The sequence below is a fragment of the Aulostomus chinensis genome, chromosome 1 (assembly GCF_037954235.1).
Source record: "Aulostomus chinensis isolate RoL2024-O1b breed Wild chromosome 1, RoL_Achi_v1.0, whole genome shotgun sequence".
Classification (NCBI taxonomy): Eukaryota; Metazoa; Chordata; class Actinopteri; order Syngnathiformes; family Aulostomidae; genus Aulostomus; species Aulostomus chinensis.
The window spans coordinates 473,097-544,420 of record NC_141320.1 but is presented as its reverse complement, the minus strand read 5'-3'; the positions used below and the strand labels follow the sequence as shown (position 1 = coordinate 544,420).

Genomic DNA, 71,324 nt, shown 5'->3' with positions numbered 1-71,324 from the left:
ACCTCAAAATGATGCTGACAGTGATGTAATGAGAGTTGCTACTAACCTAAGAAATGATGCCACAGTGATGTAGTGAGAGTTGCTAAAAACCTAAAAATGAGGCTCCAGTAATGTCGTGAGAGTTTCTACGAACCTCAAAATGATGCTGCAGTGATGTAATGAGAGTTGCCACAAACCTAAGAAATGATGCTCCACTAATGTAGTGAGAGTTGCTACTAACCTTAAAATGATGCTGACAGTGATGTTGTGAGAGTTGCTACGAACCTAAAAATGATGCTACAGTGATGTAGTGAGAGTTGCTACTAACCTAAGAAATGATGCCACAGTGATGTAGTGAGAGTTGCTACTAATCTCAAAATGATGCTTAAACGATGTCGTGTGAGTTGCGAAAATCCTCAAAATGATGCTAACATTGATGTCGTGAGAGTTGTTACCGACCTCAAAATGATGCTAAAGTGATGTGGTGAGAGTTGCTACTAACCTAAAAATGATGCTTACAGTGATGTAGTTAGTTGCTACAAACCTAAGAAATGATGCCATAGTGATGTAATGAGAGTTGCTACGAACCGAAGAAATGATGCTACAGTGATGTCATGAGAGTTGCTACTAACCTAAGAAATGATGCTACAGTGATGTGGTGAAAGTTGCTACTAATCTAGAATAATGCTAAAGTGATGGAATGAGAGTTGCTACAAACCTCAAAATGATGCTGCAGTCATGTAGTGAGAGTTGCTAAAAACCTCAAAAGGATGCTGACAGTGATGTAGTGAGAGTTGCTAAGAACCTCAAAATGATGCTAAAGTGATGTAATGAGAGTTGCTATGAACCTAAGAAATGATGCTACAGTGATGTGGTGAAAGTTGCTACTAATCTCAAAATGATGCGAAAGTAATGTAATGACAGTTGCTACTTATTTCAAAATGAGGCTCCAGTTATGTCATGAGAGTTGCCACAAACCTAAGAAATGATGCCACAGTGATGTGGTGATAGTTGCTACAAAACTAAGAAATGATGCTACAGTGATGTCGTGAGAGTTGTTATGAACCTCAAAATGATGCGAAAGTGATGTAATGAGAGATGCTACGAACCTAAGAAATGATGCAACAGTGATGTGGTGAGGGTTGCTACTAATCTAGAATAATGCTAAAGTGATGCATTGAGAGTTGCTACAAACCTAAGAAATGATGCTACAGTGATGTAATTAGGGTTGCTACTAACCTAAGAAATGATACCACAGTGATGTGGTGAAAGTTGCTACTAATCTCAAAATGATGCGACAGTGATGTGGTGAGAGTTGCCACTAACCTAAGAAATGATGCCACAGTGATGGGGTGAGAGTTGCTACTAATCTCAAAATGATGCTAAAGTGATGTAATGAGAGTTGCCACTAACCTAAGAAATGATCCTGCAGTGATGTAGTGAGACTTGCTGCTAACCTTAAAATGATGCTGACAGTGATGTAATGAGAGTTGCTACAAACCTAAGAAATGATGCCACAGTGATGTAGTGATAGTTCCTAAAAACCTAAAAATGAGGCTCCAGTAATGTCGTGAGAGTTGCTACTATCCTCAAAATGATGCTAAAGTAATATGGTGAGAGTTGCTACTAATCTCAAAATGATGCTAAAAGTGATGTCGTGAGAGTTTCTACGAACCTCAAAATGACGCTACAGTGATGTAATTAGAGATGCTATGAACCAAAGAAATGGTGCTACAGTGATGTGGTTAGAGTTACTACTAATCTAGAATAATGCTAAAGTGATGCAATGAGAGTTCCTACAAACCTAAGAAATGATGCTAACGTGATGTAGTGGGAGTTGCTAAAAACCTGAAAATGATGCTACAGTGATGTTGTGAGAGTTGCTACTTCCCTAAGAAATGATGCAGAAGTGATGTGGTGAGAGTTGCTAAAAACCTGAAAATGATGCTGACAGTGATGTCATGAGAGTTGCCACAAACCTAAGAAATGATGCCAGAGTGATGTAATGATAGTTGCTAAAAACCTAAAAATGAGGCTCCAGTAATGTCTTGAGACTTGCTACTATTCTCAAAATGATGCTGAAAGTGATGGAGTGAGAGTTGCTACGATCCTCAAAATGATGCTAAAGTGATCTTGTGAGAGTTGCTATGTACCTAAGAAATGATGCTACGGTGATGTGGTGAGAGTTGTTACCGACCTCAAAATGATGCTAGAGTGATGTCGTGAGAGTTGCTACTAACCTCAAAATGATGCCACAGTAATGTAATGAGAGTTGCAACTAACCTAAGAAATGATGCTCCAGTGATGTGGTGAGAGTTGCTACTATCCTCAAAATGATGCTAAAGTAATATAGTGAGAGTTGCTACTAATCTCAAAATGATGCAACAGTGATGTAATTACAGTTGCTATGAACCTAAGAAATGATGCTAAAGTGATGCAATGAGAGTTGGTACAAAACTAAGAAATGATGCTTCAATGACATAGTTAGTGGCTACTAACCTAAGAAATGATGCTACAGTGATGTCGTGAGAGATGCTACGAATCTCAAAATGATGCTTACAGTGATGTCAGGAGAGTTGCTACGAACCTCAAAATGATGCTACAGTGAAGTAATGAGAGTTGCTTCTATCCTCAAAATGATGCTAAAAGTGATGAAGTGAGAGTTGCTACTAATCTAGAATAATGCTAAAGTGATGGAATGAGAGTTGCTACGAACCTCAAAATGATGCTACAGTCATGCAGTGAGAGTTGCTAAAAACCTCAAAAGGATGCTGACAGTAATGTAGTGAGAGTTGCTAAAAACCTGAAAAAGATGCTTACAGTGATGTAGTGAGAGTTGCTACTAACCTCAAAATGATGGTGACAGTCATTTAGTGAGACTTCCTACGAACCTTAAAATGATGCTGACAGTGATGTCGTGAGAGATTCTATGAACCTCAAAATGATGCTACAGTGATGTGGTGAGAGTTGCTACTAATCTAGAATAATGCTAAAGTGATGCAATGTGAGTTTCTACTAATCTCAAAATGATGCGAAAGTAATGTAATGAGAGTTGCTACTTATTTCAAAATGAGGCTCCAGTGATGTCATGAGAGTTGCCACAAACCTAAGAAATGATGCCACAGTGATGTAATGATAGTTGCTAAAAACCTCAAAAGGATGCTGACAGTAACGTAGTGAGAGTTGCTAAGAACCTCAAAATGATGCTAAAGTGATGTTATGAGAGTTGCTATGAACCTAAGAAATGATGCTACAGTGATGTCGTGAGAGATTCTACGAACCTCAAAATGATGCTACAGTGATGTGGTGAGAGTTGCTACTAATCTCAAAATGATGCTACAGTGATGTGGTGAGAGTTGCTACTAATCTTGAATAATGCTAAAGTGATGCAATGAGAGTTGCTACGAACCTCAAAATGATGCTACAGTGATGTTATGAGAGTTGCGAAAAACCTAAGAAATGATGCTACAGTCATGTAGTGAGACTTGCTACTAACCTCAAAATGATGCCACAGTGATGTAATGAGAGTTGCAACTAACCTAAGAAATGATGCTCCAGTAATGTAGTGAGAGTTGTTATGAACCTCAAAATGATGCGAAAGTGATGTAATGAGAGATGCTACGAACCTAAGAAATGATGCAACAGTGATGTAGTGAGAGTTGCTACTAATCTAGAATAATGCTAAAGTGATGCATTGAGAGTTGCTACAAACCTAAGAAATGATGCTACAGTGATGTAATTAGGGTTGCTACTAACCTAAGAAATGATACCACAGTGATGTGGTGAAAGTTGCTACTAATCTCAAAATGATGCGACAGTGATGTGGTGAGAGTTGCCACTAACCTAAGAAATGATGCCACAGTGATGGGGTGAGAGTTGCTACTAATCTCAAAATGATGCTAAAGTGATGTAATGAGAGTTGCCACTAACCTAAGAAATGATCCTGCAGTGATGTAGTGAGACTTGCTGCTAACCTTAAAATGATGCTGACAGTGATGTAATGAGAGTTGCTACAAACCTAAGAAATGATGCCACAGTGATGTAGTGATAGTTCCTAAAAACCTAAAAATGAGGCTCCAGTAATGTCGTGAGAGTTGCTACTATCCTCAAAATGATGCTAAAGTGATGTGGTGAGAGTTGCTACTAATCTAGAATAATGCTAAAGTGATGCAATGAGAGTTGCTACAAACCTAAGAAATGATGCTAACGTGATGTAATGAGAGTTGCTACAAACCTAAGAAATGATGCCACAGTGATGTAGTGATAGTTCCTAAAAACCTAAAAATGAGGCTCCAGTAATGTCGTGAGAGTTGCTACTATCCTCAAAATGATGCTAAAGTAATATGGTGAGAGTTGCTACTAATCTCAAAATGATGCTGAAAGTGATGTCGTGAGAGTTTCTACGAACCTCAAAATGACGCTACAGTGATGTAATTAGAGATGCTATGAACCAAAGAAATGGTGCTACAGTGATGTGGTTAGAGTTACTACTAATCTAGAATAATGCTAAAGTGATGCAATGAGAGTTCCTACAAACCTAAGAAATGATGCTAACGTGATGTAGTGGGAGTTGCTAAAAACCTGAAAATGATGCTACAGTGATGTTGTGAGAGTTGCTACTTCCCTAAGAAATGATGCAGAAGTGATGTGGTGAGAGTTGCTAAAAACCTGAAAATGATGCTGACAGTGATGTCATGAGAGTTGCCACAAACCTAAGAAATGATGCCAGAGTGATGTAATGATAGTTGCTAAAAACCTAAAAATGAGGCTCCAGTAATGTCTTGAGACTTGCTACTATTCTCAAAATGATGCTGAAAGTGATGGAGTGAGAGTTGCTACGATCCTCAAAATGATGCTAAAGTGATCTTGTGAGAGTTGCTATGTACCTAAGAAATGATGCTACAGTGATGTGGTGAGAGTTGTTACCGACCTCAAAATGATGCTAGAGTGATGTCGTGAGAGTTGCTACTAACCTCAAAATGATGCCACAGTAATGTAATGAGAGTTGCAACTAACCTAAGAAATGATGCTCCAGTGATGTGGTGAGAGTTGCTACTATCCTCAAAATGATGCTAAAGTAATATAGTGAGAGTTGCTACTAATCTCAAAATGATGCAACAGTGATGTAATTACAGTTGCTATGAACCTAAGAAATGATGCTAAAGTGATGCAATGAGAGTTGGTACAAAACTAAGAAATGATGCTTCAATGACATAGTTAGTGGCTACTAACCTAAGAAATGATGCTACAGTGATGTCGTGAGAGATGCTACGAATCTCAAAATGATGCTTACAGTGATGTCAGGAGAGTTGCTACGAACCTCAAAATGATGCTACAGTGAAGTAATGAGAGTTGCTTCTATCCTCAAAATGATGCTAAAAGTGATGAAGTGAGAGTTGCTACTAATCTAGAATAATGCTAAAGTGATGGAATGAGAGTTGCTACGAACCTCAAAATGATGCTACAGTCATGCAGTGAGAGTTGCTAAAAACCTCAAAAGGATGCTGACAGTAATGTAGTGAGAGTTGCTAAAAACCTGAAAAAGATGCTTACAGTGATGTAGTGAGAGTTGCTACTAACCTCAAAATGATGGTGACAGTCATTTAGTGAGACTTCCTACGAACCTTAAAATGATGCTGACAGTGATGTCGTGAGAGATTCTATGAACCTCAAAATGATGCTACAGTGATGTGGTGAGAGTTGCTACTAATCTAGAATAATGCTAAAGTGATGCAATGTGAGTTTCTACTAATCTCAAAATGATGCGAAAGTAATGTAATGAGAGTTGCTACTTATTTCAAAATGAGGCTCCAGTGATGTCATGAGAGTTGCCACAAACCTAAGAAATGATGCCACAGTGATGTAATGATAGTTGCTAAAAACCTCAAAAGGATGCTGACAGTAACGTAGTGAGAGTTGCTAAGAACCTCAAAATGATGCTAAAGTGATGTTATGAGAGTTGCTATGAACCTAAGAAATGATGCTACAGTGATGTCGTGAGAGATTCTACGAACCTCAAAATGATGCTACAGTGATGTGGTGAGAGTTGCTACTAATCTCAAAATGATGCTACAGTGATGTGGTGAGAGTTGCTACTAATCTTGAATAATGCTAAAGTGATGCAATGAGAGTTGCTACGAACCTCAAAATGATGCTACAGTGATGTTATGAGAGTTGCGAAAAACCTAAGAAATGATGCTACAGTCATGTAGTGAGACTTGCTACTAACCTCAAAATGATGCCACAGTGATGTAATGAGAGTTGCAACTAACCTAAGAAATGATGCTCCAGTAATGTAGTGAGAGTTGCTACAAACCTGAGAAATGATGCCACAGTGATGTAGTGATAGTTGCTAAAAACCTAAAAATGAGGCTCCAGTAATGTCGTGAGAGTTGCTACTATCCTCAAAATGATGCTAAAGTAATATTGTGAGAGTTGCTACTAATCTCAAAATGATGCTACAGTGATGTAATTACAGTTGCTATGAACCTAAGAAGTGATGCTACAGTGATGTGGTGAGAGTTGCAACTAATCTAGAATAATGCTAAAGTGATGCAATGAGAGTTGCTACAAAACTAAGAAATGATGCTTCAATGACGTAGTTAGTTGCTACTAACCTAAGAAATGATGCTACAGTGATGTCGTGAGAGTTTCTACGAACCTCAAAATGATGCTACAGTGATGTAATGAGAGTTGCTACTAATCTCAAAATGATGCTACAGTGATGTAATGAGAGTTGTTACTTACCTCAAAATGATGCTACAGTAATGTCGTGAGAGTTGCTACTATCCTCAAAATGATGCGACAGTGATGTAGTAAGAGTTGCTACTTACCTCAAAAAAATGCTGACAGTGATGTGGTGAGAGTTGCTACTATCCTTAAAATGATGCCACAGTGATGTGGTGAGAGTTGCTACGAACCTCAAAATGATGCTTCAGTGAGGTAATGGGAGTTGCTATTAACCTAAGAAATGATGCGACAGTGATGTCGTGAGAGTTGCTACGAAGCTAAAAATGATCCTGACACTAATGTGATAATTGCTATGAAGCTCATAATGAAGCTACAGTGACGTATTGAGAGTTGCTTAAAACCTACAAATGATGCTACAGTGATGTCGTGAGAGTTGCTCCCAATCTCAAAATGATGCCACAGTGATGTGGTGAGAGTTGTTACTATCCTTAAAATGATGCTACAGTGATGTGGTGAGAGTTGCTACTATCCTTAAAATGATGCTACAGTGATGTGGTGAGAGTTGCTACGAACCTCAAAATGATGCTACAGTTAGGTAATGGGAGTTGCTATTAACCTAAGAAATGATGTGACAGTGATGTAGTGAGAGTTGCTACGAAGCTAAAAATGATCCTAACACTAATGTGATAATTGCTATGAAGCTCATAATGAAGCTACAGTGACGTATTGAGAGTTGCTTAAAACCTAAAAATGATGCTACAGTGATGTCGTGAGAGTTGCTACGGACCTCAAAATGATGCTGAAAGTGATGTAGTGAGAGTTGCTACTATCCTCAAAATGATGCGACAGTGATGTAATGAGAGTTGCTCCGAATCTCAAAATGATGCTGCAGAGATGTAATGAGAGTTGCTCCGAATCTAAAAATGATGCTGACAGTGATATGGTGAGAGTTGCTACGAACCTCAAAATGATGCTACAGTGATGTAATGGGAGTTGCTACTTAACTCAGAAATGATGCTACAGTGATGTAATGAGAGTTGCTACTAACCTAAGAAATGATGCGACAGTGATGGAGTGAGAGTTGCTACTCATCTCAAAATGATGCTACAGTGATGTAGTGAGAATTGCTACTAATCTAAGAAATGATGCTACAGTGATGTAATGAGAGTTGCTACAAACCTAAGAAATGATGCCACAGTGATGTGGTGAGAGTTGATAGTAATTTCAAAATCATGCTAAAGTGATGTAATGAGAGTTGCTACTTATCTAAGAAATGATGCTCCAGTGATGTCTTGAGAGTTGCTACTATCCTCAAAATGATGCTAAAGTGATGGAATGAGAGTTGCTACAAACCTCAAAATGATGCTACAGTGATGTAGTAAGAGTTGCTACAAACCTCAAAATGATGCTACAGTGATGTGGTGAGAGTTGCTAAAAACCTCAAAAGGATGCTTACAGTGATGTCGTGAGAGTTGCTAGGGACCTCAAAATGATGCTGAAAGTGATGTAGTGAGAGTTGCTACTATCCTCAAAATGATGCGACAGTGATGTAATGAGAGTTGCTCCGAATCTCAAAATGATGCTACAGTGATGTAATGAGAGTTGCTACTTCCCTAAGAAATGATGCAGAAGTGATGTAATGAGAGTTGCTACTAACCTAAGAAATGATGCGACAGTGATGGAGTGAGAGTTGCTACTCATCTCAAAATGATGCTACAGTGATGTAATGAGAGTTGCTACGAACCTCAAAATGATGCTACAGTGATGTAGTGAGAGTTGCTACAAACCTAAGAAATGATGCCACAGTGATGTGGTGAGAGTTGATAGTAATTTCAAAATCATGCTAAAGTGATGTAATGAGAGTTGCTACTTATCTAAGAAATGATGCTACAGTGATGTGGTGAGAGTTGCTACTAACCTAGGAAATGATGCTCCAGTGATGTCTTGAGAGTTGCTACTATCCTCAAAATGATGCTAAAGTGATGGAATGAGAGTTGCTCCAAACCTCAAAATGATGCTACAGTCATGTAGTGAGACTTCCTACGAACCTTAAAATGATGCTGACAGTAACGGAGTGAGAGTTGCTAAGAACCTCAAAATGATGCTAAAGTGATGTTATGAGAGTTGCTATGAACTTAAGAAATGATACTACAGTGATGTAGTGAGACTTGCTACAAACCTTAAAATGATGCTGACAGTGATGTCGTGAGAGATTCTACGAACCTAAAAATGATGCTACAGTGATGTGGTGAGACTTGCTACTAATCTTGAATAATGCTCAAGTGATGCAATGAGAGTTGCTACGAACCTAAAAATGATGCTACAGTGATGTTATGAGAGTTGCTAAAAACCTAAGAAATGATGCTACAGTCATGTAGTGAGACTTGCTACTAACCTCAAAATGATGCCACAGTGATGTAATGAGAGTTGCAACTAACCTAAGAAATGATGCTCCAGTAATGTAGTGAGAGTTGCTACAAACCTGAGAAATGATGCCACAGTGATGTAGTGATAGTTGCTAAAAACCTAAAAATGAGGCTCCAGTAATGTCGTGAGAGTTGCTACTATCCTCAAAATGATGCTAAAGTAATATTGTGAGAGTTGCTACTAATCTCAAAATGATGCTACAGTGATGTAATTACAGTTGCTATGAACCTAAGAAGTGATGCTACAGTGATGTGGTGAGAGTTGCAACTAATCTAGAATAATGCTAAAATGATGCAATGAGAGTTGCTACTAACCTAAGAAATGATGCTACAGTGATGTCGTGAGAGTTTCTACGAACCTCAAAATGATGCTACAGTGATGTAATGAGAGTTGTTACTTACCTCAAAATGATGCTGACAGTGATGTGGTGAGAGTTGCTACGATCCTTAAAATGATGCTCCAGTGATGTCGGGAGAGTTGCTACTATCCTCAAAATGATGCGACAGTGATGTCGTAAGAGTTGCTACTTACCTCAAAAAAATGCTGACAGTGATGTGGTGAGAGTTGCTACTATCCTTAAAATGATGCTACAGTGATGTGGTGAGAGTTGCTACGAACCTCAAAATGATGCTTCAGTGAGGTAATGGGAGTTGCTATTAACCTAAGAAATGATGCGACAGTGATGCAGTGAGAGTTGCTACGAAGCTAAAAATGATGCTACAGTGAGGTAATGGGAGTTGCTATTAACCTAAGAAATGATGCGACAGTGATGTAGTGAGAGTTGCTACGAAGCTAAAAATGATCCTGACACTAATGTGATAATTGCTATGAAGCTCATAATGAAGCTACAGAGATGTATTGAGAGTTGCTTAAAACCTAAAAATGATGCTACAGTGATGTCGTGAGAGTTGCTAATGACCTCAAAATGATGCTGAAAGTGATGTAGTGAGAGTTGCTATGAACCTAAGAAATGATGCGACAGTGATGTGGTGAGAGTTGCTAAAAACCTAAGAAATGATGCTACAGTGATGTAGTGATAGTTGCTAAAAACCTAAAAATGAGGCTCCAGTAATGTCGTGAGAGTTGCTACGATCCTCAAAATGATGCTAAAGTAATATTGTGAGAGTTGCTACTAATCTAAGAAATGATGCCACAGTGATCTAATGAGAGTTGCTCCAAACGTAAGAAATGATGCTAAAGTGATGTGGTGAGAGTTGATACTAATTTCAAAATCATAGTAAAGTGATGTAATGAGAGTTGCTACTTATCTAAGAAATGATGCTGAAGTGATGTGGTGAGATTTGCTACTATCCTCAATATGATGCTACAGTGATGTAATGAGAGTTGCTACGAACCTCAAAATGATGCTACAGTGATGTAGTGAGAGTTGCTACTAACCTAAGAAATGATGCTACAGTGATGTAATGAGAGTTGCTACAAACCTAAGAAATGATGCCACAGTGATGTGGTGAGAGTTGATAGTAATTTCAAAATCATGCTAAAGTGATGTAATGAGAGTTGCTACTTATCTAAGAAATGATGCTACAGTGATGTGGTGAGAGTTGCTACTAACCTAGGAAATGATGCTACAGTGATGTGGTGAGAGTTGCTATTATCCTCAAAATGATGCGACAGTGATGTCGTGAGAGTTTCTACGAACCTCAAAATGATGCTACAGTGATGTAGTGAGAGTTGCTACTAATCTTGAATAATGCTAAAGTGATGCAATGAGAGTTGCTACGAACCTCAAAATGATGCTACAGTGATGTAGTGAGAGTTGCTACGATGCTCAAAATGATGCTACAGTAGATGTAGTGAGAATTGCTACTAATCTAAGAAATGATGCTACAGTGATGTAATGAGAGTTGCTACTAATCTTGAATAATGCTAAAGTGATGCAATGAGAGTTGCTACAAACGTAAGAAATGATGCTACAGTGATGTGGTGAGAGTTGATCGTAATTTCAAAATCATAGTAAAGTGATGTAATGAGAGTTGCTACTTATCTAAGAAATGATGCTGAAGTGATGTGGTGAGATTTGCTACTATCCTCAGTATGATGCTACAGTGATGTAATGAGAGTTGCTACGAACCTCAAAATGATGCTACAGTGATGTAGTGAGAGTTGCTACAAACCTAAGAAATGATGCCACAGTGATGTGGTGAGAGTTGATAGTAATTTCAAAATCATGCTAAAGTGATGTAATGACTTTTGCTACTTATCTAAGAAATGATGCTACAGTGATGTGGTGAGAGTTGCTACTAACCTAGGAAATGATGTTACAGTGATGTGGTGAGAGTTGCTAAAAACCTAAGAATTGATGCGACAGTCATGTAGTGAGAGTTGCTACGAACCTCAAAATGATGCTACAGCGATGTTATGAGAGTTGCTAAAAACATAAGAAATGATGCTACAGTCATGTAGTGAGACTTGCTACTAACCTCAAAATGATGCTACAGTGATGTAATGAGAGTTGCAACTAACCTAAGAAATGATGCTCCAGTAATGTAGTGAGAGTTGCTACAAACCTGAGAAATGATGCCACAGTGATGTAGTGATAGTTGCTAAAAACCTAAAAATGAGGCTCCAGTAATGTCGTGAGAGTTGCGACTATCCTCAAAATGATGCTAAAGTAATATTGTGAGAGTTGCTACTAATCTCAAAATGATGCTACAGTGATGTAATGGGAGTTGCTACTAAACTCAGAAATGATGCTACAGTGATGTAATGGGAGTTGCTACTAAACTCAGAAATGATGCTACAGTGATGTAATGAGAGTTGATTCTTCCCTAAGAAATGATGCTACAGTGATGTGGTGAGAGTTGCTACGAACCTCAAAATGATGCTATAGTGAGGTAATGGGAGTTGCTATTAACCTAAGAAATGATGCGACAGTGATTTAGTGAGAGTTGCTACGAAGCTAAAAATGATCCTGACACTAATGTGATAATTGCTATGAAGCTCATAATGAAGCTACAGTGACGTATTGAGAGTTGCTTAAAACCTAAAAATGATGCTACAGTGATGTCGTGAGAGTTGCTACGGACCTCAAAATGATGCTGAAAGTGATGGAGTGAGAGTTGCTACTATCCTCAAAATGATGCGACCGTGATGTGGTGAGAGTTGCTACAAACCTAAGAAATGATGCGACAGTCATGTAATGAGAGTTGCTACTAACCTAAGAAATGATGCTACAGTGATGTAGTGAGAGTTGCTACGAACCTCAAAATGATGCTACACTGATGTAGTGAGAGTTGCTCTGAATCTAAAAATGATGCTGACAGTGATGTGGTGAGAGTTGCTACGAACCTCAAAATGATGCTACAGTGATGTCATGGGAGTTGCTACTAAACTCTGAAATGATGCTACAGTGATGTAATGAGAGTTGCTACTTCCCTAAGAAATGATGCAGAAGTGATGTAATGAGAGTTGCTACTAACCTAAGAAATGATGCGACAGTGATGGAGTGATAGTTGCTACTAATCTCAAAATGATGCTACAGTGATGTATTGAGAGTTGCTACAAACGTAAGAAATGATGCTACAGTGATGTGGTGAGAGTTGACAGTAATTTCAAAATCATAGTAAAGTGATGTAATGAGAGTTGCTACTTATCTAAGAAATGATGCTGAAGTGATGTGGTGAGATTTGCTACGAACCTAAGAAATGATGCTACAGTGATGTAGGTGAGAGTTGCTACAAACCTAAGAAATGATGCTACAGTGATGCGGTGAGAGTTGCTAAAAACCTCAAAAGGATGCTGACAGTAATGTAGTGAGAGTTGCTAAAAACCTGAAAATGATGCTACAGTGATGTAATGAGAGTTGCTATGAACCTAAGAAATGATGCGACAGTGATGTGGTGAGAGTTGCTAAAAACCTAAGAAATGATGCTACAGTGATGTAGTGATAGTTGCTAAAAACCTAAAAATGAGGCTCCAGTAATGTCGTGAGAGTTGCTACGATCCTCAAAATGATGCTAAAGTAATATTGTGAGAGTTGCTACTAATCTCAAAATGATGCTACAGTGATGTAATGAGAGTTGCTACTCACCTAAGAAATGATGCTACAGTGACATATTCAGAGTTGCTGAAAGCCTCAAAATTATGCTACAGTGAGGTTATGAGAGTTGCTACTAACCAAAGAAATGATGGTGACTGTAGTAAGATTTGCTAAAAATTTCAAAATGATGCTTAGTGAGTTGCTACAATCCTCAAAATGATGCTGACAGTGATGTAGTAAGAATTGCGAATGACCTTAGAGTGATGAGGTCAGTAATGTAGCAAGAGTTGCTCATAACCTCAAAATCATGAAGTCAGTCATGTAGTAAGAGTTGCAAATAACCTAAAATAATGCTTACAGTCATGTAGGTGTTGAAAATCACCGCAAAATTATGCTACAGTGATGCAGTTAAAATTGCAAATGAACTCAAAATGATGCTACAGTGATGTAGTAAGAGTTGCTACGAACCTCAACTTGATCCTGACAGTATTCTGAGCTTCATAAAGACCCAGGCCACTATTGGGGGTCATGCATCATTGTGGCTGACCAATGGTCCAACTTCATCAGTCAGTCAGTCAGAGACATTCGCATTTGTCAGCCTGGCCTGCTGCCAAAGACTAACTCTGCTTTGGTTGATTTACCTGTGCAGCCATGTCACGCTCCTCTCGGCCACCTCCACGGTCAGACGCCAGGTTAAACCAGCCAATGGCGTAAGAATCACTCTCAGAATCTGAAGCGCTCGTAGCTGCAGGGTTTTTCCACACAGCTTCTGTTGAGAGACAAAGTCCATCGCTTGATTTACTCTCACCAACAGAAATGTGCAGTTTTCCACTCAGGACAGCTGCTGCATGCTGCTGTTTGTAAAAAGAAGGTCCAGTGGATCCGTTCAGTTCTACATTATTCAGCAGAGAGATGTCACCATTGAATAATGACCATATTTCCTACAATTATAGCTCAACCACAGAGGGACCAGGCTACTAGAATGACCTCTGTTTACTAGAAGTGCTTCTCCTATGGTGGTGAACTCCTCAGCTGTCAGTGGAGTCAAATCTGTCTTAGAGAGGCCAGAGGTTCCCACACTGGTTCCCTCTCATCATGCAGCCCTGACAGCTGTGTGTGCTGTTCCAGCGTGTTGGCACCTCACTGATGAGTTTCAGGGTTGGCCCTCCCATCTGTTGCTGCACCTGAGCCAGCTTCTCCTTGGCTGTAGTGCTGATCTGAAGGATGTGACAGTGTTCCTGGCTTTGTGTCTGATGATGGAAGTGGGGATCTGATCACAGGATTTTCTGACTCCTAGATTCAGACGATGTGCAGTGCAGACTGAGTGGTGAATTTGGAGCTGTCTAGTGGATGCTGTCATGTTTGGTGCTGCGTTGCTCACAAGACACTTGACTTTGTTGGTGATGGCCCAGTCCTCCATCATGCCTCTTTGGACTGGGGCCAAACTGTCAGCAGGGTGACTTTGTGGAAAGTCTTGCACTCCCAACACATTCATTCTCACGAATGCAGTGACAGGTCAGAGCCAAGGGAGCCTCCATGTCCACAGATGTCCACACGGCAGCTGGACTTCCTTTTTCACTCCTTCCCGTTCCTCCTGGTACTTTTTGGCCACCGTTTGTTTGATGGTCTGAAAATGACACCCAGAGTAAATCAATACATTGAAATTAGAGATGAAATAAACTGGAGATATCAACTACTGCTTTAGATCATTTCCACACAAACCTTTCTGGTTGGCAAACATATGAGGCTCAAGGACCTGAACCAGTTCCCTGAACCCTTCCCTCTCAACAGTGCTGAGGGGCTGGCAGTCCTTCAGGATCAAATTCAGCAGAGCCTCATCCAGCATCTGCTTCCTGGAAGCTGGATGGTTAAAGATGAAGGAGAGAAGAAATGAATAGGAATTAATGATCAATGAAGCAACTGTGAGTCAGTTGGAGAGTGGCTGTATACCTGAGTTCATCCTGGTGGATCTGGGACTTCATTCTCATGCCTAGCCCCATCATGCCTCAGCACTGAAGAGGTGCTTTTGTTGAGATGAGACGCTTCTGTCCAACAAATGCGACATTCAACCTGCAGAAAAGAACAGGAGTGCTCAGCTAAAAGTTCCTTTCTTCATGGTGACTGGTGTTTCTTAGTCTTAGACCACCAGGTTTCCAATGAGGTGTATCGGATACGTTGTTGTGTGCCGCTGAAATCCGTCCAATTCCGGCGTTGTTTCCTCATGAAATATGTTTGCCTTAAAGCTCATTAAAGTGTTGAACCACAATATCGTTCACCATAACTGAGTCAACTTCAAGATAACCTACTTCTACATTCCAGTCCCGGCTGCTCCTGTTCTGCTGCAGTCCAGAAAACAACAACCCGATACAATTGGCGCTCCTTCCCACAGCTCCGGCCCGGATCCGCATGGTTCCGCTGACTGACTGTGAGACGCGCTCCCTCCAGAGTGGCACAGCCCGATGGGGGTCCTTATCTGGCACGGGGGCGTAAAACAGGTGCGACTGGGAAGCCTGGTTTATTCTGCGTCGAGGGAACGCGTTGCTCTGCAATTCACCGCCAAGCCGCTAGGGGGTGTGGCTTTGTCTTTGTATTGTTTACGGGGCTCTTGTCGGATTCCTTGGTTTTCTTCTGGTCACAGACAACAATTGTTGGCCATTTGTCAGTCTTTGTAGTGCCGCCAATAATCCTTTCTTCGTCTTGGTCAATTTTTTCTTGGAGCTTTCACCACAGAAACTTTGAAAATGGCGGTGTTGTTGTGCTGCGACTGAACCGGAAATGACGTTTTGAGCGGACAAATCACAGTCCTCGACGTTGACGTCACCACGCGTCGACGCGACGCAGAAGCATAAATCAGGCTTTAGTGGTTTAGAATCTCACGCCAAGCCGGAGAACCAGGTCCTGAATCCGTCACGTGGCCACTTCCGGTCGGCGAGGCTTTGGACGTCACTAAATACGTCATCAATACGCGCTTTTCAAACCGAAATCCTGGATCACTCCACTCATCACTACCGCTGCTACCAGGTTAGCGAGTCTGGAGTGGCACAGAGAACAGAGCTTGGACTCTGCTCGTTTTGAAGAAGAAGAAGAAGAAAAGAAGCGGAAGGCCTCGGTCTTTGTCTCCGGAAGGCTGAGTGGCGCCGGTAGAACCTCAACATGTGCGCCGCGCAGCTGCTGCGGGTGTCGGTCCAGGAGCGGATCCTCGCCGCCGCTGAAGACTTCCTGCTGCAGCTGGGAGAAGGAGACTCAGCGGCTGGAGTCCCGGTGCTGAGAGCGCTGCTCACCGAGCGGCTGGCGGCGGCCGCGGAGCAGATCGTGGCTCTGCTGGAGGAAACCGTGGCGGAGTACGAGCGGGAGAACCGCCGGCAGAGGTTGCTGCTCGATGCCGTGCTGAAGCCCCGAGTCAGGCTGGACAGAGCAGGTGAGTCCCCGCACACTGACCAGGAGAAGGTGTTGTGTCGCTCCCAGCAGCATCGACCGATAGCGATGTCTGTCTGTTTATGCCACTGTGACGCTCATCAAATGTCGGTCACATTTTATGTTATTTTGATTATTTTTTAATGTTATTTCTGTCCCATGTAAAATGGGAGAGTTTTGTCATTCCGCCAGCAGGGGGCAGTGTCGCGGGCTGCTTCTCCCGGTGAACGCCGGTTTGCTTCCCAGTCTTCACGGAGAAGCTGAACAGAGCAGACGCGTCTCACCGATTGTCTTAATTATCCTGTTTTACAGGAAACATCATCTGCATACAGAGTCTCAATCTGAGACCACCACCTGTAACAAACCACCACCTGTAACACCACTGTAATCTGTAACACCACCGCCTCAAAAAATCACATCTTTGTGTTTGGTCCTTTTTGGCTCCTCATAACCACTGCAGGCAGGTTTCTCCTCCTCTTCATCAAACTAAGGATCGTTCCAGGCTCACTAATGAGCCCCTCCTCTCCATTCAGGCCCAGGTTTAAAATCCTGTCAGCTCAATTCTCTCAGTGAGCAAAGAAGTGGAGGAGCAGAACACAAGAGGGGAAGGAAGTCAAGGGTTCACCTGTGGAGGGATTTCCTCTCTGTGAGATTGAGACTGAGTCAAGATGTGAGACAGGACAAGAGAAACTCAAGCTTTGGCTCCTTTGTGTTATTTTTCTGAAATGGAGCACTTGATTTGAACATGCACAGTTTTATTAATATTCTCTTATTTTGAAATGCAGCCCTACTTTTATTAGTCAATGAGACACCATCATGCACATCTGCAGTCATTCAAGAATGTTCAGTTTGAAGTTACGTGATAACAGATCTTAGTTGATTTCTGTTTCTGTCTGTTGCTCCGCTGTTTCAGAGTCAAATGAAGAGATTCTGATGTTGCTGTTTGTGTCCTGCAGATGTGGAGCAGCTGCTGGTGATTAAAGAAGAGGTTCCCCCTGAGCTGCAGGACCCAGAGCCCCCCCACATTAAGGAGGAGCGGGAGGAGCTCTGGACCAGTGAGGAGGGAGGGCAGCTTCAAGGGCAGGAGGAGGCTGATATCACCACGTTCCCCTTCACTCTGGTCCCTGTGAAGAGTGAAGGGAACGAAGAGAAACCTCAGTTCCCACAGCTTCATCAGAGTCTAACTGAGGAGAACTTGAAAGAAGAGTCTCTGAGCAGCAGCCCAGTTCACCCTCTGAAAACAGAAGCTGATGGAGAAGAGTGTGGAGGACCAGAACCAGAACCAGCCAGCAAGGTAGATCCAGATCCACTTGTACAACCCCAGACTGACGACCAGATGTCAGACTCTTCTGAAGCTGATACTGAAGTCAGGAAGGATGAGCGTCCCTTTAGGTGCTCAACATGCAGTAAAGGTTATAGTTACAAAAATAGTTTAGATAAACACATGAGAACACACACTGGGGAGAAACCATTTTCCTGTTCTATTTGTGGCAAAACATTCTCACTTAAAGGACATCTGAAAACACACATGTACATTCACACTGGGGAGAAACCAGTCCCCTGCCCTATCTGTGGCAAAAGGTTCTCAGAAAAAGGACAACTAACAAGACACATGAGAACACACACAGGGGAGAAACCATACCCCTGCTCAGTTTGTGGCAAACGATTCTTAGATAAGAGACACCTGAAAACACACATGAAAACACACCCTTGAAATAAACCATTTGTCACAATGTCGCTCTGAAGCCGTAACCAGAGTGAGAGTTTCATGTTGAAGTCCAACTGAAGAATTCATTTCACAAAAAATGCAAAAATAAACTGAAATTGAACTAAGAGAAAAATGAGATGTGATCATTAGTGGAGTCTGTGTGTGTGTGTGTGTGTGTGTGTGTGTGTGTGTGTGTGCGCGCGCACGTGTGCACGAGTTTTTAGAGGTGAAAGGAAGAGATGTTGGCTGCTGAAAATCCAAGTGACGATGGATGAGGAGGAAGCAGTGGCCAGTAATGGGGTGTCAGTGAAGAGAGCTCTGGACTCAGGAGCTTCCAACTCAGAGGAATGAACAGCTCCCTGCCCTCCAGATGAGTTATCAAGAAAAGAGCTCATGAAAATATATGACACTCAGGATTTGTGCAGCTGAAGATGACCTGTTGGTTTCTATGTTTCTCTGCAAACGTCAGGCAGAATGTGGAAGAGCGTCACAGCTGAGACGATTAAAACCTTAGAGAATGTTTGCTCATGTTGTGAAAGTGCTATTCATGCAGAATCGGATGCTTATTCATGGACGTTAAAATATATTTGGGTCAAACCACAGGAGCTGAAGTGTGTACCCTCATGCTCCAGGTTTCAAAGTTGTAAACTTACTTTGTGGTTGGCAGATTGATGTTTGCATTTGTTAATTTTAATAATCTGAACTATTTGACCTCAACCTGGGCGCCTATTTTGAGATTTTGAGAATCCTTGGATGTGACATGACTCTACCTCCAATCTGTATGTCCCCTCCCCACAGTGATAAATAGCTGACTGTTCCTCAGAAACATCAGAGAACTTCTGATGCTCTATGAGTGCTGTAACTTCTCTCTCATGCATGAATAAAGTGTGTAAGGTTTGAGAAAGAGACCACCGCCTCCTTTCTGTTCACTGCTCCGCCGGACGACCCCCCCACGCAGGGCCACTTGACCACAATTAATGGCGACGAGGATGGGATCCTAAACACCTGAGGTTACAGACTCGATGCAACGACTCCACTGATCATATAGACTGGTAGGAGAACACCTTTTACCAGTTACAGCAGCAGACTCCCAGTAGCAAACCTACTCAGTCCTCCACCTCTGCTTGAGCAGCTGCTGCTGCCAATGATGATCTCCAAAGTCCTGTTCCGTCACTTAGTGAACTGTCTAAGCTTCCTAAAAGAGAGCAGAACTTGTCTGCCTCACTCTCTCCCACTGCTCAATGGAGCCCTGCATTTAGAAGAAGAACTAGAGCCTGGAAACCTAGGATACCAGGACAAAAATGTGTTAAATGATGAAGGAGAAGAAGTGATTAATGAAGAGGATTGTATCCGAGAAGAGGTAGAGGGTTTGAAGGCCAAGACCAACAAGAAGAGGAAACTGGCACCCAAGACCTCAGACTCCACAGGGCCCCAGACCAGGACCGCCTCTGAACCTGTGGCATCCCCCTCAACAATAGGACAGCACTTCAGTGTCTTCCAGTGTGCAACAATGAAAATGAAAAACAGAAAGTTGTAACTGAATGCTCTCAAATAACTCTAACTGCTGAACCTAAAGTTGAATTATCAGGAGATGGAAAATCTGCTGAACTCTTAGGGGACACAGGTGCAACAGTTTCCACCATTCATAAGTCAGATGCTAACCGTGTAGGATTAGTTCCTACTTCTGAAAATATAAAAACAGTAGCAATTGCTGGAGCAACTATGCAAAGTCCATTGGAGCACCAGCCAAAGTTCAGTTTGGACTCATTTCATGAGAGCATCCATTTGTAATCACTGATAACTCACCAAGTAATCTACTGGGTCGGGATTTGTTCACCAAGTGGCGTGCAACTATTCATTGTTCTCCTGAAGGCGTTCATACCACAGTCCCTGACCATGATTCTGAATGCTTCTTCAACACGCTACAGGCGGTAAATACAGGATGCTATTATTCTCTCATGTACTCCTTTTCAATCAGATGCTGACGGTGTCCTGGATTCAGACGGATGATTTCTTAGCAGGAAAAGAAGACCTGCCAGATCATTCCAGGTTAACAGGTTTACAAGACCTCCATGTAACTCTACATGTTGATATGACAGGAACGGATGTTGCCTGCTTCAAACTGTTAGACCCAAATATGGGATCACAATTCTCTGTGTTCTCAGACACTTTGGCAAGAACCCCAAAAGGTGTTTTCTATTTACCAAACGTTGGAGGTTTGGCTTTGTCACTGTTTCAGGTTGATAAAACCTCGCCCCATATTTCCGTGGCTGTTGTTGAAGGAATAGAAGCACAATGACTCGGCCCTGTAGCACATTACATGACTCACAATTCCCCAGAGGAAGGGTTTTTATGATGACATCATGTGTGTACATGTGTGTATGTATATATATGTTTTGACTCTACACATGGACACAAACTGTCCTGTTGCATGTGGCTGTATTGTTATTGGAAGACAAGTCATGGCCAGATAGTTCATCAGTGGGGGTGGGGTGAGAAGATGAGGTTGCAGTATGTTAATTGGAAAATCGTGTGTGTCTGTGTGTGTGGTTGTGTGGTTGTGTGTTATGGTTGACAAAATAAAGGAAAGACGATTAAGTCCCATTAATGTTTATTATGATTGTAATTAATTTACCAAGAAAAGGGTTTCAGTCGGCTCACAAAAATATCTGCAGCCTGAGAAATAGAATAACAGAAGTGTCCCAACTCTTGTCCTTGGATATCCGTCTATTGGCAAGATCACAAACTCACCTTGATGATACATTCAATGAGGATGCACTGGGAATCCAGGGGTACAATATTTTTACAAGAGACAGGAACAGCTATGGAGGAGGTGGAGCAGTTTATGTACAAAATCACATTCCAGCAAAAGTAAGATTGGATTTGATGGCTGCAATACTGAAGTGATCTGGGTGCAAATCAGTCTACCTCATGTTCAACCATTGCTTGTAGGGTGTGTCCAGACCACCAAGTGCAAGGTTTCACGTTAGATAGAGGACGCCATCTTGATCGAGACATTTATTTGCCTGGAGACACAAACATAGATTGGAACTTGTCCACTTCAAGAGAAGCTGCGATGCAAGAACATGTAATTGAACACAGATGGTGGAAAGATCAACAAGAGTGTTCTAGGAAAGATGGGGCGAAAGTGAAACATGCACAGACCACATACTCCCAAACTGGAGCTGTTTCTGTTCCAAAGCATTATCTAGACCAGTGGGGTGTTCTGATCAGAACCGAGTGGTAACTGCAAGGAAAGGACATGCTCCTCTAAGAAAATATACAGTCAGGAATATGAAATCACCCTGGGTGGACACAGAACTAAGAGAAGCAGTGAGATGGAGAAATGAAGCAAAACAGGCAGCGATAATATCTGGTTTTGAATCGGATTGGCAAATCTATACAGAAATTAAGAAATTATCTCTTTCTTCTTTTTATTACTATTCACCACAACTGGGTTCCATTTGCAATCGTTCGAAATAATAAAAACACAAGAACACACCTGAGGTTTCTTTTTAGCTGGAATGTTCCTTTCAGAGCTTTAAGAGTGAGGAGAAGGATTTTAAACTGTGTTCTGGATTGGTGATGTGGTCTCTCCTCCTAGTTCCTGTCCATGCACGTGCAGCTGCATTCTTGAGCAGCTGCAGTCTTGAAGGGGAGGTTCAGTTTTTTGGACCTTTGGCCTTCCCAGCTCACCAGGGTGCTCCCAGCAACTGGAGACAGTTTTGGACCCATTGGGTCTGGTCCTGCTGACGCTATCTGCAATGCTAGTGCTAGCGCGAGTGGATAGGCCTGCCATTTAAATACCATCTTACTCACTCCACAGCACTTTCCAGGCGACTGAAATAAAACTCCAGAATATCAATTTAAAGTGTTTGTTGATAGAATCATTCTGGGGAGGAAACTTTTAGTACATCGCGGTTCTTTTTGAGGGACAAACCTCAGATTTCAGGTGTAATTTTACCTCTCCTCTAGTCGGTAGAAGTGGGCTCACGTTACAGCTTCAGAGGACTGATATGCTACTGACTGAATGTATTCCTCAGCCATTGATGAGTCGGCCGATATTTATCTATAATATATATTTATATATCCAGTGACTTCTACCAGTGCTGTCTCTGTGCTGGGCTCTAAAACCAGGCTGAAACCCTCAAATCAACTCTTGTTATGGAGGAAGTCACTCAGCTGATTAGCAGCTGCTTTCTCCAGGATTGTAGAGAGGAGGGGAGGTTAGCTATCAGTCCATAGTTGGCTAGAACCTCAGGGTATCCACAGCTTCCCTGACCAGGACTTGAACCCTAGGCTGTGGCAGTGAGAGCACCAATTCTAGCCACTGGACCATCAGGGACCACACTGACCAGAGTTTGTCCTTGCAGGAGTCAGTGACTTAATAGTGTCTAACAAAGGGTTGAACCTGAATGAGACAGTCAGCCTTCAACATGGGGCCATGGCAGAGTGAACCAAGAACACTACAATGGGGGTGAGAGTGGAGCCATGATGGACTCACAGTTCATCACCTCCACCATCATGTGGACCACCTGATCACCTCTCCCTCAACCTCTAAATAACTCATTCCCTGACCGGGAATCGAACCCGGGCCGCGGCGGTGAAAGCGCCGAATCCTAGCCACTAGACCACCAGGGACCACACTGAGCTCTCCAACAACAGAGACTATAGACAATGACTCAAGAACACAGGACTCTGTTGTCTCAGCTTGAGATGCAGAGGGTCCACCAAGACCACCAGACACCTCAGCCCCCTAAAGACAGTCCACCCCCAGGATCCTGCCCCCCTCTGCTCCAACTCAGCCCTCCATTCATAACTGACTTTGTCTCAGTCTCTTCACAATGCCAGTCACTGAAACACTGACAATGTGATGGGGCTTCCTGTCTTTACTGCATTTTCTTCAAGGCTCACAACTGCTACTTCCTACAGTCGTCTCTACTGTGTACTTGTACTACCAGTTGTTATGAGCAACTGTGGATTTCTAAATATTCCAGTCCTCAGTTTGCAACTGTATTGTGATGATGGGTCAGTTTAGAGCTGTCAATCAATGTTAATAATTGATCTTAGCATCTGGAGATTATTTTAGGAACACAAATACTTTTACTTCATTCTGAGGATGAGCAGACGTTCAATATAATTCTCATTTCCTGGTCAAAGACTCCTGCTAGTCAGAGAGGATCTGGGCTGGATTGGAAAGCTTCAGAGAGGGAAACCTTCACTCTGGACTGGACTGAGAACGGAGCAGCCTCAGCTTCCTGGAGCCTGACTTGCCTCTGTGGTCTAAGGTTGTGAGGGCTGACATCACAGTGAAACTCCTGAGATCACAGAGCCTTTGAGATCACAGGCTGACTTCCTTTTTATCCCTAAAATGAAGGAGAAAAATGTTGTGTCTGTGTTTGTGTTGCTGCATCAGTTAAACAGTGACTCTGACAGAGGGGATGTAGCTCAGTGGTAGAGCGCATGCTTTGCATGTATGAGGCCCCGGGTTCAAACCCCGGCATCTCCAGCTGGTCCTTTGGAGCCTTCATTTTGTCGGCTAAATTGATCCATAAATGTGACAACAGTTGATAACAAACTAGCAGAAGAGAAACCAGTCTGTTGCATATCAAAGTATTTGTAGCAGGGTCAGTGTGACTGTGAGCCTTCATAGCCAGCATGAAGGAGCTGGTTTTATCTTTGGAGGGGAAATCCCACACACAGCTGCTCTCAGTTCCAAATGTGTGTGTCCTCACTCCTCCGTCCTCCTGCTGCCCTCAGAATACAGACACAATTCAACCTGGCAAGTTTGGAGCATAGAAGTGCTCCTGAAGAGATGTGTGTCAGCCCACAGCTGGCTGTTCTTACCTGGAACCTCAAGATGAAACTGCTTCCACAGATTGGAAATGAATCTGATGTTGACTTTTGGACAAATCACCTGTTCATCAGTTCATCATCACTTCCATCCATTTCTACTGCTTATCTTGTTATAGAAAGGAGTCTATCTGCTGTGTGACTGAGGCAGTTACTGTGAGCTGCTGCATGTCTCAGTGTGTGTGTGTGTGGGGGGGGGCTGTGTGTGACTGGTCGGCTGCCAAGGATTATTGATGAGATCAATCATGATCAGCTCAGAGATCACGGCACAGAAGAAGGAGACTTTTTGATTTTTGGGGGTTCAGTTTCTAAGTCAGACACATCATCACAATTTGAAGTTTTCCTCCAGTAAAAAACAAAACAACACAAAACCAAACAAAAACATGATTTGACTTTTGATGTCTACATTTTTTGGAAATTGTGAGTCCAACAAGCAGGAGGCCGTTTGAGCTTGGAAACTGTGAAGCATCACCAGTAACTGCTGGTTAATTTACAGGTGTTTCCTCCAAAAAGTTTAAAATGAACTCAATGCTGAATCCCTCGTTGTCATCACTGAGCTGCAGAATTGGTCCATGCAGGAGGCTGAGCAGGTCTTCCTCTCTGGTCCAGTGTCTCAGCACAGGTCAGAGTAGAGAATTAAAACATGAACACAAATCTTTATCAGCTGTTTACTGATATCAGTGACTACCTTCAAGTAAGAGTGTTAGTGAATGGACCCTTTTTAAAGTTTATGTTATAATGTTTGAAAAATGATGCTCACAAAAACACAATAAAAGTGTTTGTGGTAAAATGATTCCAGTAGATTTTATTGCCATTTTAAGAGTTCAAGCGTATTTTGATGACATTGTTTGATGTCATGACTCACAGTTACTTTAGCAGGACCATCGGGACATGAAATCTTCCTCATCATCCCATATCGACCCTCAACCCCTCACGCAGAACCAGGAGCCCTCAACTGAAGGAACCTTTAAAACTGAGAAGTTGGACAGAAAGCAGTATTTTGGTGGAATGAACCTTTAAAACTATAAATTAGAAAGTATTTTGGTGGAATGAACCTTTAAAACTATAAATTAGAAAGTATTTTGGTGGAACGAACCTTTAAAACTGTAAATTAGAAAGTATTTTGGTGGAATGAACCTTTAAAACTATAAATTTAAAAGTATTTTGGTGGAATGAACCTTTAAAACTATAAATTAGAAAGTATTTTGGTGGAATGAACCTTTAAAACTATAAATTAGAAAGTATTTTGGTGGAATGAACCTTTAAAACTATAACTTGTTTGAAAGTATTTTGGAGGAATTGGAATAATCCTTTTATACAGTTGTCAGAAATTAAAGGACAGGAAGAAGTATTTTGGTGGAATAAACCTTTAATACTGTAGTCCGAAAGGAGTAATTTGCTATCATCTAATTCGATAGGTGGCGCTGTCACCAAAAAACAAAAGTCCCAGAACTGCATTTTATCATCCAATTCAGTAGGTGGTGCTGTGGGGTCCTGGAACTGCAGCTCTCTGGTGCTGCAGGATCTCCTCTTGAAAAGCCTCACACTTCAGAGTCGTTCCAGAACCTGGGAGCAGAAACCAAAGTCTCCTACGACGAGGATGGGATTGGAACCCACGCCTGCAGAGCTCAATGGATCAGCAGTCCATCACCTTAACCATTCGGCCACCTCGTCTCCTGACCACCATGATGTGCGGCTTTCTCTGAGCCTTTTAAACAGCTGAACTCTTTGGAGCCCATTTGTCAGAAATGGACCCAGCAGGAGCCACTGAACACAACTCTGACATCATCAGGCTTCTTCCCAGCAGCTTGGTGCTCCAGAAGGAAGAATCCAGACCATCGCTACATCATCAGAGTGAACACCAGCTGATGTTGACCAGTTTAACAAGCCTTTGACTGCTAAATGACATCCAAGCTCAGATTCTCTTGTCCTGGTAGAACAAGTCAATGTTGAAGAAGATGAGAGCACCAGTCTCTTTCATCCAATGCTGGAACAGCGTTAGACTGAAGGTCTGAAGGTCCCTGGTCTGGTCCAGGTTTCAACAGGGGACCAGCATCAGCCAGCAGTTAAATGTGGACAGCAGTGGAGGTGAAGCCCACATCAAGGAAACAAGCCTCCTATCACTGTCCTGTGCTGAGTTTCTTTAACTCCCATCATGGGGGGGGGGGGGGGGAGCAAGCAGTGGATGAGGCTGTGGTCGACATGCAGCCACCGGCCACTGTTGAAAATGAGGCACTGAGGAGTTCCTGAAGCTCATTGCACCCTTGAATGTTCTAGCAAGCAGGAAGGTTGTTTAAGAAATGTGAGGTTTGGATGAATTCATGGGTCCTGTCATGATATATTATATGATATGATATTATAGTATATTATTCATTCATTGTCTTCTGCTTATTATTATCTATATTATCTTTCTATTAAGGGTCACGGGGGGTGGAGCCTATCCCAGCATCTACAGGCGAGAGGCGGAGTTCACCCTGGACAGGTGACCAGTCCATCACAGGGCCAACACACAGAGACAGACAACCATTCACACTCACAGTCAAACCTTCGGTCAATTTAGAGTATCAATCAGCCTCGTCCCCTCTTGATGTCTTTGGACTGTGGGAGGAAGCTGGAGTACCAGAGAGAACCCACACAGACACAAGGAGAACATGCACTCGAACCGGGAACCTTCTTGCTGTGAGGCCACAGTGCTGACCACTGCACCACCACTAAAAGCAACTGAAGCCGTCCAGAGACTGAAGTGGGAGTGAGCTGCTGAAATGAGGAGCCATGAGCCTGAGCCAGCAGAGGAAGAGCCTCGCTCCTCACATGGATCACAACCAGCTATGAAAACACATTTCTTTGTGTTTCTTTGTGAATTTCTGTGGCAGTTTGTCATGTGATGATACACTCATGATGAACAAAGAATTAGCTCTTAAATATTTGCTAGGGCCTCTCTGGAAACCTCTTGATATGGAGGTTGAGGACAGCAAGATGACCTCTCATACTACAGCCGATTCAATGAGCGAAGTCCAACGCTACCTGGCTGAAAGCAACACCCCAGAACACAGGACTGTCACGGAGTGAGCCGTGACGCTTGCGCCAAATGCGCGCACCTAGCCACTCACGCAAGCGCATAGGCAGCTATCTGCCGGCACAATAAAAACACCAGCTGACCTACTGCTGTGAGTAGCACTTCATCTACATTCAGTTTCTGTCTTGGTTTACCTGGTTTTCACATTCCACACTACACCGTTCCCCATACAGTCTCACCAGCATGTGTTCGAGTGTGCAGGGGTGGCCAACCAGCATGTTCAACACATTTATTTTTTTTATTCATCACTCGCGTTTTCAACACGCGCCATTTTTCTAAAACATTCCCTCATCTGTTAAAACGTACTGGTAACGAAGCACACTTACACACACCACCGTTTTTGCAGTTTAATGTTTTTAGCAATCTTTACAAACACATTCAGTTTTCTGTAGACTCACCAGCACATCACACACTCCCTTCTTCCTCGGGCGAAGCCGAGGAACTGTTCCAAGGCGCAATTGTTGGGGGTTCCGCGCGCTCTGGGCGGTGCATACTGTATGCACCGTACACTGTATACACAGTACGGACCAGACTTGCTCCTGTCATTCTTTCTATTTACCGTTACACTGGTGTCAGAAGTGTTCTGCGATGTCTTCAGAACGAGAAGTGAAACTCATGATCTCCAGCCTTGAGGCACTTTTGAGGGAGGGTCCCTGGAAAGTTGGTGAAAATGATCCGGAGAGTGCTGCTGCTGGTCGTCCTGACGGAGCTAGTGCGCCCCAACCTTCTGTGCTGTGGCGGGACGCGGGGCAACAGAGGCCCGCTCGCCAAGACCGGGGTGAGAGACGACAGCTTTGCACGGAGGACTTTGCATTAGGCCAGGGGCAGTGTATGGGAGAAGGTACGTGGACGGGGTCCAGTGGACAGAGGCGGGAAGTGATGCTAGACAGCGCACCGAGGCTGTCTCAGCTGGACCGGGGAGAGAGGAACCGCTTCCGGGCGAATGAAGTCCCAGCCGAAAGTCAACACATGGGGGCCGCCATAGGACCAGTAAACCAGCCCGTACAGCCTCACGGACAGTCTATGATTAAGCTTCATCGCTACAATGGGGAAGAGCCTGCTGACACTTTTCTTTTACAAGTTCAACTGGCTGCACAGATTAATAGATGGTCTGATGAGGAGACAGCCGGACATGTTGCTCTTTCATTAGAGGGGAAGGCATTGCAGATACTGACAGATCTGCGCCCAGCTGAGCTCCAAGATTGGTTGAAGCTTAAAGGGGCTATCCAGTGTCGATTTGACCGTCACCTTTTTGTAGATGATGCCCGAGACCGGCTAGCAAAGCGCCTTAGAGAGCTGGGAGAAAGCTTAGGTACATACGCTGCAGACCTGCGGAGTTACACTCGCCGTGGGCACCCCGATTTCACCGAGAGTGTCCAGGAGGAGCTCACTGTCCAGGCTTTCCTCTGAGGACTACAACCAGGACGGCTGCGGGAGCACATGCAGTTGTTTTCTCCCTCCACACTTGAAGCTGCACTGAAAGAAGCAGAGCGGGTGGAGCATGTCCTGTGTCCCGAAGGCTCTGGGCGGAGCAATGATATTCGTGTTAACCAAGCCAGGGGTGACGATAGTGATGTGGTCGAGGCCCGTCGTACAACAACCAACCCGCAGCGACACCGTTCCAGGAGAAGTGACGGTGAATGTTACAGATGTGGGGCCCCTGGCCACATTGCTCGCTTTTGTCCTGCTCCAACACCACTGAGTCAACAGCCGGATTTAAACTAGCAGGGGATGGCATTGAGGGGGGGCTACCATCCACTGAAATTACTACCACCCCTAACACATCTATGATGCGCCTTGGCTGCTTGGGACACACTCATGGACTTTATGTGGACTGTGTCATTGAAGGAACCCCATGTCGTGCATTGGTGGATACTGGTTCTACTATTTCCTTAATTAAGCCAGGAACTCTGCCGAGCTCCAGTGGCAAGAGTCCCAAGGGCTGGACATCCACCGACCAGAACATTACAACGGTCACTGGGGACTGGGCAAGTATGTTGGGTACTAGGATGCTGAAGGTTTCTGTGGACCACCTCCAGGTACATCACCAGTTCTGGCTTGTTAACATCCAAGATCCCTGCATTATTGGTCTTGACCTTTTGAGTGAGTGGGGGGCTGTGGTGGATGTGCCCAAAGCCACCCTACTGTTGAACACCGGTACCATAGCTCTTCACCAGTCTTATGATCCTGAGCCATGCCAAGTCGTGAAGCCGCCATCGCGGGTGCAGCCGCCAGCGCCACAGAAGGAACCGCCAGCACCGCAGAAGGAGCCACCATCAAGGGTGCAGCCGCTATCCCCGGAAACCAGTGAAGCCATCGCCGACCTCTTTGCTCGGAGTTGCCAGGGACTGGGGACTGAACAGCAATGTCAATTAAAAACACTGTTGGACATGTTTGCTGATGTGTTTGCTGCCAAAGATGAGGACTGTACCCACACCAATCTTGTCCTCCATGACATAGACACTGGGGAGGCCCGTCCTGTACGCCTCCGGCCACGCCGCCTACCCCTTGCCAAGCACAGGAGAAGATTGAAGAGATGTTGCGAGCGGGCATCATTGAACCGTCCAACAGTCCCTGGGCAGCACCTGTGGTTCTCGTTCAGAAAAAGGACGGCACCTGGCGATTCTGTGTGGACTTCCGCAGACTTAATGACATTACTCGCAAAGACTCGTACCCCCTGCCACGCATCGACGATGCCCTGGACTACATCTCTGGCTCATCCTGGTTCAGCTCCCTAGACCTTCGAAGCGGCTACTGGCAGGTGGAGCTGACTCCCGAAGCACGCCCCAAAACAGCTTTTTCCATTGGCCAAGGATTGTGGCAATTCAAGGTCATGCCCTTTGGCCTCTGTAATGCTCCGGCCACCTTTGAGCGGTTAATGGAGAGAGTCCTAGTTGACATCCCTCGGACCCGGTGTGTGGTCTATCTCGATGACCTGCTAGCACATGCTTCAGATTTCGAGAGTGCGCTGAAGAACTTGCAGGATGTTCTCCTGGCTGTCCGCCAAGCTGGGCTCCGCCTTAACCCCAAGAAGTGCCATCTGTTCCGGAGGCAGACCTCCTTCCTTGGTCATGTCTTTAGTGGGGAAGGAGTGTCCACCGATCCAGCAAAGGTGACTGCAGTCCAAGAGTGGCCAACCCCCAAGGACATTGCAGAGCTACGCAGTTTCCTCGGGCTAGCCTCTTATTATCGAAAATTCATCAAGGACTTTGCCTCCATTGCAAGCCCCCTCCACAAGTTGACTCAGAAAGGTCATGTGTTCCAGTGGACAGAGGAGTGTGCCGCAGCTTTCAACCATCTGCATGGCGCCCTAGTGAAGGCTCCTGTGTTGGCCTATCCAGACCCAAAGAGGACCTTTATTGTGGACACTGACGCCAGTAATGTGGGTCTCGGGGCTGTGCTTTCACAGGAGGGGGAGCATGGTGAGCAGGTTGTTGCATACTACAGTCGCTCCCTCAGCAAGCCAGAGAGGAACTATTGCGTCACCCGTCACCGAGAACTGCTGGCGGTTATCTTGGCTGTACGTCATTCCGGCCTTACTTGTATGGCCAGAGGTTTGTGCTAAGGACTGACCATGCCTCCCTAACCTGGCTGCTGAACTTTAAAGAACCTGAAGGGCAGCTGGCCAGGTGGATAGAGAGTCTACAAGACTATGACTTTGACATCCAGCATCGAGCCGGGCGACTTCATGGTAACGCTGACGCCCTGTCTCGTAGACCATGTGAAAAGAGGTGTCGGTTCTGTCAACAAGGAGACGAGGGCCATCTGTGCACCAAGGTAGCGGCGCTGCAGTGTTTGGTGGTACCTACCGATCAAGTGACCATCGATCCTCAGCAGCTCCAGCGGGACCAGCAACAGGATCCAGTCCTCTCCCGGGTGTACTCCTGGGTGGTGGCAGGACAACGCCCAGACTGGTCAACTGTGTCTGCACTGGATCCTGAAACCAAGGCTCTACATTCACAGTGGCCCAACTTTCATCTCCAGAACGGGCAGCTCTACCGGCGTTGGAGCTCCCCTAATGGACAGCGGGAGATCTTGCAGCTCCTGGTCCCAAAATGTCTGCGGCACAAAGTCCTCCAGTCGGTCCATGGGTCGGTGGGAACTGGGCACTTCGGTGTTACTAAGACTCTATTGCGGCTGCGGCAGAGATTTTACTGGCCGGGGTGCAGGCGCGATGTTGAAATGTTTGTCCACCGGTGTGATTCTTGCACTGCACAGAAAGGCCCCACCCGTCGTTCACACGCCCCATTGCAACAGTACCAAGTGGGGGCACCCATGGAGAGAGTGGGTGTGGACATCTTGGGCCCATTTCCCATCACTGACCAAGGGAACCGATACGTCATTGTGGCTATGGATTATTTCACGAAGTGGCCCGAGGCATACGCAGTTCCAGATCAAAGTGCTGCCACAACTGCCCAGAAATTGGTGGATGAGTTTTTCTGCAGATTTGGAGTTCCAGAGGAACTCCATAGTGATCAGGGACGGAACTTCGAGGCTAAGGTGTTCCAGGAGGTGTGCCAGCGGCTGGGGGTGAAGAAGACCAGGACCACTCCATTGCACCCTCAAAGTGACGGGTTGGTTGAACGCTTCAACCGAACTCTGGCCACACAGCTCGCCATTCTCACCAGCCGTCAGCAGCGGGACTGGGATTGTCACCTCCCTCTGGTCCTTTGGGCGTACAGAACCGCTGTGCAGGAGTCTACGCGGTGTACTCCCGCTGCTATGATGTTCGGTCATGAACTGCGCACCCCGGTGGATCTGGTTTTTGGGTCCCCTCCAATGCCGGAGGTTCAAGGGGAGCCTGGACTAGACTACTTTTTCAACCTAGTTGAGCGCCTGCAGGAGGTCCATGAGCTTTCCCGGGAACACCTAACTAACGCTGGAATCCAACAGAAGAGGGCTTATGACCTCTGTAGTAAGGGACAGGACTTCACTCCCGGCTCCAAAGTGTGGGTCTATAGCCCCATCCGGAAGAAGGGACATTCCCCGAAACTCTCCAGCCACTGGGTGGGGCCTTGTACTGTCCTTGAAAGACTGTCGGATGTGGTGTATAGGGTACGACTGTTGCAAAGGGGCAGGGTGGTAGTTCTCCACAGAGATCGGCTGGCCCCTTACCAACCTTTGGCTCCCCCTGCAGTGCCCCCAGATGATGTTAATCAGTCCTCGTTGAGTCCCTCCCCTGAGACCACCAGCAGGGATCCAGTCCCGCAGCCTCGGTCTCAAAGACAGCGTAGACTTCCACAGCATTTGAGAGACTTTGTTGTGGACGGCTGGATTGCTGAGGACAGCTAATCATGCTAGGTGGGGGCAATGTAGCGTTCTTCCAATGTTATGTTGTGGAGTTTTGTATTGCAGCCATTTTGTTGTGTAGGGTCACCTTAGGCAGGTTGCCATTTTTGCATGCCTGGTCAATTTAGTTGGCGGGCCTGGGTTTTTCCGCTTCTTGTACTGGGAGTTTGGTTGACAATAAAGGAGACAGTACGGACCAGACTTGCTCCTGTGATTCATTCTATTTACCGTTACAATACTATTTGAGCAGGGGTGTTTTTATGCATTTTGGGGAAAATATATTTTGTTATGTGTAGAGGGGATTTTGGTTATTGAAAATGATTTCAGGTGTTTATATATTCTGGTATTTTTCTGTTAGTTGTTATTTCTCATTTAGAATTTTATTTAGTAAATTGATTAATTTTGTAACTGGGCTCTTCTGTGGGGAGGAGCTGCGGGTATAAAAGCCCTGTAGAACGCTCCAGAGCGGGTTTTTTTTTTGGTGTAGACGTCGGTGTGGAAGGTACTGAGCAGTTGGCTTTAATTTAGTTTTGTGCAGGGTCATTTTTGATTTAGCCTGGCAAAGTTAAAGCTTGTTTATTTTTCCATTTTGATATTCTGTTTCACTGAGTTTAAATTCTGCATTTTGACTTTATTTTGGGACACTGTATATATTTGCACCTTTTGGAGGAAAAATTTTAGAAAAAAAAGGACAAATAAAAAGTGCTATTTTTTTTAAAGAAGCGTCAAGAAGAAGAAGAAGCTCTCTTTCCTCTCCACCGCTGTCCATTCCTGCAACAAGGACCTGTTACAATACTGGAAAAATAACCAGAAAACACATCCCCACCTTTATCAGCTCACTCTGATATCTTCCATTGTCATGCTCACATCTTCATCTGTACCCCGTGAAAGAGTTTTTCTAAGGCAGGGGAACCGGTGTCAGAAGAAATCGCCTTGGAACAAAGACACTTCCAAAAATCGAGCGTTAGCGTTCGTTCTGTAAGGCCATGGTAGTCAAGCGCTATTGGCTTTCCCGTCCATCAATCAAACTGATCAATAAGCTTATCTACAGCTGCTCCGCATCAGCTGATCAAATCCCTCACTTCTGATTGGCCCCTCTCAACTTAAATGTCACCCGGCCTCAACGACCGCTCTGCTAGCTTCTGGCTATGCTGCTCTGCCTGCTGCTATCTGCTGCCATTTCCTGCCATTTCCTGTACAGTTGCTCCTGCTCGCAACTTGCTACACTCCACCTCCCCAGCTCCACCTTGTCGTGTATACATGGCATAGTTCATTCCATGTCATGTTGCTGCTCTGTTCACGGGGGTATGTTTGCTCTTCCAGTCTTAAACTGGGAGAACCTTCCCTCATGCTGCTGGTCCCTAGTTTCATGGTGCTCATGAAAAATTCTCAGGGGACTCCTCTGAACAGAGCCGTACCACCAGTTTGTGCTAGAATAAACAAATCAAGCTCATTATCATCTCTGTGTTTCTTGACGTGAATGGACCTGACAGAACTTGTGTTCCTCAATAAAAATGCAGAAATGAATCACTTTTTAGTCTTTTATTTTATATGATTCAACACTTAAGTTCACAAAATTCCATAGAGAAGTTGAAAATTTCAGTTCTGAATTTTTTTATAGACAAATTTGCTCCATTTTACACAGCGACTCATTTCAGCATTTACACAAACAAATTGAACAAATGAAATTCTACAACGATGAGATGATATTTGAAGGAAAGGATGAGCGATTAAATGTTATTTCACAGGCTGATGTTGGGTTAGCAGTATGGAAGCTTTTCCATCTTTTTTCAGTTTGTTTACCTGCAATGATTGAGAACTCCTGCAGGGGTCGCTATTGAGTGGCCAACACAGTGTCAAAACAGTGCCGACACAGTTAGTGTAGTGTGTCAGTTCACTCCTTAAGGGATCATCATCCAATCACTACCTTGCAGTCCTCATCCATGCTGAGGAGGACAGACCTGAATCCTGTCTCCCTTTAACGTCACATGGAGTTTGGTACTCTTTCAAGATGAACCTCACTTCTGACTTCCTTTGCTCAACGGTTCAAGGAGTTGGGAGTCCTCATCTATATAATTCTAACATGGATAGAAAAGAGAACGTCTGCTGGCCCAAGGGATTCGTTTCAGCTCAGCTTCAACAACCTTTGACAACCTGAGTTCTTGGGAATCAAACATCTGCTTCATTTTAACGTCGTTGTAAAGTCTATAAAAAAGTTCATGTCAAGAAGTTCTCTTTGAATGCAGCAGAAACCTTCATCAGGAGGGTTACCAGGGTCAGGGGTCAGCAGGAATACAAACAAGAGACAATCAGGAACAACCTTCATCAGGAGGGTTACCAGGGTCAGAGGTCAGCAGGAATACAAACATGAGACAATCAGGAACAAACTTCATCAGGAGGGTTACCAGTGTCAGGGGTCAGCAGGAATACAAACAAGAGACAATCAGGAACAACCTTCATCAGGAGGGTTACCAGGGTCAGGGGTCAGCAGGAATACAAACAAGAGACAATCAGGAACAACCTTCATCAGGAGGGTTACCAGGGTCAGGGGTCAGCAGGAATACAAACAAGAGACAATCAGAAACAACCTTCATCAGGAGGGTTACCAGGGTCAGGGGTCAGCAGGAATACAAACAAGAGACAATCAGGAACAACCTTCATCAGGAGGGTTACCAGGGTCAGGGGTCAGCAGGAATACAAACAAGAGACAATCAGGAACAACCTTCATCTGGAAAAGTTGAGAAAGCCTGAATCTTGAAGCTGTCTGGGGAACTGAGCCTCAGGGAATCAACCTCCGCTGGTTGGGCTCAGAAGCTGTACAGAGAAACTCAACACTCCTTTTCTGGGCAGGGAGAGACCAGCAAGGATGCACTCAAGTAGCTCGTCCTTCAGGAGACAAACTCCACATGTGAAGCACCTTCAAGTCCATCAGGCTGGTGTCTAGAGCCTGGAGGAAAGACATCAAAAAGATGTGGTGGTTATGAGCCTCAGCAGGAAGCAAACGCTCAGCATAGTGGGACAGTTTAAAGACACAGGAGGTCTGATGGAGGCCTCAAGCACCACCTTGCAGGAAGTCCCTCTGCACCCACATTTCAGGGAAATTGTCTTTACAAACTGCAGTGAACTTTAGATGTGCTGGTTTATAGTATTTCACTGTAACAGTTATGAATGAAACAAACTAAAAATAATCAGTATTTTGTGAAACTGTCCATCATGTCTGAAATATTTTGATGTCACTTTGGGGCCCAACATCTCCCTGAGGGCCTCCTCCAGTTGGTCTGAAGTGTGATCAAACACCAGAGAACAAAGCAAATATGACTAAAACAGTTCTGAGGAAGTTCTGGGGAGAACCTTTATTGTTGTTCTGAAGCTCTGCTTCTATGTTCCTACCTGAGAGTCTCCAGCCTCCAGTGAGGATCCTTCAGTCCAGCAGACAGCAGCTCCACTCCTGGGCCTCCTGGATTATTGAGGCTCAGGTGCAGCTCTCTCAGGTGGGAGGGGTTGGAGCTCAGAGCCGAGGCCAGAGAAGTAAAACCTTCCCCTCTGATCCCACAACGTACCAGCCTGCAGTTAAGAGAACAGAGTTAATTCACTGTTCTACCAAATCCTGGAACCTGAACCTCTCAGATGTTGATGGTCTTCACTCCAAGTTAGTGAGGTGTTTATAGTTGGTTTAGCAGTGCCAGGCTAAAGGCTGTGGTCCAACTGCACCGGCACAGTGACAGTTTCGTCAGGAACAAAGCTACCAGGCCTCAGTAATCTACTACCAGCAGGATATTCCAGAGGAACTGTTGACAAACAGCTGGATTCTGTCCATCTGCTCTCACTGGTTCCCACACCAGCAGCTGCTTTGACAAGTTCCTCTGGTCTTCACCAACAAATGGAACACTTCCTCCTCCAGTCTTTGTTCTGACTTCTCTCTGGTGACCTGCTTTGATCAGTGAGGTTTCTGCTGTTTCACTGTCATGACAGCGTGCAGGTTGTTGAGTCCCGTCACTCACGACAGGAGTTCACCTTCTCACTACCCTCAGATAAAACGCTTCTTTCTCCATTACTAGAGAATCTATCACACATTCATAGTTAAGGATGAACCACAGGAACAAGCTCCTCCTCCACTGTGTTACCATGGTGACGAGTCCCCACCCACATCAAAGAGAGACGTGTTCAACCAGAAGTGCTTGGAGTCGCTGCACGAAGCAGGCAGACACCTCTGGGTGGCTGGAGCCTTTTTATGGAGGCGGCAGCAAATGCTTCTGTTCCCTGGAAACAACTGGAAATCCAGGCTGGAGGTCAGGAAAACAACACATTGGACTCAGGCACTCGTGCTGAAGTTGACCATCACTTCTTGAGTGACGTCCCACTGCTACATGGTGACCACTGAGGGAGGTTTGGAAGGTGACTATTTATAAAGAACAGATTCACAGCAGTCGTTGACAGGCATTCCTGCTGTTGCCATAGCAACCAACCTGCCTCCGTGATGTGGCACATCACTGTATAAGTGTCAGGTGACCTGAGGTTGGAGAAAGGGCTGGTAGCTCTGCTTCCACTGTAGGAGATCACGACGACGCTGACCGACACTTCTGAGCGTTTGAAATTCCTCCAAATGTCAGACGGCCGGTTGCTCACTGATCAGGCAACGATCGACCCTCCAGAATAAAACTGACCTTCATGTGGCTTGAACATCGGCTCAAATCTCTTCATTAAGGACATGTTTTGTTGTCACATGACCTTTGAACCCCAAAATCTAACCAGTTCATCATGAACGTTTGAGTCAAAGTAAAGAAATTGTGGGTGGAGTGGAGGCCTGCTAAGATGAGAGCTGGACTCTGACCTGAGAGTTTCCAGGTGACAGTGGGGATCCTCCAGTCCAGCACACAGCAGCTCCACTCCTGAATCCTGCAGCAGGTTCCAGCTCAGGTCCAGTTCTCTCAGACTGGAGGACTGAGAGCTGAGAACTGAAGACAGAACTGAACAACTTCTCTCTGAGAGCTTACACTCCTCCAGCCTGAAGAAGAAATGGAAACATGAGCAAACATGGCGTCAACACCAACTCATCAATGATGAAATCTGTTCTCATCTCTGGTTCAGGATCAGCTTTGATATGTGGACGTTTGGAGTTGATGCCTCATTTGCATATTTAAACAGGTTGATAGGGAACCTTCAAGAACTTTGATAGAACATTCAAATGTCATGGTGTATATATATATGCTTTCAATTAAACTGATGTCTTCCTGGTTGATGGTTTGACTCCATTTTGAGTCAGTTTCTAGTTCTGTCTTTCTTCCTTCATTCATTCTTCAACATTGTTCTCTCTTCACCAGAGCTTTGATCCTCATCTTCCTGTATTTCACTGCTCCATTTTAATTCTCTTTGTCTTTTGCCATCATTTCCTCTCTGCCTCTATTTTATTCCCCTTCATTATTTTCATGCGTCCATCGGTCTCAGGTGTGTCTTTGTCTCATGGCTCTGATCTCTGCTTTGTTGTCTTTCTTGTCTCCAGCAGGAGGCACCAGACCAGGAAAACCTGACACTGACATTTTTCCCTCTGAGCGATGAAACAAGACGGGAATGATCACCATTCAGAGAGAATGGAACTGGTCTGATCATGAGTGGGAGGATGTCTGCTCCACACACACACACACACACACACACACACACACACACACACACACACACACACACACACACACACACACACACACACCATCTAGAGGTCTGCCCTCCAGTTTCAATTCAGCTTCCTTTCATTCCAGGTCATCATCACTCCTTCAACTGAGTCTCTTCCACACATCAGATCAAAGTCTTCAGTCTTGTCCAGCAGCACCAGAGTGAAGCCTCTTCAGCTCTGAAACCATCTTTGTCAGCTGCAGCAGCAGCAGCATGGAGGACAGTGACAGTATTCCTGACTCAAAGAGCGCCGCTTGAACTCAGACGCTTGAATTTGTGTCTGAGATGATGGAAAGTCTCACATCAGCTGAGGATGCCAGAGCCACAGCTCTTCACTCTGCACTGAGCCATTTTCACCACCAGGGGGAGCTCTGGAAGAAGGCTTTTCTTCTGCTGCAGTTTAGCTCTCAGTCCATTCATTCTTACACCCCCCCCCCCCCAGCTCCCAGCTGTTTGACCTGTTGTCCTCCAGGAGGCGCTACCACTGCATCAGGGCTCAGATGAACAGGTTCAAGGACAGTTTGTCCCCCAGAGCCAGAACCCCTCTGACCTCCACCTTGTCCTCTATGCTGCCCCCTTCCAGACAAACTGGGCAGTCCCAGTCCTGAGCAGAACCAGAAGCAGAGCCACATTTCATGGTTCGAAGTCTCTCCACTGGTTGTCTTCCAGTGTGCACATTGATGGTCCTGTTGTGGGCTTGTTGTTCAAGCACTTCCTGGTCTCCACCAGCATGTCTACTGGTCTTCAGTGGATGAACCAGTGCAGCCCCTCAGCTCCTCCTAGGAGTTTAGTCGCTGCTCTAAAGTGCCCACTAAAACCTCTGGTGAGGCCCCTTGAGCTTCAGACTCCCAGCTGCTGGACCAGTCTGAGCCTGACCATCTAAAGAGACACCAGTAAAGACACCAGTCACCATTGACAGGCTTTACTGGTTGGAAGTTGCTCCTTGAAGCATTTGACTCCAAATGGTTTCTACATTGTATTAATAAATAAATGAATATACATACATATATATATGTGTGTATATATATATATATATATATATATATATATATATATATATATATATATATATATATACATATATATATACATATATATATATATATATATATATATATATATATATATATATATATATATATATATATATCCCACCAGGAGAGGGTGGAGTGGAGGCCTGATAAGAGTTGTACTCTGACCTGAGAGTTTCCAGGTGACAGTGTGGATCCTCCAGTCCAGCACCCAGCAGCTCCACTCCTGAATCCTGCAGCAGGTTCCGGCTCAGGTCCAGTTCTCTCAGACTGGAGGACTGAGAGCTGAGAACTGAAGACAGAACTGAACAACTTCTCTCTGAGAGCTTACACTTCACCAGCCTGAAGAAGAAATGGAAACATGAGCAAACATGGCGTCAACACCAACTCATCAATGATGAAATCTGCTCTCATCTCTGGTTCAGGATCAGCTTTGATATGTGGACGTTTGGAGTTGATGCCTCATTTGCATATTTAAACAGGTTGATAGGGAACCTTCTTTCTACATTGTATTAATAAATAAATGAATATAGATATATAAGTATATATACATATATATATACACATATATATATGTATATATAGATAGATAGATAGATAGATAGATAGATAGATAGATAGATAGATATGTTTATATATATGCTTTCAATTAAACTGATGTCTTCCTGGTTGATGGTTTGACTCCATTTTGAATCAGTTTCTAGTTCTGTCTTTCTTCCTTCATTCATTCTTCAACATTGTTCTCTCTTCACCAGAGCTTTGATCCTCATCTTCCTGTATTTCACTGCTCCATTTTAATTAGGGCCTGAGCCAGAAGGTACTTCTGGCGAAGACCCTATTATGTTTGCTCGGCAGAGCAACACATTAGCAGCACTAAAAACACTAAAAACACACACTAAACAGTGTCCCAGGCCCCCCCAACACCCATGAGGCAACTGGGTCAGACGGCCCGGAGCCAGTTTTCACATACACACCCATTCAAAACCTGGTATTATACTGTTCTTGCTCTCAATGAGTGCGCGCTATATGCGCATAATGCGCATAACGCGCATAATCTAATTTGACCCCCTGAACATGCATGAAATTCGCTGAATTTCGGCACAATCGTTCGGTATGTCTCAACATTCACTAATCAAAAACAAAAACGCCACTAAAGTCTATAGCGCCACCTAGGGAGCCACACAAAAAAAAGATAATTTTTTTTAATTTCGCGCGCTATAACTCCTCACACAAAACTCCCACAGACATGGGACCAACACCGTTGGACTCGTCTCATCAAGACGAACAATTCTTACACTCTGACCCCTCACCTATCTCCAACAGAATGTCCACAAATTGGACAAAACTGTCAAAATCAGGACTTTTTTTACTCCCCGAACAAAATCTATCTCCTCCTAAACCGTAAATGCCAGGGCTTCCAAACTTTCACACATTACTCTCCCAACTGTGCTGATTAAAAGTTCAGTAAGAATAATATACTACGCGCTCGGTTCCCATTTTATAAGCCGTCAAAGTCGGGGAGACACGTTTCACGCTTACAATGGAAGTCAATGGGGAGGCCGTGTCCTCTCATGATACATACTCTCGAACAAATGCTTCTCACGTCTATACCATACATCGCACAGCTTTTAAAAACATATCACTGTATTCCTGACAAAAATCCCTACAAAAATATGGTATTTTGTGTTACTTTCGACCAACGTAGGCCGAGTTATTCAGCTTTTACACACTACATTTCTCTTAATCCTCCGCTCTCTCCACTCTAGCACAGATCAAAGGAAGTGCAGCGGGGGAGGGGTTCTTAAAGGGCCAGCTGGCAGCTCTGCTCTCAGCTCTTCTCTCAGCTCTGACAGAGATGGCAGACATTTGTTTACTGTAGTCATGGAAACCACAATTGGAGCTTCTCTGCCCTCATGTACATACTCTCAAACAAACACTTGTCGCTTCTAAATTAAAACACTCACACCTTCAAAAAGCACACCATTGAATTCCTGAGAAAAACTCTACGCACTGATGTCTTTACATTCCACTTTTGACCCATATATGCAGAGTTATGATTGTGTTTCACAGTTAAACTGCCAAATCCTCCTCTGCTCTCCACTCTGACAGAGATGGCAGAGAGCGAGCAGAGAAGGGAGGGGTTCTTAAAGGGCCGGCTCTCAGCTCTGCACTCACACTGTGCAGCGCACTGAGGCTCGTATCTCCGAAACTACAAGGCCTAGGGATTTGCCGATTACACCGTTGGATTCGGGCCGGTGATCCGGCCGCGGTTAGGCGGGGGCTCAGGCCCTAACAACGCTGCTTGCAGCTTTAATTCTCTTTGTCTTTTGCCATCATTTCCTCTCTGCCTCTATTTTATTCCCCTTCATTATTTTCAGTATTACTTTATACATATATTATTTTATATATATATATATATATATATATATATATATATATATATATATACATATATATATATATATATATATATATATATATATATATATATATATATATATATATATATATATATATATATCTCCCACCAGGAGAGGGTGGAGTGGAGGCCTGCTAAGATGAGAGCTGGACTCTGACCTGAGAGTTTCCAGGTGACAGTGTGGATCCTCCAGTCCAGCACACAGCAGCTCCACTCCTGAATTGTGCAGCAGGTTCAGGCTCAGGTCCAGTTGTCTCAGACTGGAGGACTGAGAGCTGAGAACTGAAGACAGAACTGAACAACTTCTCTCTGAGAGCTCACACTCCCTCAGCCTGAAGAAGAAATGGAAACATGAGCAAACATGGCGTCAACACCAACTCATCAATGATGAAATCTGTTCTCATCTCTGGTTCAGGATCAGCTTTGATATGTGGACGTTTGGAGTTGAAGCCTCATTTGCATATTTAAACAGGTTGATAGGGAACCTTCTTTCTACATTGTATGAATAAATAAATGAATATACATATATACGTATATATATATATATATATATATATATATATACATATATATGTATATATAGATAGATAGATAGATAGATAGATAGATAGATATGTTTATATATATCCTTTCAATTAAACTGATGTCTTCCTGGTTGATGGTTTGACTCCATTTTGAATCAGTTTCTAGTTCTGTCTTTCTTCCTTCATTCATTCTTCAACATTGTTCTCTCTTCACCAGAGGTTTGATCCTCATCTTCCTGTATTTCACTGCTCCATTTTAATTCTCTTTGTCTTTTGCCATCATTTCCTCTCTGCCTCTATTTTATTCCCCTTCATTATTTTCAGTATTACTTTATACATATATTATTTTATATATATATATATATATATATATATATATATATATAGATAGATATATAGATAGATATATATAGATATATATAGATATAGATATAGATATAGGACTGAGAGCTGAGAACTGAAGACAGAACTGAACAACTTCTCTCTGAGAGCTTACACTCCCTCAGCCTGAAGAAGAAATGGAAACATGAGCAAACATGGCGTCAACACCAACTCATCAATGATGAAATCTGTTCTCATTCTCTGGTTCAGGATCAGCTTTGATATGTGGACGTTTGGAGTTGAAGCCTCATTTGCATATTTAAACAGGTTGATAGGGAACATTCTTTCTACATTGTATTAATAAATAAATGAATATACATATATACGTACATATATATATATAAATAAATGAATATACATATATATATACATATATATACATATATATAAATAAATGAATATACATATATATGTATGTATATGTATGTATATATGTGTGTATATATGTATATTCATTTATATATATATATATATATATATATATATATATATATATATATATATATATATATATATATATATATATATATATATATATATATATATATATATATATATATCCCACCAGGAGAGGGTGGAGTGGAGGCCTGCTAAGATGAGAGCTGGACTCTGACCTGAGAGTTTCCAGGTGACAGTGTGGATCCTCCAGTCCAGCAGACAGCAGCTCCACTCCTGAATCCTGCAGCAGGTTCCAGCTCAGGTCCAGTTCTCTCAGACTGGAGGACTGAGAGCTGAGAACTGAAGACAGAACTGAACAACTTCTCTCTGAGAGCTTACACTCCTCCAGCCTGAAGAAGAAATGGAAACATGAGCAAACATGGCGTCAACACCAACTCATCAATGATGAAATCTGTTCTCATTCTCTGCTCAGTGAATGATTTTAATTCTTTAGTGTTCATCTTTAAAGCGATACATCACCCAATGAGTGCTTTTGACTTTCAAGTACTCAAAAATATGCGTCTGGACAAGAAGACGATGACCTGGAGAGTTTGGAAACAGAAGTTTCTGGACAGTTTAGCTGTTGGTAGCTGTCGTTATCAGGCTCAAGACTCACCTTTTTAGCTTCGCTTTGAACTGATTTAACTGATGCAGTCTCTTGTATCCTTTAATTTTATCACTATATTTTATCTTTTAATTTTTTTATTCTACTTTTCAATTAGCTCTTAAACTTTTAGATTTTATATGTACGTATATATATATATATATATATAAAAGTATATATATATATATATATATATATATTATGTCATTCTGATACTTTAATATCATTGTAATTTCTATTCTTTCCTATTCTGCCTTCTTTTAGTCTTTCAGTTTTTAGCTCCAGTGTTTCCTGGTGGGGGCCCTCCACACTGGGAGGTGTGTCTGGTCCGCCCACAGGGGCGTCATGCTTGGGATCGTCCAGGCCCGGAGAGCCGGGGGGCTCTGCATTATATGTGGAGTGTACCCGTCTGTCCGGGTCGGGCGGTCTCGGTGGCTTTATATTGTATTTAATGTTTTTCTTTTATTTCTGTGAAGCACTTTGTGTTGCAGTTTCTGTCTGAAAAGTGCCATATAGATATAAATAAAGTAAAGTAGCTTCAAGCTAAAGAGACGTGGCCGGATCCTCCTGCATTCTGCAGTCCCACACAAGTCATGCAGGAGGAGAACCTCTCTGAGAGCTCACGACTCCTGTTGGTGAGTTCTTGACCAGCAGAATCCACTTTTTAGGTGAAGCATCACTTTAACAATGTGAACTAGTTTGAACCCACTGGTCTGATTCTGAGGGAGTTTCCAGCTTTACAAGAACAGGAAGCCTCAACTGGTCTGATTGATTTCTACCATTTTCTGATTTTTGGTCTCTTTTGATGACGTGTGCTACAATGTGATGTCACAGCTGGAGCTGGAGTCTGCCCTCGCACTGCGCGGTGGTGGACCCTCTGCCCGGATCTCCGGACAGTGCCCCTTGGTGCTCCAATCAGACCCCTGGACCAGGTAGGCTAGACTCCCTGTCGGCTGGTTGCAGTGGTGACGGGGTGGTCAGCGGGACCAGTCTGGAAGTTGGCCCCCTGCAGGTCTGGCCCATTCCTCAGGCCCTCTCATTGCCTCTCTGTCCCATCACATCACATCTTATGTATCACTAGGCCTTGAGGGGCTGGACCCCCCAATTTTAATCACATCGTAGACATTTAGGGCTTGGGGGAGTGCATGAGGATGTACTGGGAGACTCTGCCGTCTGCAACCGGCGGGGCTTCCATGCCCTGGGTGCCTCCGCCAATTTTAACTACATTCTAGTCATCCACATCATCACATCTACATTCCCATGCACAACACGCACCCTGCACCATGTTGGGATGGGGGGGCAGCTGGGGCAGGGAGTGGGTCCAGTGCTGCCTCCTTTGCTAACTGCACGATTGCAGGCCTGGGGGCCTGGCCGGGGCTCTTTGTGGGGGGGGGGGGGGGGGCTGGTCCTCTTCCCAGCATGGTGGTTGGGCTGGGGTTGGTCACGGGCCCTGCTGTTGTGTGGTGGATCGCTCGCTGGCGGTTTCACTAAGTCTGAGGTGCCCTGGACTGTATCAGCATCTATGGAGTGCTCAGCCCCTGTATGGAGGAAGATGAGAGTATGATTTTTTTGTTTGGGGGTGGCGGTCCTGGGCGTGCGTGCCTTCAGCTCACCCTGGCGGGCGGGCTGGGCCTCTCAGGGGAGTGGGGGTTCCCGGCTGGCTGGCTGGTGGTGCCCTATAGTCTGAAGCCCGCCTGCTCTGACCCATAATCACACACTCAGACATTTATCTAAAAATTATATTAAACCAAATGGTAAACCTGCACTGGAAATTCTGCAACCAATGTTTTTTCCTTTTTTTTTCTTTTCTCCTCTCTGTTGTTGTTGTTACTTTTTCTTTGTTTGTTTGTTTGGTTTTTGTTTTTTTTCTGCTATTGCTGTTGTTGTTTTTGTCCCGCCCCCCTTGTCCTCCCTGTCCTGTCCCTGCTCTCTCTTCCTGTCCTCTCCTGAGCCTTAGTCCGGTAGCTTCATCAATGAACCAACACCATTCCAAATAAAGTTCAACACAGATGGTGAAAGGAGGAGTTTATCAGGTTCCTCCTTGGCAGAGTAGAACTGCTTCAGTCCAACGAGGCACCAGGAACATGGATGCTGCTGCTTAACAGGACAGGGTAAAAAAAAAAACTTGTCTGATTGATTTCTACTATTTTTGGTCTCTTTTGATGACGTGTGCTACAATGTGATGTCACAGCGGCCATATTGGATGAGCTGGAGTCTCTCAGGAAAGTTGTTTTCTTTTTTCTTTCCAAGTCCATTCAGAATGAACCAAAGAAAACACTGCTAATAAACCAGCAGAAGACGAGGAGGAAGTTCAAAAGTCTCTGAACTTCAAGTCAGAGGATCGACGTCAGGTTGCCAGCAACAGAGGGACCAACTAGATTAGACTGATGAAGAGCAGCACCTGAAGGCTGCCATCAAAGAAGAAGACCAGAGAAGAGAAGAGACTGAAAAGAGAGGGGAAGATTTGGAGCAACAAACAAGGACGAGGACTTGGTGTTGTCTGGACCTGAGACCAGCCACCGCACCTCTGCTGCCTCACAGCTGCTGACCAGCAGGGTGAGGACGCACCCAGAGGTGAACTGCAGTCACTTGAGCAGGGAGTCAGGGAGTTCTTCAACAACAGAGAGGTTCCTATGAACAGGGACCAGATCGCTGCTCGTCCACCAAACCAGAGACACAACAACAGGCTCAGCATCATCGCTCCATTTGTGAGCAGAAAACATGAAGCTGAGGAGCAAAGAGTCCAGGTGTCCATGCAGAAGAGCCTCTCACAAAGACAAACTGAGACTGAGACAGAATCCTGACAAAGAGGAAGAGAATTCAGGACTGGTGGAGAGGAGCTGGAGAGTCCTGATCAGACTGAACGCTCACCTGAGCAGGTAAAAGTGACAGTGGTCAGAGACCTGGAAGATCTTGATCAACATTCATGACAATGTTGAATGTTGAGGAGGAGAGGAGGAGGAGTGAGGAGATGTCCCACTGTCAATGGAGTTGTGCTGTGAAATATCAGCAACCTCAGTTTGGGAGAGATAAATCTGGGAAAACTGGAAGAAAATGAGTGAATCCACACTTTGGAAGTCTTCTGCTGTCAAGATCCAACAATTTAGGAGTTAGAAACGGTCACTGATCAGAGATCCACTTCCACCAGAACATCAGCTTGAACTGTGACTGTTATTCTGAAGAGGAGTTCAGTTCTGGAGTCAAATGGAGCAGTTTTCAGTCCTTCACTTCACCAGCAGGAGGCTCTGCAGCAACTTCTCCTCAATCAAAGAGAGCGTCATCAGTTTCAGCAGAGATTTAGTGAGCAGCAACTTTGGAGCCTTGGCTGAATGATAATAATGAGCTGCAGCATGGAGGAGAGGCTCTGAAAGGTTTAGTCCAACCAGGGTCAGAGAGAGGGGGCTGTCGCTCTTCAATGCCAGGTTCTTGATCAGATCACCATGGTTACTGAGAAGCTGATGGATGTGTGACCTCTGAAATTGAGGCTGACAGATGCAGAACCATATTAGTTAGTTGTGTTTCTAGAGCGCCGGGTCACGCGTCGATCAGTTTCATCCACTTCCAGGATGACATGAAGAGCATCAGGATGAAGTGAGAGTTTGGTTTGTTGGATTTGGTGAAATCTGTTGATCATTCAAAACTGCAGAATTTGTTCCTTCATGTTTAGTGGAGTTTCTATCCATTCGTTGTAGAACCTAAGAGAACCTGAGAGAACAGAGCAGCACTGATTGACAATCTTTCTATCAATGTGATTGATGGACAGAGGAAAGTCAACTGTTAGTGGCTGGTGGGAGCCACCGTTTGCCTGTTTACAGTGGCAGAGATGAAGAAGAACTTCAAACTCAGAACAAACAGACAGAGGAACAGTTTGGAGGGAACAAATCACCAGAGGCAATGAAGGCTCAGAGCAGAACCTGAGAGTCCTGATTGACAGGGAGTTTCTGGAGAGGACAACAGGGAATCCTAGAATGCGGTTTGACAGCCATTTTGGACTCTTTTTGACCGACGTTGTCTGTTGAAGGAGTTGAGACAAGTTCCTAAAGAGGAGGGAACCAAGGTGAACAAAGGGTTTGGAGAAAGACTTTAAGAAGAAAAATAGGCTCTGGAGGGAATTTATCAAGCATCCACCAGAGGAAAAGGAGGAGAAGAACAAACTAAAACCAGAAGAACATCTGATGAGATCGAAGCGAAGTAAAATCTGGTCAACTGGACGTAAGTTTATCTTGAAGACGTTTCACCTCTCATCCGAGAGGCTTCTTCAGTTCTAGTGAAGAGTGTGGAAACTCCAGCTTATAAACCTATGTGGGAGTGGTCAGTGCTATTGTGGTGGGAACGACCCTCCCGAGACTCACCTGGCCTCCCCAAACAACAGTCGTTGTGCGGTGTCAGGGAGTTTCAGGGGTGGTCGTTAGGGAATTTCACCGACCACTCAGATGCTAATGGGCTGTGCTGGCATCAGCCGTTCCACATGGGTCTTTCAGCTGAACTCTTTGGGGAAGCTTTGAAAGGACTTGGTTGTAAATAGGTGAAAGGAAATGTCGCAGTCCACCTCCTCTGCAGGCAGATCCGTGCAGGCCTCACTGCACGGATCTCTACATAGGGGAAACCAAACAGCCCCTCAACAAGCGCATGGCCCAACATAGAAGAGCCAACTCTGGAGGACAGGACTCAGCAGTTTTCCTCCACCTCAAGGAGGAAAGCCACTCCTTCCAGGACGACCATGTCCAAATCCTCGACAGAGAGGACAGATGGTTTGAAAGAGGAGTTAAAGAAGCCATCCACGTCAGGATAGAGAAACCATCTTTGAACAGAGGAGGTGGACTGCGACATTTCCTTTCACCTATTTACAACCAAGTCCTTTCAAAGCTTCCCCAAAGAGTTCAGCTGAAAGACCCATGTGGAACGGCTGATGCCAGCACAGCCCATTAGCATCTGAGTGGTCGGTGAAACTCCCTAACGACCACCCCTGAAACTCCCTGACACCTCACAACGACTGTCGTTTGGGGAGGCCAGGTGAGTCTCGGGAGGGTCGTTTCCACCACAATAGCACTGACCACTCCCACATAGGTTTATAAGCTGGAGTTTCCACACTCTTCACTAGAACTGAAGAAGCCTCTCGGATGAGAGGTGAAACGTCTTCAAGATAAACTTACGTCCAGTTGACCAGATTTTACTTCGCTTCGATCTACGATGACCTGGATGAATGAGAACCTACACAGACATCTGATGAGATCAGAACAAAAAGACTCTTCTGATCAGTTGTTGGAGAAACAGAACATGGACATCATGATTGAACTTCAGCCCTCATGAATGCCTTCCCTTCATGTGGAGGAGAGCTTGTTAAACTAGAAGAAATATCTAGTAGTCCAGCTCAGGATGTTCTGCTCTCATCATTCTGACCAAACTCTTTGGCCGGGACATCGGCCAAATGTCCTCCCTGTTCCACCACATTCTGGTCTCTGTTCTTTCCTGTTCTATCCTGCTCCAACTTCCTACAGAGACTCAGACCATGAGAGGGTGGAGGATGAGAACCAGAGGTGTTCCTCACATATGAAGTTCAACTGGTAAAAGTCTCCTCACACATCCAGGACTTCATCCACCTACCAAGCTGCAGTTGAAGCTTCGACCACTGGCAGCAGCCTCAGAAGAGCCTCCTCTGAAGCTGAATATATGGTCAGGTCAAACACGTCCAGATCTTCTGAGGACAGTAAGATGAAGACCAGAGCCGACCACTGAGCTGGAGACAGTATAGCTGAGGACAGACGTCCTGATCCCAGCAGACGCTGGATCTCCTCCACCAGAGAACCATCATTCAGTTCATTCAGACAGTGGATCAGGTTGATGCTTCTCTCTGGAGACAGATCCTCATTCATCTTCCCCTTGATGAACTTAACTATTTCCTGTTTGGTCTCTGAGCTTCTTTCTGTCTGTGACACCAAACCTTGCAGGAGAGTCTGATTGGTCTGCAGTGAGAGACCCAGGAGGAAGCGGAGGAACAAGTCCAGGTGTCCATTGGGACTCTTCAAGGCCTGGTCCACAGCTCTCTGGTGCAGGTGTTTTAGTTCAGGTTTCTTTCTGAAGACCCGTGACCTCCGGAATGTTTGTTTCTCTGTCAGCAGATTGACTCCAGAGTTGATGAAGGTCAGATGGACATGAAGAGCAGCCAGAAACTCCTGAACACTCAGATGAACGAAGCAGAACACCCGGTCCTGGTACAGTCCTCTCTCCTCTCTGAAGATCTGAGTGAACACTCCTGAGTACACAGAGGCTGCTCTGATGTCGATGCCACACTCTGTCAGGTCACATTCATAGAAGATCAGGTTGCCTCTCTGCAGCTGATCAAAAGCCAGGTTTCCCAGAGCCTCCATCATCCTCCTGCTCTCTGGAGTCCAGTGTGGATCCGTCTCAGCTCCTCCATCATACTTGACCTTCTTGACTTTGGCCTGAACCACCAGGAAGTGGATGTACATCTCAGTCAGGGTCTTTGGCAGTTCTCCTCTCTCTCTGGTGGTCAACAGGTCCTCCAGGACGGTCGCAGTGATCCAGCAGAAGACGGGGATGTGACACATGATGTGGAGGCTTCGGGACCTCTTGATGTGGGAGACCATGGTCTCGGCCTGTTCCTCATCTCTGAATCTCTTCCTGAAGTACTCCTCCTTCTGGGGGTCAGTGAACCCTCTCACCTCCGTCACCATGTCAACACACTCAGCAGGGATCTGATTGGCTGCCGCAGGTCGTGTGGTCATCAAGAGGTGAGCGGAGGGAAGCAGTGTCCCTCTGATGAGGTTTGTCAGCAGCACGTCCACTGAGGTGGACTCTGTAGCATCGGTCAGGGTCCGGTTGTTGTGGAAGTCCAGAGGGAGTCGACACTCGTCCAGACCGTCAAAGATCAACGCAACCTGGAACTTTTCCAACCTGCATATTCCTGCTTCTTTGATTTCAGAGAAGAAGAGATGAACAAGTTCCACCAAGCTGAAGTTCCTCTGCTTCAGCACATTCAGCTCTCTGAAGGTGAACGGGAACATGAAGTCTATGTGCTGGTTGGTTCTGCCTTCAGCCCAGTCCAGAGTCAACTTGTGTGTTAGGACCGTCTTCCCGATGCCAGCCACTCCCTTTGTCAGCACGGTTCTGACTGCTGCTTCTCTTCCAGCTGAGGCTTTAAAGAGGTCTTCTAGTCTGATGGTTGTTTCTGGTGCGGCTGGTTTCCTGGATGCTGCTTCAATCTGTCTGACCTCGTGTTCCTCATTGACCTCTGCAGCCCCTCCCTCGGTGATGTGGAGCTCTGTGTAGATCTGATTCAGAAGGCTTGGGTTTCCTGCTTTAGCGACCCCCTCAAACACACACTCAAACTTCTTCTGCAGGTTGGACTTCAGTTGACGTCGGCAGGCTGCAGAAGTTCCTGAATGAACAAAGAACAAATGGAGTCAAGGGTGAACACTGGGACTCCTCCTGGTCCTGATACATCTGGGTGCTGCAGGAAGGAAGCTGGAACTGGTTTGACGAGGGCTTGAATGTGAGGAACCTTCATTTGGATCAAAACATGATGCACTCCAGCTTTAAAGCTGTTCAAATCATCTTACTGCTGAGCAGACGGTCAGCCAGCTGCTCCTGATTCATTCTCTTGAGGAAGTCCAGTGTGATCTTCATGAACGCCTCTCTGCTCCTCCTCTGCTCCTCCTCATCATCCAACCACTCCTCTGGTTCATCTGGACTCAGAACCCTCTGGAATCTCTTCAGCTCCTTCTTCACAAAGTCAACAATCTTCTCCTCCAGTAGCTGGAACAGAATAAATGTCAGAGTGAAACGAGTGGAGGCAAAAACAGGTCATGTGACTGAAAACCTGCTGGTCTCCAGTGAGTGACTGAACCCTCACGGACCATAAAGATGGAGTCCAGGTGTGCTGGGTGTTGCTGGATGGACTCACCACTGAGACCATCTGAGTTCTGCTGATCAAGTCTGTGGAGACAAGATGAAGTCAAAGAACCAATAGTAAAGGAACACCAGGGACCTTCATGGTAGCAGGGACCTGGACTCAGCAGAGGTGGGGGGGTCAGTGGCTGGTCCCAGACCTGCCCACAGCCCCCTGCTCTTGAGTGGAAGAGATCGTATCAGAACAGACAGTTTACATTCTCACCTGGGATCAGACTCCAGTCCACCTTTGAACTCTATAGGATGACCCATAGACAGATCACTCTTCATGGACACACAGCTGGGTTCAGGGGGGTCTGATGTCCTCTGAGAGAACCTGATGGAAACAACACTGATCAATGCTGATGATCAGGAAAAATCATCCAGGAAAACAGGAAAATGTTGAAGGTCCAACGTTTTAATGATGACGATAAAAAAAATGCCTGAGAAAAATGAGTTTCAGTCCTCAGAGCTCACCTCTGACCAGAAGACTGTTGACCATCTTTGAAAGAAATCAGCTGATCCATAGAGTTGTTGCTTCTGAAGGACACACAGCTGGGTCCAGGTCCAGGTCCAGGGCCAGGTCCAGGTCCAGCTCCAGGTCCAGGTCCAGCTCCAGGACCAGTAGAGTCCAGCCTGGTTTTCTGGGGAGGGGCTCCCTCCTCTAGGTCCTCACTCTGATTCATATCAGAGTTCAAACCTTCACACAAACACAACAACACCTTCATTTATCAACAAGCTTCACATCTCAGGACCCAAACTTGTGACTCCTCCAAGTTCAAATCCTTCTCCTCTTTAGAAACATGGTGGAGAGACATTCATTCTTCTCTGTCTGGAGGACGGAAGTCATCTGATAGCAGCAAGAAGACCTGAACCTCTGGACTCCAGCAGGACAGTTGAACTTTGTCTGGTTGAGCTGCTCTGAACTGAAAGAGCTGCTATCAGATCCAACATCAAAGTCTGACAAATGAACGTGTGACATGCCCAAAAAAAGTGCGACCATTTTTGTGTTGAGATATTCCATCGTCGTCTGCCGCTTATTCCTTACTACCTTACTAGTCAGGGTCGCGGGGGGGGGGGGGGTGGAGCCTATCCCAGCATCTACAGGTGAGAGGCGGGGTTCACCCTGGACAGGTCGCCAGTCCATCACAGGACCAACATACAGAGACAAACTACCATTCACACTCACAGTCACACCTACAGTCAATTTAGAGTATCAATCAGCCTCGTCCCCTCTTGATGTCTTTGGACTGTGGGAGGAAGCTGGAGTACCAGAGAGAACCCACACAGGAACAGGGAGAACATGGAGACTCCACACAGAAAGATCCTGTGCTGGAGCCAGGACTCGAACCCGGAACCTTCTTGCTGTGAGGCCACGGTGCTGACCACTGCACCACCGTGCAGCCTGTTTAGATATTCATTTAATTAAAAAAAAAATTTCTTTGTTGCCAGGGTTTAATACCACCTTAATAGAGTTGAACGACATTGTTGTCATGTTAAATTTTATGTCAGTTTCGACATTGAAACATGGTGAAAATGTGCCGCATCAGGGTGGAACCTTCGTCACAGGAGCAGGTGCGCCTGGGTGGTATGCCTCAGACACGATCTGGACCATGGACACAATAAAGAGTAGACACCGCTCGGACTGCTGCGCAGCGAGAAATACGGCCGCCATCTTGGTCCGGTCAAGCTCCCATACGCTCCAGTCATTCGTATGGTGATTCAGCGATGCCGGAGCACTGTGCGCCGTATTCCTGTGCCAGTGTGCGGACGGTAGCAAGCAGGGCTCAAGGGTTAACTTTTCACAAGTAGGATTAAACGTTTCCTCAACATTCTACCTGATGATAGTCACTTGAAGACAGCTGACTTATTCACAATTATAGCAACTTTGGTGTTAGCAACAGATTAGCATTCGATTGGAAAACTTTGTTTGGGAGAGGTGAGAAGAAACTTGAAGGAATAAAATAGATAGAGATAGATAGACACAAAAAAATCTTAAAAAAAGAGCTCACTTTCCTCCTTTTTCTATCTCTATCTATCTATCCATCCATCCATCCCTGTCTTTCTGTCTTGCCTCCAGCAGATCTGAGACTCCTCAGGATGACCCGGCAGCCACAAAAATACTACTTTAAGCATTACAGTACGTGTTTGCTCACAGTATATAGTGCTATTTATAGTATACTATTAATACTAATAGTATTCATTGTACTATGACAACAAATTGAATATTATTTCATATGTTCTTGGGGGTCTGCACGGTGGTGCAGTGGTCAGCACTGTGGCCTCACAGAAAGAAGGTTCCGGGTTGGAGTCCTGGCTCCAGCACAGGATCTTTCTGTGTGAGTCTCCATGTTCTCCTGTTCCTGTGTGGGTTCTCTCTGGTACTCCAGCTTCCTCCACAGTCCAAAGACATCAAGAGGGGACGAGGCTGATTGATACTCTAAATTGACTGTAGGTGTGACTGTGAGTGTGAATGGTTGTTCGTCTCTGTATGTTGGCCCTGTGATGGACTGGTGACCTGTCCAGGGTGAACACCGCCTCTTGCCCATAGGTGATGGGATAGGCTCCACCCCCCCGCGACCATTAATGTGTAGGAATAAGCAGAAGATGATGATGGATGGATGTTCTTAGGTTTAACTTGAAATTGTGCAATTTTTGGATATGTAGGCTCTATATTTGTGGGTATTTCTTCAATTTTCCAATTATTAAAGTAGACAGTCTGCTTCTTATGACATTATTAGTGTGTTTATACAGATCAATCTATAAAACTAAACAAAATCAAATATAATCAAATAAATACATATGAAATTAGTCAATTAAAATGGCCAGTTTTTAATAATCACTGAGACGTAGCAGGAACCAGCTCTAACCTAGTTATCCTTGATTAATTATGTTACTATGGCATCTACAGCCACTGCCGGCATCTTCTAAAATATTATTTGATTCATTATGAGTGTTTGAAAACGCCAAAAAGTTATGGCCTCCATCATGAATCTTTGAATGACTTTTGTAGAGGAAAAAATAGCGTAGTATTGAGCGAACTATGATTCATTTAATGCGCTGAGACTTCATTGCGCCGGTTAAACAGCGGTGCAGAGTGAGGCGGGCGACCGGACCAAGTTGGCGGCGGCATTTCTCCACAGCGCCCATTTGTGGTTGCGGCCGATGCGGAGTCTACTCTTTACTATGTCCATGATCTGGACGATGAACGGGCTGCTGTGTGTCTTCATTGTTGCTGTGTTTCTGTGTTTCACAGAACAGTTTGTCCCAGGTTGGGACCAGAGTCACAAACGTATCACCATGACAACCTGACTATCAGACTGTTGGTGTCATCACCTTCTGATGGAGAACAGAATCTCCATGAAGCAGCGAGTGCAGGTGAAGGAACCAGCAGCTCTGACTTTGGAAAGATCTCAGTCCAACATTCCTACTCGGAATGTTGATCAAAGCATCATGAAACTCTGATGGTTCGGATCAGATTCCAGGTTTGAGTCTCAGCTTCACTCCTCCAACAGCTCAGAATCATAAACTCAGGCTTTTCTAGCTGCTGCTCCTCCTCCAGGACCTCAAACAGCAACACTGAATGATGTTGTGGTCAGGACCCTCTTTCATGTCTGGATGAGACACAGCGGCTGTCCCTCAACTCCAGTGTGAAGTCTGGCATGTTAAGATCCGGTTGGACCCGTTCAGACTCTCCCTGCATTCTTCCCTGATGACGCAACATGAGAAACCAAGCGCTGCTGGTTTGCTGTGAACGTTCCCGCTGACGCTCGTTGTGAACCAGCTAGAATCCCACCTTCACACCTCCTGATGGAGACGGTTCAGCTGGACACTCAAGCAGGGAGCCGACTCAGTCAGAGGGATCCTGTTGGTCTGGGGGGTTCTCACCTGCTGAACTCAACCTGCACACTCGTTCAATGGTTCTTTTCTTCCCTCCTTCTTCCCCCTCCTTTAATTCAGTTAGCGGTTCAAGACAAACAGGTGACCGACATGGACAGACATGTCCATCAATCATGGCCTTCATACCTGGATCAGAGAGACGCTGCTCCTTCTCCCTCCTCAGTCCAGGTGTTTATGTGCATTTGATCTGGCGTCGCTTCCTCATAACTACAAGTCAACGAGAACAACCTGAAAACCAGTCAGGCCACAGGCAGAAACCAGTTACATGCAGTTGTCCCATCTCTCCACTAGATGGTGCTGCCTGCCTCTATGATGGCTCCAGATCAGATGGAACCCAGCAGCAGCAGTTGAGTTCCTGTCCCTGCTTCAACACTTCCAGACCTTCGTGAGGTCACATCAAGTTCTTCCAGGATTCCCTGAGAGACGTCTTTGGAGAGCTGCAGCTTGTCTCTGTCCAGGGTCTCATCATCATCTCCCAGTTTTCCTCCTGCTCCCCCATTCAGACCTGAACTGCCATCAATATTATTCATGTTGTTATCTGACTGAAGTCTTTACACATCAGAGGTGCCACCCTTGGGCCATGCTGGGGTCGTCCCTTTGGTTTGCTTCTCCCACTTTTCAGAAATTTCTAACCTTTGTTTTAAAAGCTCAGGGTTCTTCTCGATTAGGACGGTTGATACGATACTCATTTTACAAGTTGCACCTTTAACCTGTTCTTCTATTGGCACTTGGAATAAAAGACAAGAGGAAAAACATGAACGTCTGTGCAGGAGTCCAGGTGAGCACGGGGGGACTATTTTTAACTTTCTGTGTCTGTGTATCTTCTGGGCCGGTTGCCAAGCTATTAGTCAACTGTACTACAATACCCACACACCTTAGTCACGCCCACTGACCATTCCCACCAATCACAGCTGGAGGAGCCAGGAGGCGTTTCCCCTTCAGTCATACACACCTCTCCTTTCACTCCTTCAGGTTCCTATCCCTCCTTTCACTCTGACTCCTCCATCAGAACTGGGCAACAACAACTCCTCAATCTGTGCTGCAGCCTGGCCTTTTGTCCACTTCAGCCTCTCCCTCCTCACCCGTCCAGCCCTCCTCTCACACCCTCACTCTTACCTCCAACTTTGGAACTCCAACATGGAGCGACACAAGATCTTCAGAAGAAGTGCAGGTTATAGATTTGCTAGATGAAACAGTTTCCATGAACAAAGGGTTCACATTGATGGAATAAAGTACAAGAATTCTTTGATTAAAAACAAATGCATGACCAGTTTTTTGTGAAGGGGAAACATGAATTAGACTTGAACAAAACGTGGTCCAGATGTAGAACTGCAGCAGTGTTGAACCCAGGTCTGACTGCTAGAGGACCAACAGAGCCCATCAAGCTCTGTGTACTGGAACGTGGAGTTTAGTTCCTGTCACACAGCACTGCTCTCTCTCTGCTCCTCTCAGCCACACTCCTGGATGAAGCTCAGTCACACCACACATATGAACACTCACAAACACACAAGGACACACACTCACCAACACTAAACATGAACAAACACAACCTGGTCAGCCTGAGTCAGGTCTGCTCAGGTGTCCTCAGTCAGGGGGGACTGGACCCAAGCATTTCTTTGGTTTTTATTGTGTGTCCTTATTCTGAGGGATGTTTCCCTCTCTATGTTCAGGAGGTTTATGGGACTTGCTGGTATTTTCAACTGAATGGTTTACTGGAAGCTGGAGTGACTGATCAGACCAGTCACACCAGGAAACCTGCTTTAAATGCTGTCAGAGAGGGAGAGCCGTCTGCTGCTGGTGGTGTTCATTCCTCAGTGGGAGCCTCTATGGTTGATGTTCTACTGCCCTCTGGTGGTGAGGCAGTGGGGATGCAGGTGATCTGCTGGTCTGGTTGAACGTGAGTGGACAGAAACCTTGTTGAGGTGACTGGGAGTTCCTGACTGTGGTGAGCTGCCTTGCTCCTCCTCAGGTCTTCATGGTGGCTTTCTGCTGGACTGTTGTTGAAGGGAACATGGCATCCTATCATTTTCAGCTCTGACATCTGGACAGTGGACAGATGTGACATCATCATGGTCTCACTGCCTGCTTTGTTCATGGATCAATGGAACGTTGTGTTGGAACCTTTATTGTAGAACTGCTATGAGCTGAGAGCTCAGTGTTGTTGGAACAACGCAGCTCCACATGGGACTGATGTGATGAAGAGGTTTTTATTGAGCTGAAGCTGGAGAGCAACAATCAAAATGGAGCAGCAAACATGAGCCATAAAACCCCATCATCATCTAGAAGAGGAGCTTTGATTGGACTTCCACCACAAAATTCATTTATTAGTGTTTCTAAACAGTTGCTCTCTTCTACACAAAGACATTAAAACAAGAGTTAAAAATAACTTTAAAAAGTGAATCTCTTTGGCATCAAGTATTCTCTTTTATTTAGTATCTGGGTTGTTGAGCCTCTTCCTTGAAGGAACTTGGACTCCTCAAGACGTCTCTTATATCCAGTTTTCTATTCTTTGACATCCTTCAAATCCTATACAACACACACACACACACACACACACACACACACACACACACACACACACACACACACACACACACACACACACACACACACTCGCATGTTGGCAGATTCCACTCGCAGTAGCAGAGAACTCGCACTGCCTGTCATCCGCTCCCACCAGCAGGTTGAGTGGAGCTTTGAGGAGCAGATGGAGTGACAGCGACGACAGCCAATCACATGTAAGTTAGAGGGAAGCCGGCAGCCAATCAGGGAGCGATATTGAGGTGAGAGGCGGGACCTCCAGCAGAGACCAACATTTAACTCTTTGTGTGCCATCATAATTGCCTAAAAGCTACAGACAGCGGTTGTATTGGTAGTGACGACACCTGAATATCGGCAGGGACGTGTTCCTAGCGTCCCTACCCAAGTCTACGCCCATGGGTCATCACTTAGAGCAGAGCTGATAAGGAGAAATCAACTCCAGATGTTCCCAGACGGGGAAAACCTGCTCTTCCTCGCTGGTTCACCTCTGGTAACGAAGCTCCAACAGACGCGCGAACCAGAGGGAGGAAACCACGGCGTTTCACTGCTTTAGATTTAGAATCTCACGCCAAGCCAGAGAAACAGTTCCTGAATCAGTCACGTGGTCACTGCCGGCTGGCGAGGCTTTGGACGTCACCACATACGTCATCAATACGCGCTTCACAGAACGACAAGAAGACGCGGGAAGCTTTGAACACAACAAGGAAAGAAGGAGAAGTCCGTGAAGCCCCGGCCTCGGTCTTTGTCTCCTGAAGGCTGAGTGGCGCCGGTAGAACCTCAACATGTGCGCCGCGCAGCTGCTGCGGGTGTCGGTCCAGGAGCGGATCCTCGCCGCCGCTGAAGACTTCCTGCTGCAGCTGGGAGAAGGAGACTCAGCGGCTGGAGTCCCGGTGCTGAGAGCGCTGCTCACCGAGCGGCTGGCGGCGGCCGCGGAGCAGATCGTGGCTCTGCTGGAGGAAACCGTGGCGGAGTACGAGCGGGAGAACCGCCGGCAGAGGTTGCTGCTCGATGCCGTGGTGAAGCCCCGAGTCAGGCTGGACAGAGCAGGTGAGTCCCGCACACTGACCAGGAGAACCGGTGTTGTGTCGCTCCCAGCAGCATCAACCGATAGCGATGTCTGTCTGTTTATGCCACCGCCTCAAAAAACTGCTCCTTTGGTCTCCATGGTTACATGTAGAAACCCTTCTATCCAGATGAACTCCTGCTCATCAGGTCAACTGTCATTAATCGGCCTGACGTGGCCAAAAGTATTGGCACCCCTTCAGAAGCACAGTTCTCACTCTTGTGAAGGTTTTTGGTGAAACCAAACCAGGACATTTTCAAGAGCTCCTCGTCACTGAAACAACAAGACCAACATTTCCTGAGGGGTGGCGATACTTTGGACCGTGACTGAATCCTCATTCTTTCTTTCATTCATTCATTCATCGTCTTCCGCTTATTCCTTCTACTAAATGGTCGCGGGAGGGGGGGGCTGGAGCCTCTGAACATAAATATCTATTTCTCCTTGAGCCTTGAGCTGCCCTCCATCTATCTGTCTGTCTATAGATGGACAGACAGATAGATGGAGGGCAGCTGTAAACGTAACCGGCTCACGTTCTCAGCTGGATTCTCCCATCGATGTACGACGCCTCTCCAACGAACTGGTGGGAGGACGGCCTCCAAGGCCTCCGCCTCGTCGATCGTGGCTCCCGCTGAGATTCACTGGATGGAGAAGGGAAGCATTGATTGGCTACCGTCTGATCTCAGGCTGCTGGCCGCCTCCACAAAAGCTGCCCTTCTTGGGCGCAAGGTGGCTTCTCTCTGCTGGTCAGGATGGAGACTCCAGGCTCACGGGAGGTCAAGAGTGCAGCAACCGCGAGCCACGATCGACGATGAGTTATGAAAATAGAAAAATGAATCAATCGTGTCGGTGTTACACAGAACGATGCCTTCAGGGGCTTGGATGAAAGAGGGGCACGTTCAACTCTGTGTACCAAAAAACTTTGCTTTGCAAAATCAAGAAGCACCGAAGAGAGACATGATCACGGATGATGTCACGACTACGATAACAAACTGGACCGCCTCGGAGGACTGACCTCTGACCTGTGTGGCGTTTCTGGCCAATCGTCACAGTTTGCCATCCTCAGTACCTCTCAGATATCATCGCATTAACGGATAGCAATCATTCATCACACAGAGAGATCACCTGGAAGAAGAGTAGAAGAAGAAGAAGAAGAATCAGATTCCTCAGCTGTGACCATGACAGTGAAGAGGCAAGGAAAGATGGACGACTCCAGACAGGGAGCCATTCTACACATCATGTTTGTACATGGGGGGTGTATGTGTGTACAACTGTGTGTGTGTGTGAAGGGTTAAAACTAACTTTTTTTTCCCCATCGTCCTGAAAGCGTCTCGAAAATATTTTGAACCGTCTTTATTTTATTTTTTTTTAAATTTCAACGTTTTGATTTGTCACTTGCTGATAATTCAATAAAAACACAATATATGATGCTGAGACAATAATATGATAATATTATTATTATTATTATTATATAATAACAATAATATGTTTGTTTGTTTCCCTTCAAACATGAACTCAAACAAGGACTCATTTCACTGTCTGGTCCACATCTGCTTTAATGGGATCTCAGTGTACGTTCATGTCAGTGGAACAAAATGACCGCAACATATAAAATAAACCAAATAAATGCGATCAAATAAAAAAAAAAAAAATGCAAGTAAATATGTAAGCAAAGCAGCATTATGTAGCAATTCAATGATAAATATGAAGGAATGAGTAGATTGCATTTTTTTGATGAAAGCAAGCAACAACATCTACTGGTCGTGTCGCTAGTAGAAAGTGAACTTCCTAACAAATCATTTCAGAGGTTGCGTTAACATGTCTGAATGCATGGGAGGTGAAGTCGCCATCAAGGTATCTTTCTTCCCGATGTAGTTATTTAAAATCACTATTCCCACGGCTTCTTAGCGTCCTAGCTTTGTGTGAAACTAGCATTGCGTGCATTGCATCGTTGCCGCGAATAGTGGCGGCCATTCTGTACAGCTTACCTCAGGTTCTGTGGGACGAGATGAGTCGCCATCACCTCCAGCTCGCTCTACTGGGTCACTGTGGTTGGGTCAGACTGCCCCTCCTTAGGCTTCAGCCAACGCAACATCATTGAGTCACCACACACTTGGCGACGGTTGTGTCAGTCTAGCAGCAGAGAGCAGACAGTGGCTGCAAGCAGCCTGCTTCTCATTGGACAACACACGCGTGAGCGCGCCAGCCAATTGAATTTTTCCATTTAGCTTTTTCAAAATTCTTTTCGTCCCGAGGGAGAATATGATCCTCCTGATGACAATTAATTACAGTCCCGGGATGACGGGACGCCGTTAGTGTTAAACCCTGGTGTGTGTGTGTGTGTGTGTTAAGTGAGGAATTCTGTGACAGACTTAGTTACCAGGTGACATCACTTCATACCCAGAGTCCAGGTTTCCTCCATGGACGTTGATCAGTTCCTACTCTTGTACTTCATTCAGCAGTGACACAGAACCTTTCAATCACAGGAACATTCTTGTTGATGTAAACTGTTGAATGTTGGGATTTTCAAGCGCGCGCGCACACACACACACCCAGAGAGAGAGTCTCTGTCTTATCATGATCAGACAACGCTTCTTTCATTTAATGGTCCTGGATTTTCCTGCCAGACGAATGTTTATGGCATCCTACAGGGGCCGGGGTAGCAGAGAGGTGAGAACCCTCTTTGGCGAACCCTCCTGCCTGGAACCACTAATCTTTATGTTGTCATTGGTTTCCTCATCCAGGCCATTGGTTTGTGGGTGATAGGCTGCCGTGTCGCTCCTTTCAATGCCCAGAAGTTGAGCTGAAACCTCATAACAGATTAAAAAGCACATTCAACAAGAACAATTCCTGAACCCCATTTCCAAATCATTTCAAATATGCACCACCCTCATTCACAAACCCCAACCCTGGGCCCAGATTCACATTCAACTGGACTCTAAAGTCAGCTCCTCTTACAGCTGTTCCTCAAGACCCTGAGGACCACACAATGCATCTTTAAAGTGGATAACTTGATCTGGGGAGGCGGCTCCCACCCCGGCATGACAAACACTCCTGGGGTTCAAGACAGCAGTTATAAGCCACTTCATTGACAAGAGCCCAACCTTCATGAAACATTCCATGAGCCTGGAGTTAGACAAAGGTTCTTGCTGGTAGTCAGCAGTGCAAAGACTGATTCATGCATGGAATAAATGCCAAAATCCTCTTTGGTTTTTTATTGCTAACAAAACAAGAGCATTGTATTCGTGTCCCTTCATGCTTGGTGAGGACTGTGGAGCAGCGAAAGAGTCACCAGTCCTTTGGAGTTTGTCGCATCTGAGTTTGAATGTGGATTTTTTTGCTGGTTCCCTGGCCATGAGGGTCTGAGTGGCAATGAGAAAGCAGATAGTGCTGCTGAAAAAGCTTTGACTGAAGAAGTTCCATAATGTCAAGTCCCTACCTCTGATATTAAACCTGCACGACACTCTGATATCTTTGATAAATCGCCAGCTGAATAGGATAAATGTTGCTCCGCTGTTTCAGAGTCAAATGAAGAGATTTCTGATGTTGCTGTTTGTGTCCTGCAGATGTGGAGCAGCTGCTGGTGATTAAAGAAGAGGTTCCCCCTGAGCTGCAGGACCCAGAGCCCCCCCACATTAAAGAGGAGTGGGAGGAGCTCTGGACCAGTGAGGAGGGAGGGCAGCTTCAAGGGCAGCAGGAGGCTGATATCACCACGTTCCCCTTCACTCTGGTCCCTGTGAAGAGTGAAGAGGACGAAGAGAAACCTCAGTTCCCACAGCTTCACCAGAGTCTAACTGAGGAGAACTTGAAAGAAGAGTCTCTGAGCAGCAGCCCAATTCATCCTCTGAAAACAGAAGCTGATAGAGAAGAGTGTGGAGGACCAGAACCAGAACCAGCCAGCAAGGTAGATCCAGATCCACTTGTACAACCCCAGACTGAAGACCAGATGTCAGACTCTTCTGAAGCTGAGACTGAAGTCAGTGAGGATGATTGGGTCAGACCTGATAACACGACTACCTCTGAGCACAAGGAACCCTTTGGCTCAAGGAGGAATTTGCTTCAGAAACTGAGCCCAGGACAGGAAGTGACTCATTGCAGCTCAAAAGAACAAGAAGTAAAGACTGAAAGAGGATCAGAGATCATCGGGAATGTGAACTTTGGTCCTTCTGAATCTGAGACAGAAGTCAGTAAGGATGAGCGTCCCTTTAGGTGCTCAACATGCAGTAAAGATTTTAGATACAGGAGTGGTTTGGATGCACACATACAAACACACACTGGGGAGAAACCATTTCCATGCTCAGTTTGTGGCAAAAGATTCTCAAAGGGAAATCTGAAAAGACATATGAGAATACACACTGGGGAGAAACCATTCCCCTGCCCATTTTGTGGCAAAGGATTCTCAGAAAATGAACATATGAAAATGCACATGAGAACGCATACTGGGGAGAAACCATTCTCCTGCCCATTTTGTGGCAAAGGATTCCGAGTTAACGGGAATCTGGAATCACACATGAGCGTACACACTGGGGACAAACCGTTCTTCTGCTCAATATGTGGCAAGAGTTTCTCAAAATGGTATCAAAAAAGACACATGAGAATGCATGCTGGAGAGAAACCATTCTCCTGCATGGTTTGTGGCAAAAAATTCTCAGTTAAGGAAAGTCTGAAATCCCACATGAGAATGCACAATGGGGAGGAATTGTTCCCCTCCCCAGTATGTGACTAGATTGTCAGATACAGTTGCCCAATAAATGTGAGTGTTCTGCTGCAAAGCAAGTGGTTTAAAGCTGGTGCAGTTCTACATTATGATTTAACAGATGGCATCACCCACATTGCAACAGACAAGTAAATACTGACTTGGTTACATGCAAAAACATGAAGATCCCTCACATTGTGTGAACACATTGTCACAAGTGTTCTAAAAAGAACATTTCATTAGTATTAGTTAATGGGGAAAAAGCAAGGCTACTGCAAAAAAGCGGCATGGCTCAGGGGTAGAGGTCGAGCAACCAAAGGGTCGCTGGTTCGATCCCCGACCCCGGTGACCATGTCAAAGTGTCCTTGAGCAAGATACTGAACCCATAATTGCTCCTGATGAGTAGGTTGGCGCCTTGCATGGCAGCCTCCACCATCATTGTGTGTGTGAATGGGTGAAGGAGACGACTGTGTTAAGCGCCTTGAGTACCGCTAAGGTAGAAAAGCGCTGTATAAAATTGAGTCCATTTACCAAGCAAGACCAACAGATAGAAAAGTCACTGACAGCCCTTCATTGGCATAGGACTGATATGGAGAGATCGGTTTTGGCTTTGATGTCTGTAAAGTCGTTGCTCCCCTAGAATTTGACTCTCTTTCATCATTGTTTGGAAATGGAAGGACATAATTTGGTCCTTGGACTTAACCTTTATGTTTGAGTGATTTGGGATGCACGGCAAATACATAATTGATGTGAGACACCTCATTTATTTAACGTGGAAGATATATTTAACTGAACATCTCTACAGGCCTTTCCTCCACTCTTTGCAAGCTCTTATCCTAAAATGGAGAAGTTGGTGGATGTGGATGAGGCCCCATCATCAGATGTCAAAGCCACCAGGGTCATAACTTCGCAGACTGTTCCATCACTTAACTGTTCAATGGAATTATTTCTCTTTTTAAGAGTTTTGTTGTTTATATGACTGATAAATCACACAGCTACAAATGAAACTGTCAGAAAATAAACCTGAATGAACTTTCACTCCTATGAAACTTTCAATCGTCATTCTCTGCAAAACACATGTGCTACCTTTCTTCGGGCAGCCCAAACCTCTGACATGATGTTGAAGCTCCTTTGATTCTTTCTGAAGGTAGAGGTACTTTGGAGTTTGTCAAATAATGTCTTTATGCTGTCATTAGCATTTGCCATTGTAGTTCCTGCTTTTGTGGAGAGACCCATAGTGGTTGGGCAACTGGGGACAGTTGGGGCAACTGAATCTGAGGGTCACCAACAGGGGTAAATGAACTTTGCTTGTATGCTCTATGTTTCAGAGTCCACCCATTCAATTCCAGTCTGTTCCAGTTTCTTCAGCTCTGCCACAAAAGCAGTTCAAAATGTGATCATATTCGGCTTGCTTTTACCAAACCGTAAGCGGGGCATACATATGTTGGCTTGACGAGTTTTGGTGACATTTCTATGACTTGGCCATATCTGAATATTATTGCTGTTGAAAACTGGAATTCCATCACAATGCCACTTAACTGATAAATCATCAGCCCCTATTTTTCCTCTGTGCTTGAGTTTTTAGTATTCAGCCTCACACTGGATGTCTGAAACAATGCCAGGAATTGATTATCTTCCATTTAAATGTATCCCAGATTTTTCCAAGATGTTAACTATTTGGGTTGATAGACTAAGTACAAGGAAGAAAAACCCAACCCTTAAGTTTCTATCAATGTCAAATCCAGCATTAAAAGAAAAACTCTCTTTGAGCTGTCTCACTGGGTCCCATATACTTTCACAGTTGAAACAATAAAAACACGGCACATACTGGCCAAACTGTCCATAGGCTTTATGAAAAAGCTATGAGGTTGCTGGTACCAAGCAAGGGAAATGTTCATTAAACACTGTAAGAAGATCCTGAAGAGCGACTCCTGTCATATTGTGCCTCAGTACAAATGACAGGAGGAAGAGCAGACTGTCCTTTAGTTAGGGAGCACCAGGGTACACAGGATGGTCATGTTGTTTCTGGAAGACAAGACATTCCTACCTGAAACACAGCAGGAGAGACAAGCCAGATTATGATGACAGTGTTGTCCTATTAAGAGAGACGTCTCATACATGTGTTGTGCCAACTCAACCAGACCAAGAGATTAAATCAGAGATGTGACAATCAGTCCAGCTGAAGAAGGCTTTCGGCCTGTGAGGTCTAACACCCCTTTTCAAAGCCTGAATTCAAGTGACCACATGCTCTTGAACAAAGGGTCGTAAAAGGTTATGACTCTGGCCACTGGCCCCCTTCTGAGAACCTGGCCACTGACCACATCCAAGAACCTGTCAATTGCTATTGGCTGAGAGCCAGTATCATCCCACAGGAAGTGACATCATCGGCCTCCACATACAAAACTTCAGCGTGAAGGAGATTCTTTCTGTCTCTGTGATTTTCACCTCTCGGTGATCTTCTTCTCTCTCTGATTTTCGCCTCGGGGATTTTCTTCCCTTGGGTGGTTTGCAAGTCTTCAGAGGATTCAACCCTCCGGTTCTCCACCTCGGACCTCAAGTACAGTGCAGCGACGACAGAGCCCCCAGAAGGACACCTCTCTCCCTCCTGTCACAGCGTCCAGAGAAACCACCGTTGAGCCACGCAAACCGCGTGAACTGGTCCCTGGAGAAAGAAAGCCCATCCCAGCTTCTTCATCCTTCCCACCAGGAACTCCAGCAGACCCTGCAGGCTGCCCCACCGCCGCTCTGCTGCCTTCCGAGTCGAGCCGAACGGCGCTCCAGAACACAGAAACTGAATCCCTTACCGCTCCACCGGGTCAAGTAAGGATTCCCTTAACTAGGCATTTTCTGGGCAGAGAAATAGCTCAGTGTGTTGTATAATGTCTGTGAATGTTCTGTTTATGTGACGAAGTCCTGTAATTAGCAGAAATTACATCGCATTATACATTATTTATTGATGTTAGTTATTAATAACCGTGACCTCTCAAGAAGATGTTACCTGTTATTAATACTGCACAAGTGTGTTAACACACACATTTTTGGGTTTACCTTTGTCCTCTCTCTCTCTCTCTCTCTCTCTCTCTCTCTCTCTCTCTCTCTCTCTCTCGCTAAGCGCTCCCCTTAGTTATTAACACTCCGTAAGTTCTACCTCCACGGTGCTAACTAGCGGCTAGCTAGCCTCAGCTAACTAGCCTAGCTTTTAGCCCTGCTGCGACGCTAACTGGTTTTCTAGGCAACCATACTCCCCCTCCCCTTCTTCTTCACACACACACACACACACACACACACACACACACACACACACACACACACACACACACATGCACACATTATCACTTGTTTCTTTTGGTTAGATAACCGTTATACCAACGTGTTGCTGATTGATGGATGCACTGTTAATAAATATATTTTTATGATAAGAGAGAAGTCGTAGTGTCTTTTGTGTACCAACTTGTGGTCACGTGTCTCAGCAATAGCAGTGCTTTGATCTCATCCTCCAACATCAGAGCTGTCCCTTGGTCGTTAATGTTACAGAATATTGACTGTTAGTAGATAAACTCTGTTAGAGACTGGTAACTGTTACAAGTTTGGTCGTTTTTTAGTTTCCCTGAACTCATCAGGGTGGTGCCCCGAATAATTAATATTTAATATTAATTAGTTATTTATTAATCGATAATTATATTCATAATTATCAATTTCATTATTTTTGACCAATTCGCTCTTCAGCGCACAACATATTCTAAATTTGACAGGGAGCCATGCAGAGAAGCCAGTACAGGAGAGACATGGTCTCTTCTACTAGTTCTAGTCAGGCAGCAGCGTTCTGGACCAACTGGAGAGTCTTTCGGGACCTCCTGGTGCAGCCTGATAGGAGGGAATTGCAGTAATCCAGCCTGGAAGTGACAAAGGCATGGACTAGTTTTTCTGCATCTTTTTGAGACAGGATGTGTCTGATCTCAGCAATGTTTCACAAATGAAAGAAAGCAGTCCTAGAAATTTGCTGAATGTGGGCATGAAAGGACAGATCCTGATCAAAGAGAACTCCTAGGTTCCTTAGGGTGGTGCTGGGGGCCAAGGTGATACCTTCCAGGGTACCTGTCTCATTAGATAAACTTGTAAAGTGTCATGAGATAACTTCTGTTGGGATTTGGCACAAAATAAATAAAATTGACTTGACTTGACTTTGAAGTTAGAATTAAATGTTAAGTAGAAAACTCTTCCCTCTTCAATCCTGTCCCTCAGTGTTGTAAACTGTTCCAAACAAATTCTACTGTTCAACAGTTCAAGTGTTTCTAATGAAGCTGAATGTTCTCCTCTACTTTCCTCAATTGGGTTTCTTTCATGTCCTCCTGAGATCAAAGACAGAATTCTAGTTACTGTCAAAGCCCTGATGACATCATCAGGAATTCTGACTTTGATCTGGAGACTCTTGCTTTAATCTGAATTTGATCTGACTAATGTTTTAGTTTAGGTTGCATGATACCGACCACCTCATTTCTCCTGATGGACTGGTGACCTGTCCAGGGTGAACCCTGCCTCTTGCCCAATGTCACCTGGGATCACCCCCCCCCCCCATGACCCTTAAAGGATAGAACAGAAAGTGGATGGAGGGATGCACTCAACACTGAAATCAGCTGATCTGATCCACATTCTAATGTTTCCTGTCCCTCTTTAGGAGTCAATGAGAATAGTAGTGTATATAATAATGTATATCCAACCTTGTAGTATCTTTCCAAAGCTTTTAGTATTTCTTCTTGTTTCTACTTGTAGTTTTAGTGTCTGGATCTTTTCTTTTGATGTCCTGCTGTCTGCTCTTTGCTTTTGGAGCTTCCTTCAACAACTACCAGGCCTCCTGGGTACTGTAGGAAACATGGTCAAGTTCTTCTGACTTCTCCAGGAATGTCCTGCTCACATTGGTCTGTCTTCATTTTGACTCCTCCCACTGCTACAATGACCAGCCTTTATACTCTTGGTGACTGGGGCCCTGGTTGCTGCAGGCCTCAACACCAGCCTGTGGTTGTGAGCAGGGCAGAACAGAACTGACAGTATCTCCCATGCAGGACCTGGGTCAGCACCTGGTGCCAGCTGGGGCACCGCTTTAACCTGGACCCCTAGAAGATCTTCTCCAGGAACTGGCCTTTTTGGTTCCATCAAGGCCTGAGAGGATGGTGAAGAGTGATCCTCCACCAGGCAGCACAGTCAGCAGCAGCCATTTTGTTCCACTAGAATCAAGTATGATAGTGACAGACTGGTGAGTACTTGCTAACTGACACTTCCTGTTTTTACTGCTATTCTTCCATGAATGTGCTCATGTTGGCTGGTCCCCAACCACAGTTTCAAAGCCATGATGACATCTTTCATCAACAATCAGACTTATTTTTTCTCTATTTGGACAAATAAGGTTTCAACTGACACGGCTGGCCAACGTCCTGGAGTTCATTCAGCCTGTAGAGCCAGGTGCTGGTTCCTTCTTTTACCAGGCAGGAACGGGCAGCAGATCCAAGATCAGTAGGTGAGGATGTCTGCTTTGACTGGTAGGAGGAAAGAGAGCAGGAGAGCTGGTCAGAGACAAAGACAGATCATGAAGAAGGAGTGCTGTATTCTGCTAGCACATGCTAGTGACAGTCAGAGATCAGCAGTCTCAGCAGGGAAAGATTCATCTCTTATTTCAGAGGACAATTGGACGTTCACTGGAAGACTGTGAATGTTTGAGGGTCAGAGGAGAAAAGAGGACAAGTGCACCTGTTGTGTGTGATGGGGCACCAACATGGAGGAAGTTGTCCAACATTTCCAGCTAAACAGCAGGAAACTTCAAGTAAAGAATGAAAATGATTCAATTCAGTGTTTAACTACCAGGCCTCTGTCATAAAACACCAGGAACAACTGATGACCTCACCATGACTTCACCCTGATAACCAGGAGGTAACCTGGTAGTCAGAGCAGCGGTGCTCAGGTCTGTGGACTCAGAGGAGGGTTCTTCTTCTGGTCCTGGGTTTGAAGACATCAGCAGCCTTGTTGGAGTCAACTAGGATGTTCCTCTCAACAGACAGCAGCATTAAATCAGAGAGCCTGTCTGCTCCATGGCTCCTCCTGAGCTGGTCCTGGATCAGCTTCAGTTTGGAGAGTCACCGGCAGTGCTGCGTATACTGGGAGGAGCCTGTGGCTCTGGGTACACTGTGCCCATGTTGTTGACTTGAAGGCAGCTCAGCGTTACTGCACATTGTTGTTTTGGAGAGTTCAAGATGAGGAGAACACCTCAAGTTCAGGACATTTTCTTCCCAGAGTGATAAAAGCAACCAACACCTCCAGCACAGAGAGGTTGGGAGAGACCTGCCACACCTCTCCAGAGACGTGGGACATGATGGCAGTGGTGGGATTTGAACCCACACCTTCTCAGAGACTGGAGCCTTAATCCAGTGCCTTAGACCACTCAGCCACACTACCTCACTGAGCAGGTCAGTGAGTTGGTCTGCTGAAGGCATGTTGAAGAGGAAGTAACAATGATTTCAAACTTATTCTGAAGGGTGACCCCTTCCATCCCGCGGTCACAGGAAGTGACGACAGCACCACTAGAAGCAGGAAAGAAATGGTAAAAGGACTCAGTTTGTACAGAGCCTTTCTACCTCCTACCCCCCTTTGTTTGGTTGTTGTTGTTTAGTGACTGTGGATGAACACACAGGAGAAGTTGAGCATGAATCTGTGTTCCTGTTCACTTGAATACATGCAGGAGTAGCAGGTGGAAATACTACTGTTTATTTTTGTTCTGATTTCAGAACTGTAGACACAACGGTGTCAGATTAAAGCATCTCCACCTTCCAGATGCTGGTCTCCTTCTGGGGTCCTGACTGACCTCCATCTTGTGTTCTGGATCCACCTGAACCCAGCAGCTCCAGATCCCTTCACTCCCTTACAGGGATAGAAAATGGCTGCTGGATGGAAGTCCCCCAACTGTGGGTGTTCTGAAACTCTTCTCCTCAGTCACTCCTGAGTTGACACTGAGATGGAAACTCTGAGTATCAGGTTCAGAACAGCTGATCTGAGTTGGTCCAATCAACTGTGAGTACGTTCACCTTGAGTGTCACACGTGCACAACCACGACAAAATGACATCATCATTGGAGCCCCGATACCACGAGTCACCATGACAACCACAAACAAAATAACAAGTTATTTCACTTCAATTCATTGAAACAAGACCTTCATATATTCATGATGACATCACCAATATGAGGCTTCCCAGTCTGTCAGGGGGTAGAATTCAGTCACCACCAATGACATCAGAGTCCGAGTTTAGAGATCAAAGACAGACATTAAAGTCTCTCTGATAAAACAAAAATATAGTGCAGTACACTGGAAAAGAATATTGCAGTATATTAAATATGATGTTTCCATGGAGGGGCAGTTTGACATTTTTATTCTTGGATGCATTTATATTTTAGAATCAGAAAGGCAGTTACAATGACATCATCAAGACAAAACCTGGTGTTACAAAGGTGAGGGGAACAATTTTAACAGTCAATCCAAAATTTAGGCCTGAAGTTAGAAAATAATATTCGCTAGCTAGCAATGTTAGCTAGTTAACGTTAGCAAGCTGGTGATATTTAGCACCATCAACTAGTTACAACAAGGTCAACAGCTGTTATGATGATGGTCACATGATTTAACCTTCCTCCTGTGGGACCTGTTTTAGGATTTAAATGCATCAAAGAACCACATCAAT

The 71,324-nt window shown here is 45.0% G+C and overlaps 3 protein-coding genes and 2 non-coding genes across 5 annotated transcripts; 3 read left to right on the top strand and 2 right to left on the bottom strand.

Moving 5' to 3' along the window:
* Positions 1–16,676: 16,676 nt before the first annotated feature.
* LOC147269894 (uncharacterized) lies at positions 16,677–64,332 on the top strand. The gene is made up of 3 exons (XM_086204925.1): positions 16,677–16,743; positions 17,467–18,206; positions 63,171–64,332. The coding sequence occupies exons 1-3, from the start codon at positions 16,677–16,679 to the stop codon at positions 63,633–63,635; spliced, it is 1,272 nt and encodes a 423-aa protein (XP_086061051.1). The 3' UTR covers positions 63,636–64,332.
* Positions 22,788–22,859, bottom strand: trnae-uuc (transfer RNA glutamic acid (anticodon UUC)). The gene has a single exon. It is a non-coding gene; the product is annotated as a tRNA-Glu (tRNA).
* On the top strand, positions 23,656–23,727 carry trnaa-ugc (transfer RNA alanine (anticodon UGC)). Its single transcript has one exon. It is a non-coding gene; the product is annotated as a tRNA-Ala (tRNA).
* LOC147269896 (protein NLRC3-like) lies at positions 33,980–55,509 on the bottom strand. Its single transcript, XM_086200485.1, has 12 exons — positions 55,435–55,509; positions 51,886–52,108; positions 51,635–51,745; positions 51,378–51,456; positions 51,081–51,276; positions 49,105–50,899; positions 43,073–43,246; positions 41,712–41,885; positions 39,303–39,476; positions 37,268–37,441; positions 35,827–36,000; positions 33,980–35,383 (listed from the first exon to the last, which is right to left on the bottom strand). Exons 2-12 carry the CDS (start codon positions 52,092–52,094, stop codon positions 35,377–35,379), a joined length of 3,267 nt encoding a protein of 1,088 aa, XP_086056611.1. The 5' UTR covers positions 52,095–52,108; positions 55,435–55,509; the 3' UTR covers positions 33,980–35,376.
* Positions 58,292–63,136, top strand: LOC147269895 (uncharacterized). Its single transcript, XM_086202824.1, has 4 exons — positions 58,292–58,339; positions 58,821–58,896; positions 62,476–62,903; positions 63,119–63,136. The coding sequence occupies exons 1-4, from the start codon at positions 58,292–58,294 to the stop codon at positions 63,134–63,136; spliced, it is 570 nt and encodes a 189-aa protein (XP_086058950.1).
* Positions 64,333–71,324: the final 6,992 nt, after the last annotated feature.

Excerpts from the sequence above, each read along its gene's own strand:
- LOC147269894 (XM_086204925.1), top strand. The coding sequence starts at position 16,677 with ATGGGAGAGTTTTGTCATTCCGCCAGCAGGGGGCAGTGTCGCGGGCTG. Across the intron at positions 16,744-17,466 it reads GCTTCTCCCGGTGAACGCCG|ATGTGGAGCAGCTGCTGGTG; the intron begins GTTTGCTTCCCA and ends TGTGTCCTGCAG. Across the intron at positions 18,207-63,170 it reads AGAGACACCTGAAAACACAC|ATACAAACACACACTGGGGA; the intron begins ATGAAAACACAC and ends TTGGATGCACAC.
- LOC147269896 (XM_086200485.1), bottom strand. The coding sequence starts at position 52,094 with ATGAATCAGAGTGAGGACCTAGAGGAGGGAGCCCCTCCCCAGAAAACC. Across the intron at positions 51,746-51,885 it reads CAACAGTCTTCTGGTCAGAG|GTTCTCTCAGAGGACATCAG; the intron begins GTGAGCTCTGAG and ends TGTTTCCATCAG. Across the intron at positions 41,886-43,072 it reads TGTCACCTGGAAACTCTCAG|GCTGAGGGAGTGTGAGCTCT; the intron begins GTCAGAGTCCAG and ends TTTCTTCTTCAG.
- LOC147269895 (XM_086202824.1), top strand. The coding sequence starts at position 58,292 with ATGTTCCCAGACGGGGAAAACCTGCTCTTCCTCGCTGGTTCACCTCTG. Across the intron at positions 58,340-58,820 it reads TCCTCGCTGGTTCACCTCTG|TACGAGCGGGAGAACCGCCG; the intron begins GTAACGAAGCTC and ends ACCGTGGCGGAG. Across the intron at positions 58,897-62,475 it reads AGTCAGGCTGGACAGAGCAG|ATGTGGAGCAGCTGCTGGTG; the intron begins GTGAGTCCCGCA and ends TGTGTCCTGCAG.